The sequence below is a fragment of the Camellia sinensis genome, chromosome 7 (assembly GCF_055761805.1).
Source record: "Camellia sinensis isolate YWXY chromosome 7, ASM5576180v1, whole genome shotgun sequence".
In the NCBI taxonomy this organism is placed as follows: Eukaryota; Viridiplantae; Streptophyta; class Magnoliopsida; order Ericales; family Theaceae; genus Camellia; species Camellia sinensis.
The window spans coordinates 165,171,441-165,243,529 of record NC_138967.1 but is presented as its reverse complement, the minus strand read 5'-3'; the positions used below and the strand labels follow the sequence as shown (position 1 = coordinate 165,243,529).

The following is a 72,089-nucleotide window of genomic DNA, read 5'->3' as shown; positions in this document are numbered from 1 at the left end:
CCAAAAAAGGAAAATTTTCCGTGCTCACAGCTTGACTTGCATGATTTTGAATTAGAAAGTTGAACAAGCATGTTAATCTAACTCTCATATTGATTAAAATTGTTTTAGCAGAAGCACAAAAACAAAAATGGTCAAAATGATGAACTAGGGGCACAGTTGAGTCAGGTTTTCTGTCTTTTCCCCATTGTCAACATACTTGCCAGAAAGGGCACTCTACCTGCCAGAAAGGGGCACAACTGAAGTTTACAGCAAAATGCCGAAAGCTACCTCATCCTCTGAGCAACGGGGTATCAAGCCAAGTGCGAAGCACGAATTTGGAAGGGATCAAGATATTCCACTTCCTCATCTGGACAGATTTGATCAAGTCCAAACTCCCCAGCAGAGTATCGTCAATCGATGTCAGCTGCAGATTGGCTACACACCCAATTGTAGCGCAACCCCTCTGTGGGAAAGTTTACTGTTGTGAGCAGAAGAAGTGGAATCTAGCGGAATGCTAGGGGCAAGAGCCCTCAATTTTCTGTTTATCCATCAACCACCCAGGGGAGGGATAAAAAAATGAGAGATTAAAGAATAGAGAGGTGTACGTTGAGAGAAAAGTAAGAAAAGGGTTTTGAGAGAAAAACCGAGCTTGAGGGCCGAGTGATGTGAGTAATATATATGTGAGATGGGGTGGGAAACATTACCTGTAATAGTAGTGGACTCCCCGCAAACCTAGCCGTCTCTCGGCGATGAAAAGCATCTAATCCCATCAACGTTTCAGCTAGCATCATGGCGATGTAACTTTTGCCCTCTCTTAAGCCTTCGGTGACTTCAATCAAACGGGTGCTAAACCCACTAAAGCTCAGGGCAAGTAAGAGATGAGATAACATGCACAAGCAAAGCGCATGTCGCCGATAACCCTGCCAATGATGGTCGCTGCGGTCACCGGCATTGGAAAACCGACAAACCAAGCTCGGAATGTCTAACTCTCTATCGTGAATCAATGATCGAGCATCCCGCAAAGTGAGCCCACACATCCGCCCCAATGCTTGGACGTGGCCGAAGCGGAATTGTGGCAAGACTTCTTCATCGCGCTCGGATTCCGTCAAAGCTTGAAAGTCTTTGAAAGTGGGACACATCTCTTGCCCGCCAAAGCTAAAAACGTGTGTCACCGGATTCCAAAACCTTGCCGCGGCATGAAGAAGTGGAAAACGCAGTGAGGTGCGACTCAACGTGAATAGTGCACTTATGCCAAAACCCCGAAAATTAACTTTTTCGAGCCATCTAAGTTGGCAATCCAATTTGTGAGGTTTTAAGCAAGGAATGCTTCCATTTGGTGCAAATTTGAGCTGAAATAAAGAGAATCCCGAAGCTGGAACTCATATAGAAGATAAGGTAGTGAGTGGAGGACAGATGCCAACATTTCGGAGAGTCTGCCATCGATGGCTGGCCGTGGCTCATCAGTGGCCGGCAGTGGCACACTGATGCCCGGTAGGCCTCCCCTTATGGCCGGCAGTCTCTCCCTCATTCCCACTGGCCTTCTTGGTGAAGACCCAGTTGTTTGCTATAGTGAAGTCCTGTTACCTAGGCCTTTTAAGGTCTTGTTTTGTCTTTTGAACCCTGCCGTGTCTCGTTTAAGACGTATTAGTTTCTTATCTGTGTCAGGTTGTAATCATCCTCCTTTCATTTATCGAGTTATCATAACTTACTTTTCGAGTTGTAAACTTGTTAAGGTTTTGTTTTGCTTATCGAGTTATTTTACAGTTAGTCGATTCACTACCTGATTGGTGCAATTCGAGTGTTTGGTTTTCAAAACAAAAGTTCATCTCATTTACATTGTTGTGTAAAATGATGCGATGCGATGCATAGAATGTACAAATGTAACACTTTTCAACATGAGGCTGTTTTCATTCCATCATAGATTCTTTTTACAAAAGAGTATAGTGTTAAAAAAAAAAGTAAATCTGCCTGACGCAGTACAATGTGCAAAATTACTAGTAAAAAGAAAAATAAAACAAAAAGAACATCTGGATCAGCGCCAATCGCCTCAAGACTGAGACGTCCTCCTCATCCTCTTCCTCGATCGAGAGGACTCTGGAATATCACCACCGTCAGCACCTGACTTTGAACTCGAGTCATCCCCAGCTCCATCTCCATCTTGAGAAGACTCTGACCGCGGACTAACTGCCTCCTCGTCAGACTCATCATCATCTGGGGCAGGCCCCCGTGAACTAGTCCCTCGTCCTGCTCCCTCTGCTGCTCGGGGAGGTGCTGAAGGACCCGCCTCTGCTCCTACTGAGGCACTTGATGGGCCTGGCGTCAAGAAAGGAATTTGAAAAAGGGCAATCCGCAAAATGCATTAGTCATCAAGATGTATCAGATGCCAAGAATAATGTGCTGTGAGCAGTAAATGATTTGAAATGAATGTGTACCGTGAGTGGTGTATGGGAGCAATGTATCAGACCAGTGTAATGTGCAACTGTGCAAACGAGTGGCATGAACTGTAGTGTGAAAGAACTCATCGGAATATTGTAAATACTGAGCAGGTCCATGCTCGTCTGCAGCATCCCCATCACCGAAGCCGTCATCTCCAAAGACTGACGGGTTTACTCAATGGGAGCCTGCAAAAATGTTGAAGTCATTAGTATTCTGTGGGATATCAAATGAAATGACTGTGCAAAATGAAGAGTATGGTGCGTACCGGGGTCGAACCATAAACTCCGACAAGCTCGTGACCAGCTGGAGGAGGAGCGAAGGGAATCTGATAAGTCTCTCTAGCCCGCCCTCGGCATGTCATAGTAGCAGGCAGTACAGGCCATACAGTCCCCTGTCTCTTCTCAAGACCTCTCCTCCTACGGGACCTGGTCGATCCGCCTCTCCCTCTCGTAGCTGGAGCCCCCGCTCCCTCTCCTCCTCGGACACCAGTCAAAGGTAGCATCAGATGCGTCCGAATAAAGGCTGCGTAGTCACTCTCGGCGCGAAAGTAATTTGTCTCCAGCCCTACCATGAACTGAATCACCTGGTCGGCGGACAACATGTGCGTCTCTCTCATCGATGGTGAAGGTGCCATCGGTACGAACGGAGCAGGCAATTCCAAGGTCTGACGCATGAAGCTTTCACTCAAAAACCAGGCACGGTAGATCGGCCCCTTGAAGAGGATATGATAACGAGACATGGTCCGAGCAGTGTGGTACTGGTCTCGGAGTCCTGAAGGAATCGCATCCCATGGCTGCCATGTAATCTGGGAAAAGAGAACGAACAAAGTGATCCGTCGTCAAATGGTCAACATGGATGCACCAGGTTAATTGAAATAATCTCATTGCAGAATTACCACATGCGCCATAACCGTGTCGAAATACTACCGTAAGAACATGAAGCTCTCTCGGGTCCTACGACGGAGCTGGCGGTCGTATACATCAAAAAATGGGATGGTCGCTGGGGTCTCCTCCACTGGCTCCGGAGCAAGTGTCGGGAAGTATGTGTACACCCACAGCTGTCAAAAAGATGTGATCAGTACAGTGTATGAACAGATTGCAGAAAACAGGATACAGTACAATGAAAAAGGGCTGCAGGCCTAGAGCAGACATTAGATCTTGTATGTGCAGTGTATGGTACATAGGTGCAGCATGTATGGTGTACAGAAAATACAAAGCAGAAAGCATACAGTGCAAGAGCAGATACAGACAATACAGAAAGTACAAGTGTTGAACAAAGCAAATGTATAAATGCTGAGTAAAGCAATGAAAAGGGGAAACTAGGTTGTGTACCTCCCAAGCTCGCCAGTAGCCACCAATCAACCTCCCACGCATCCTAGAGGTGGAGCTCATGTAACCATAAAGAGTGGTGAGGCCGGCCGCATCCCAGTCATAGAAACGAACCCACTGGCGTACCACCAGAGCGCCCAAGAAGTACAAACCTACGGTATTCCACTTGTTCGAAAACAAGGTGGTACCGAAAAGGAACAAGAGGAAGCCCCTGGTGTACTGCTCTGCCTCCTCATCAGTATCGAGATCCTCCCTCCTGTAATGCTCATCGAACCAAGAGTATCTAACCATGCCTGCTCGAAGTATCGGTGGACATGCCCCAAGCAATGTGTCCCATGCAGCCACCCACTCTCCCATGTCCGGATCGAGGGGAATCGGATCACCTCCTACGCCCAGGCCGGTGATCATCGCGAAGTCGAGAAGAGTCATCGTCATCTCTCCCGCTGCGGAGAAGTGAAAAGAGTTGGTGGTGTCCCACCACCTCTCCACAAGAGCCCCTAGAAGAGGGCGACTCGCTGTGACCCGCGTCAAGCTGGAGCAAAATACGCCGAAGCCGGTCCCATCAATGATCCCGCAGACCCTCGAGGGAAGCACATCATACCAATCTCAAGCGGTCGTAGCACCATAACCCCTGAAGGAGCGGGATCCATCCTACAACAGTAAATGTAGTTCAGATCAGATCAGCAATGCATTGAAAATGCAGTTCAGATCAGATCAACAGTGTACTGAAAATGCAGTTCAAGACAGGTCAGCGATGTATTGAAAATACAGTTCAAATCAGATCAGCGATGTATTGAAAATACAATTGTGTGCAAATCAGTGGTGTATCGAAGATACAGTTGAATTCAGAATAGTGACGCCTGAGGTGCGGTCATACACAGTACATACAGGGCAATGATGTGTGAAGTACAGTTACATGCAGAGTAATAATGTATGAAATACAGTCAGATCAAAGCACGTGATGCTATCAGATCGAAACAGTGCAAGAAATGCAAGTAATTGAAAGTAATGCTGTAGAAAAACAGAGTTTGTACCTCCACAGCAATGGCCGACAAGTGAGACATCGGCTCTCTCAGTATGAGGTCGTCTGGTGCACCCTCATCAAAATCAGTGAAAGTATGGATGCCTCCCGCCACTGGAATGATGTGAGTCTCTGGGTGATACCTCGCGGGGTCGAGGGACGCACACTCAATGGTAAAGGCTGAGGCTCGACCTCTGGCTCAGCCGCAAAGTCTGCCGCCAACTCTACTGGAGGAAGTGCGGGGAAACCCTCATCATGTGGGACATCGTTAGCCATCTGAGATAGATGCAAAAACGAGCAAAAATGAGCAAAATGGTGGAGTTTTGAACAAACCAAACCCGAAGAGAGAGAAAATTCAAGAAAAGTTGAAAACCCGCGAAGAATGAACTAACCTCGAAAGAAATCCGGGGGAAATGATCCTCGAATGGGGGAAATGATGACAGGCACCTCAGATTCAATTTCTGATCGGTTCAAATCGAAGAAAGCCAAGAGGTTTTAACGATTCAAGTTTGTTTAGGGTATTGGAAAACGCGTAGAATGCGCGAATCTAGAGAGAAGGCACACCTAGGGAGGAAGAGGAATGATTTCTATGCAAGGGTTTGTGAGGAAATGGGTTGGATTTGAGTCTATTTAAAGACCCATAGCCCAACAGACTATTTTGCCCGAATCTGCCACCGATAGCCTGCAGGGGCACATCGATGGCCGGTACCACTCTATCGATGGCCAGCAGTGGCCAACAATGGCCGGCAGTAACCGGCGGCTCTCCCTGATGGCCAATAGTCCTCTACCAGCTCCCCTGCCTATTTGATCTTGGTATGTGTCCCTGGATTCCAATGATCCCGAGGAATGCTCAAAATTTGATTTGAAACGCCTCAAAATTTGATTTGGAACGCCTCCGTGGAAACCCGGGAATCATGGTCTCAATGTACTGTGGTCGTCGCCCATCAACGTGCACAAGGTGTATCCTTTTTGCTGCATCACAAACCTTCCAAGGAGTAAACCGGAAGTCCCCTTTTAAGATGTCTTCATTGAGCATGTTTGTTTTTGTTGTTGTTGTCACCTAGCATTCGCTTATTAAATTAAACACCCATTCTTTATTTTTGCATTGTCTTGCATCTAGTTTATATTTGCATTGTCTTGCATCTATTTACATTATCTTGCATCTAGTTTATATTTGCATTGTTTTGCATCTAGCTCATATTTGCATTGTCTTGCATCTAGTTTACAGTTGCATTGTCTTGGATCCAGTTTAAACCTGCATTGTTTTGCATCCCATCAAACCTGCATTGTTTTGCATCTCATTAAACTTGCATTGTTTTGCATCTCATCAAGTCCGCATTGTTTTGCATCTAGCATCACTCTTATCTTAACTTGCGCTGTTACGCAGGTTATGTGCACTGTTACGCACTCATTATCTTAACTTGCGCTGTTATGCACTTCTTATCTTAACTTGCGCTGTTACGCAGGTTATGTGCGCTATTACGCACTCATTATCTTAACTTGCGCTGTTTCGCAGGTTATGTGCGCTGTTACGCACTCATTATCTTAACTTGCGCTGTTACGCAGGTTATGTGCGCTGTTACACACTCATTATCTTAACTTGCGCTCTTACGCAGGTTATGTGCACTGTTACGAACTTCTTATCTTAACTTGCGCTGTTACGCAGGTTATGTGCGCTGTTACGCACTCATTATCTTAACTTGCGCTGTTACGCAGGTTATGTCCGTTGTTACGCACTTATTATCTTAACTTGCGCTGTTACGCAGGTTATGTGCACTGTTACGCACTTCTTATCTTAACTTGCGGTGTTACGCAGGTTATATGCGCTGTTAGGCATTCATTATCTTAACTTGCGCTGTTATGCAGGTTATGTGCGCTGTTACACACTTCTTTTCTCTAACTTGCGTTGTTACGCACTCATTATCTTAACTTGCGCTGTTACGCAGTTATTTTCTCTAACTTGCGCTGTTACGCAGGTTATGTACACTGTTATGCACTTACTTATCTGTCTAACCTGCGCTGTTACGCATGTTTTACTTCTTTAATGTGCGTTGTATCGCATGTTTTATTGTTTAACCTGCGCTGTTACGCATGTTTTACTTTCTTAATATGCGCTGTTATGCATGTTTACTTCTTTTACCTGCGCTGTTACGCATGTTTTATTTCTTTTACTTGCACTGTTACGCATGTCTAACTTGCGTTGTTACACATGTTTTATTTCTTTTACTTGCGCTGTTACGCATGTCTAACTTGCATTGTTACGCATGTTTTACTTTCTTAATATGCGCTGTTACGCATGTTTTATTGATTTACTTGCGCTGTTACGCATGTCTAACTTGCGCTGTTACGCATGTCTAACTTGCGCTGTTACGCATGTTTTACTTTCTTAATATGCGCTGTTATGCATGTTTTATTTCTTAACATGCGCTGTTGCGCATGTCTAACCTACGCTGTTATGCATGTTTTACTTCTTTAATGTGTTCTGTATCGCATGTTTTATTTCTTTAACTTGCGCTGTCATGCATGTTTTACATGTTTTATTTGCGTTGTTTCGCATTTCTATTACTCGCGTTGTCTCGCATGTTTTATTTGCGTTGTTTCGCATATGTCTATCTTGCGCTGTTACGCATATTTTCCTTGCACTGTTACGCATGTTTCACCCTCGTTGTCTCGCACCAACATGATTGCATTGTCTTGCACCCTTCCACTTTTCACTTTTCTAACGATATTGTACCTGTTGAGTCTTTTTCTTTTACAGGCACGATATTGTATGTACGATTCATTTGGAGTCGGCACGACCAGACGAACCGAACGGTATTGTATGCACTCCACGATAGACGTGTTGAGAATTGCATAATTTTCTTACATTCTTTCTGTTAAAATATGTAAGACTGTTATTCATTCGTTTAAAATGTTGCATTTATTTTGCATAACTGCTTCATTACAGTTTTCCTTTGCATAATCATAGGTTATGCTCTAGCATCTTGCATATCATTTTCATTATGCCCCAGCCTACGGGCGCATCTCTGCATGCTTTGATTGATTGTCTGCCTGAGTCTTCAGCCTTGTCACAAATGGGTCATCTCTGGGCTTTGACACTCACTCCCATCACTTTGTGACTTTCGAGTTCTGTCAAAGAGAGGCAACTGTAGACACCCCATTTTTGACCGTCCTCAAGACTCGGTTGTGCTTGCAGGTACATCCAGACACGAGTTCGATTGCTCGTTAGGCATTCGACTTTTGCGGCGGAATGTCACAGGTTCGGGCTTTCCAGACCCTGTATCCTTTCTGCCCCATTCTTGGACCATGACGTGGTCCTTGCAGAATGCATTTCTTGGTGCACTGTCGGCCATGCCTTTGTTGCTGCCGGCCATTGATGATGCTTGCCGACCATCAATGAGCCACTGTCGACCATCAGTGGTGGCTGGCAGAACCCCTGTCTCAGCTAGTTTTACTTTAGATCTTTTGAGCCCGCTGGAATCCCTTTATCTCCCCTCCATACACGTGTATGGAGGGATGAAGCTCTTGCCAAGCTTCTTGAAGAAGCTTTGCATTGTTTTCCCTCTATATAAAGAGAGGCCCCCTCTCCTTAGAAGAGGTTCAGCACTTTTACAAGAGATATAGCTCTCTCTCTATATATATATATATTTCTTGCTCTCTCTCTATATTGTTGTGGTTTAGTTCATTTTCCTTGCACTTTTACACTACAACACATAGAGATACACCACCACCATTGGACTAAGGTTCTTAGGAGGACTTCTTGAGTTCTGAAAGTGAGGTTTCACCCCCTAAAGTTGCTGGTTTAGAAGTTGGACTTCAAGGGTGAGTATTTTCCCATTTTAGCACTCTTTTTGTTTCTCATTTTGGCTATTCTTGCATATTGATTTAGGCCTTGCTTTCAACTGAAAAAAGTCTTTTTTTTAAGTGCTTTTGGTGGTTGTTTAGGGTCTTTTGACTGTTAAGGGTCTTCAACCCTCTTGTTGGCCTTGTTTGGCCTTGTTTTGAGCCATGCCTTAAGGCCTCTGAGCTAGCCTTGGTTTGGCCTTCTAACCACTGAAATCCAGTAGATTTTCAGTGGTAGGCATGAGGTTTTGAGGCCTCAAATCAGAGAGGGTGGCCCCCTCTCTTTGTGTGTTTGTTTACTTACATTTTTGGCCTTCCAAAGGAGCATGCCTCTATGTATTTTTGAGGCTTGGTTCAGGCCATTTTTTGTGACTTTTTGGACCTGCCTTAAGTCTGTCCATGGCTGGTTTGGTCATATTTTGCATGCATCTTACATGTATAGTGTAATCCCATTCATAGCCTTACAAAGTAGCATGTTTTTCTTGCATGTGTTAGCTCCATTTCAGTAGGTTTTTGGTGATGTTTTACCATGCCTTAGATCTTTTTGGGGTTGATTTTGTCACTCCATGCATGCATGATACACTTGTAGTATAAATCTCTTAAACTAGTCTTGTATGCTTCTTGCTTTAGCATGTCATTCTAGCTTATGTTGAGCCCATTTCAACATGTTTTTGGTGATGTTTTTCCATGTCATGACTTTGTCTAAAGTGGGTTTGGTCATCCTTTGCATGCTCCATGTACTTGTAGAACAAATCTTGCTTACTAGCTTTATGTGCATGAGGTTTTGATTCATCATCCTAGCATATTTTGGCTTTGCTCCAGCATGATTTTGTCCTTATTTTGGGCTATGCTTGGACTGTTTTGGGCTACCATGGCTATATCACTCATGTTTTGTATAGCTATAGTGTAAATGCTTAGGCTAGTCTTGGGTTTTGAGGCCCCTACCATGCCATACATGTGATGTTTGCATGCTTTGCCATCATTCTAAGTGTTATTTCAGTCCATAAAATGTGGCCATACACTTGCATTTGACATGCTTTTAATGCTTTGAAGCTTTGGCTCTTTATGCCTCAAGAATAAACTTTTGTGCATGCCATTAAGCCTAAGCCTTTGGCTCATCATATCAGTGCATTTTTGGTCTTGCCATACCATGATGTAACTATGTTTTATGCTGTCCAAGTCATGCCATGTTTGGTTTTAATAGGTGTAGATCATTGCCTCTTTTGTAGCCTTGCATGCTCCATGTTTTTGGCCTTGTGTTCTAGCATGTGTTAGCTAGCTTCGAGCTTGTTTTTGGTCTTGTTTGGACCAGCCTTGGGACTATTTTGGGTTCCCTTAGTCCTTCGAGGCTTGCCTTGCATGGCCATGGCTTAAGTCCCTTTGTTAGCTTTGAGTTTTGAGCCTCTTAACATGCTTTACTTGCATCGTTTAGTTGATTTGGCATCAATTTACATGAGATTTCAGAGCTTACCTTGGTGTCACATATCCATGCTTGTCACTCTTTAAGTGTGCTTAAGAGTTGTATCTTTGTGCCTTAATCCTTGAACCAATTGGCATGCATGTTTGCCTTGCCTTTTCATGCTATCAATTCATCACTTTCGGCCACTGATTTGGGCATAGTTGAGGTCTGCCCATTTTGGTTTAAGTCCACCCTTGCATGTTGCTGCATGCTTGTCTTGCATATTGTTGTATGCTTGCTCCATCTTTGCATGTTGTTGCATGCTAGTTCCATTACATGTTGTTGCACGTTTATTACACTCCATTTTGCATGCCATTAGCTTTGTTAGGTTGTTCATATTGCATTGCATGTTTGCTTTCTTGAGTCGCATGTTTGCCATGCTTGCATTGCATTATTGTTTGGATTAAGTGTTAATCCAAGCACGAGAAATGAGGAACGTTTCATACTTCAAGTGATGAAACGTGTCTCAATTCTCGGTCGTCGGCGCTCTTGATTATCCATGATAGGGTTCTAGGCACTTATGTGTTTATTTGTGCATTCATTTCACATTGATTTGCACAAGTTGGATCTTTGGCCATCATGCATCGGGATGCGTGATTGATGGTCGTGGATCCAACTATGCCTCTCCCTTGATGTTTCAAGGTGATATGGAGTGGCATAGTGCGTAAATGCCCTTGGGAGACCCTCCATTTTCTCTATTTTGTGCTCTGCTGCAGTTTGGTGTCACAGCACATCAGTGGCCGGCAATGCCCTACAGATGGCCGGCACCTCCTCATCCTTGATCGGCAGACATTCATTCTTGGCCGGCAGGTGGTCGGCAGCATCTCCCCACGGCCGGCAGGCCACTGATGCACTCCCCCAAACTGGTTTTGGTAAGGTTCAGCAGGAATTCCTCAAGGACACCTTGCAGACAAAGCCTCTAGAGAGCATCCGAAGAACTTTCGGGACAACAACCAAGCATGCATACTCTCCTTCTTCAAACAGAGTTGGAGCAGCTTACTTTTAAGTGTTTATTTTGTAGTTAGTTAATTAATTTGTTAATTAATTATGTTTTGTAATAATTAGTTATAGCTAGTTATTCATTTAGTTGTGTAATAATTAATTAGCTTGTTAGTTAGTTAGTTAGTCGATTTGTATTATTCATTCGGAGCCTCCGTCGAGAGGGCCAATTTTTTGTAATTAGGGTGTGTGCGTGTGTGCATGTCTTCCAACCCCACGTCTTTCTCCCTTTAACTTACCTTCTTTTGTTGGTTAGTTTTAGGTCATTCTTCAATTAGCATCCTCATGCTTTGCATGTTTGCATCCATTCATCTGTGTAGCATACTTATGCCCACATGTTTGCATCCATTCATCTACATTGCATGCACCGGGCTCGGCGCATCATACTAACCACATTGTACTTCAATTCCAATTGGAATACATGTTATCAAATGTCGCATTTCCTATGCCATATTAGAATAGCCGAGCCTATTTCTAGATGCATCTTGTATGCGTAGCATTAGCCATCTTAACATGAACTAGGATCATGCATGATTACTAACTAGTTTTTGTTTTGGCTCAGAGTACTAGGTAAGCTTTTATGCTTTAGCATACTGCATACGTGTTAATATTGCCATGAAAGCATGCTTGCCATGAGGCTAACTGCTTAGTTGATATAAACTGCCTGAATGCCTGTGGGTGAAGGTTGGATTACTTGAATTGGAACGATTCATTGAAATCCGTGTTTTAGCCTACTTATGAGTTGCAAACTTCAAACCATTTCCAAACAAACGGACATGTAATGCTTTGTTCCAAATTAGGCGATCTAGTCTATACTTGTGTGTTGTGCGCATCACATAATAATACTAGCTAATTAACCGGAATAAGAGCGCATGTGTTTTTCAAAAACAAGATATCATGTTTAGTAGTGGCCGATCTTTGATCGGGCGAGCGGGGTTGCTCATAGCTGACCTTTCCCAATCGTACCCAAGTTCCTGAGCCGAGGCAACTTTGGTTATGATGGACACGTGGCCTTAGGCACGAGTCAGGGTTTCCTAAATTTTCTAAAATAGAATATTTAGGTGGCGACTCTGTATCTGGCAAAGCAGTCCATGTTTGGCACTTCTTTCTTGAAAATCAGTTTTTCAAAACGATTTACCGGATTTGGACTCTTTGTTGATTTATCGATCTCGCATTGCACTTTGCGGGATTAGATTCAAAACCGTGACATTTGAGTCCGAACTGTAGTAGTAAGAAGCCCAAGGGCGGGTCTACAACTCCATTGCTGCGTTCCTATCTTCCGAACAGCTCCCGTCGGATAAGAAAGAAGCGCACAAGCTACGAAACAAAGCCTTGCGATATTACTTGGATCCACAAGGGAAGCTTTACAAAAAATCCTTTTCTGGTCCATACTTAGAATGCGTTCATCCGGACAAAGTCGAGGAACTTCTGTCTGAGATACATGAAGGTAGCTGTGGTGCCCATTCTGGCGGGCGCTCTTTGGTTCATAGAGCCGTGACACAAGGATATTATTGGCTCGACAATGAGAGCTGACGCCAAATGTTATGTGAAGAAATGTGAGCAATGCCAGAAATTCTCTCCTTTAACCCATCTATCTGCTGAAGAGTTAAGCTCTATAACCAGTCCTTGGCCATTCACCCAATGGGGACTTGACATTGTCAGACCATTACCTCGCACCCCGAGCAACAAGCGGTTTTTTATTGTTGCGATGGATTATTTCACGAAATGGGTAGAGGCGGAGGCACTGAGATACGGATGTGAAGCATTTTGTATGGAGAAATATCATAATGCGATTCGGTATCCCAAGGGCACTTATTTCAGACAACGGCACGTAGTTTGATTATGGTATCTACCGAGAATTGTGCAACAAGTACGGCATTCGGCCCTACTACTCCACTTTAGCTTATCCACAAAGTAATGGCCAAGCTGAAGCCTCCAACAAAGTTATTTTGGACGGTGTCAAAAAGAGGCTGGAGAAAGCTAAAGGCAAATGGGTTGAAGAACTGCCGAGCGTGTTCTGGGCTCATCGCACTACCCCGAGGCAATCCACTGGAGAAACACCATTCACTTTATGCTTCGGAACCCAGGCAAGCATCCCCCTGGAGATCGGCCTCCCAACCTTGAAATCAAAAGTTTTTGACATGGGCCGCAACGACATGATGCTAGCCTTGGATTTGACTCTGATTGAAGAACGGAGAGATCACGCCCTTACATCCATGGCACGATATCAGCAGCAGCTTGCTAAGTCGTATAATCAACATGTTCAGCTGCGCCGTTATGAACCAAGGGAATTTGTCCTGAAGAAAGTTCTTCCTGCTGCCAGGAAGCCGGCTGATGGAAAGCTAGGTCCCAACATGGACGGCCCCTATCAGATCGATTCAGTCATGGGAACAGGGGCATATCGGCTCAAAGACATGTATGGAAGAAGCCTTCCACGACCTTGGAATTCCACGCATTTGCGTAAATTCTATCATTAACCTGACTTGTGGGGGCATGATAACTTGTTTTGAGTGTAGATGTTCAAATTCTAATTTTACAATGCAAAGTTTCTTGTTTCTTCACTAAGAAATCCAATTCAAGTAAAAGTCGTGAATTCGGAGCCCCACTTGTGCAGGTCACATTTGGGCCGAATAAGCCTCCGAATTCGGAGTGCCCTTCGTGGGTGTCACGATTGGCCAAGTAAAAGACTTCGAATTCGGACCCCACTTGTGCAGGTCACGTTTGGGCCAAATAAGCCTTCGGATTCAGAGTGCCCTTCGTGGATGTCACGATTGGTCAAGTAAATGTCTCCGAATTCGGAGCCCTACTCGTGCAGGTCACGTTTGGGCCGAGTAAGCCTCCGAATTCGAAGCGCCCTTCGTTGTTGTCACGATTGGCCAAATAAAAGTCTCCGAATTTGGAGCCCCACTCGTGCAGGTCACGTTTGGGCCGAATAAGCCTCTGGATTCGAAGTGCCCACAAATTGAAACATTCAAACATTTAAAACAGAGTGTTTTACTAAATTGACCAATAAATACATGATTTGCTCCTAGTCTGTATTGGAGCATTTACAATATCTAGTTTAAATCGGCATCATCCTCATCGTCACTTTTTTCGACTTCGAAGGCGGCATAGGGAAAATGCTCACTCTGATATAGTGGCGACGCCGAATCAACACCTGCTGTCTGGAGAGTGTCTGAGGCCTGAAGTGCCTTGATCCATCCATGCTTGAATCCATGATTCTCACATCGGCAAACTTCCTCGGCGAGCTTTGCCTTGGTCTTGTCTATCCCGACTTTTCGGCCGTCGTGGAAGCCTTTTTCATAAGCCCTGGACTTGGCAGTCTCAATTACAAACATGCTAGCCATATCACGATCGGCAATCGCATGACTGATTAGCCATTGGGTCACCCTTTCATCGACGATCGGGTTAGATTTTCTGGCCAATTGTGCCTCGACAGACTTGAGCTCTCTTAGCTCGCGCTCATCTTTCTCCGCGCGAGCTTCTAAACTACGAATACGTTCATCTCTCTGCTCTATATCCCGCCGTGCGGCACGTAGACACATGCCGATTTCATAGGCGATGTACAGCCCCTTCACTGCCCTATGCCTTCCCGAAACACTTCGAAATCCCGTCAACCGACCATCGACTACTGGACTTCTGGTGGAAAAATCTATCGAGCGAACTCGACTGCCACATTTGGGTTGTGAACTACTGAATCCGCCTCCGTCATCAGTTTGTTTCCCACAAAGACCGCAAAACTCAACGGGGGCGGTGTCGCACCGGATTCTCCTCTAGAGCGCGGTTGAGGGACTTCCCCCGTTGCTGCCTTTCCCTTCTGGGGGACCTACTTCGATGACGAGGGAACTAACGCCTCTCCCGCTCCCTCGATGTCCTATTGCTTATGCGCATGGGCTCGCCACTTCGATTCATCTCTGCGTCAAGCTCAGCCAATGTTTTCCCCTCTCCTTTGCTGTTGAAAAATAACCTTTTTGACATTCAAACTTGTATAACCCTCCTCAGCAGACTAGCTTGAGTCGTTGAGTCTTAGCACACTAATGGGACCTGCGCGCACGAAGCTCTCATTCCATTTATTCCTTACGGATGCAACGCCCCCGAGGCGATCTCATTAATGCTAAACTCCGAAAGTCTCACACCATGAATTAAAAGTATCCGGCGTTCTAGTTCAAACGTTCGCTGGGGCAAAGGCAGATTCATTAATCTATTCGGCGTAACTATCAGAGCTCAGCAGAATTTCCACTGTGCCTCAGCAATCTTCTGAATCGTCGTTGTCTTGTTCATTAACTTTCTGGGGCAAGATTAATTAATCTATTCGGCATAACTATCAGAGCTCAGCCAAATTTCCATTGTGCCCCAGCAATCTTCTGAACCGTCATTGTCTTGTTCATTAACTTTCTGGGGCAAGGATAGATTAATTAATCTATTCGGCATAACTATCAGAGCTCAGCTGAATTTCCACTGTGCCCCAGCAATCTTCTGAACCGCCGTTGTCTTGTTCATTAACTTTTTGGGGCAAGGGCAGATTAATTAATCTATTTGGCCTAACTATCAGAGCTCAGCCGAATTTCCACTGTGCCCCAGCAATCTTCTGAACCGCCGTTGTCTTCTTCATTAACTTTCTAGGGCAAGGGCAGATTAATTAATCTATTCGGCATAACTATCAGAGCTCAGCCAAATTTCCACTGTGCCCCAGCAATCTTTTGAACCACCTTCGTCTTGTTCATTAACTTGCTGGGGCAAGGGCAGATTCACTAACTCATTCGGCTTAACTTGCCGGGGCAAAAACAGATTCATTCACTAATATATTCGGCTAAGTTGCAACACTTTACAGTTACAATTAATTCGGTAGCTTGCCCCATTCATTTCATAATTTTCCATCTTAGCTGCTAACAAGCACATTCATTAAGCACAAAAGGAAAAGATAACTTCCATTCATAAACTGTACACAAATAGCAAAAATAATTTTCATTCGTAAATTGAGTACAAATAGAATTCATTTTACAAATGAAAACTACCCTACATCAGCTTCTCACAACAACGAATAATCAAAAACCTAACACACTTGGTAAAACCTATGTACGATTAATACCAAAAACAAAACGGGAAATATTCAATTCAGTCTTTGGGGTCAGACTCCAGCGGCTCAACATCTACCTGCTCATACGGAATCGGCTGTTCCAATACCACATTAGCAGCAGACAAGGCTTTGAGCCAGCCGTGTTTGAACCCCCTATTTTCAAATTTTGGCACTTCTTCAACATAGTCCGCCAGGGCCGCTTCCTTGCCAGCCTTGAACGACTCGGAAAGAGCAGACTCTGCGCTCGCCTTTGACCGATTGGACTCTTCCAGGTCAGCCTCCAGCTTGGCAATCATTTCTTTGGCCAATCTGAGAGCCTCTTCATTTGCTTTGGCCCTCTCCTCAGCGACCACCCTCAGTTCATCAGCAGTCCTGGCCTTATCTGCTGCGTCACAGGCCCTAGCTCTCTCGGCCGCCACTTTCGCGACCTCAGACTCGGCTTGGAGAGAGGCCTCAACTGCCTTCTCTTTCTCGTTCTCCAACTCGGCTGAAAGAAAGCTGATCTGCTCGACGGCGTCGTGCTAGTGATGTCCAATCTCAGTTATCCTCCCCACTGCCTGCAAAACAAAGGATCAGTAGGCTAATATAAACACTTGGTTATACTTACAAAACTACGGAAGATCACGTACCAATATCACCGATTGAGCAGCCAACGCGATGGCCAGAACATCGGCCTCTGCCCTAAAAGTTGCTCTGTCAGCCGGCAAAGACATGGAGGAAGCCAGGCTCAAGGCCACAATTGGATCTCTTATAGCCGAGGCATTAGAGCCAACTGACATGTTTTTTATCCTTTATTGAACCACAAATGGTACAACCGAATCCGATTCTTCCAACCGAGGCCGTTTGTTTATTGGGTCTTCCAAATAGATGGCTTCGTGATCGACCGGACGCTTTTCACCCCTTTGCTCCGTCAATTGATCCTCCCGTTGATCGGCAACAGGGTCCACCTCGACCACTTCATTCTGGACCACCTCTTCAACAGGAACAAGTGGAGGAGTTTCCTCCCTAACCTTAGGTGGAGGGGAATGAGGCTGGTTTCGCTCGGCCTTGGCCCTTTTTCGGGTAGCTATCCTCTCGATGTTTCTCCGTTTGGCCAGTTGGCTGAGTGATTCGCCGGCCATGCTATCAGGGTAAGAGTCAGGTAAGTCCCCTAGGTTTGTAAAAATATCTTTGAATAAGGTGTCCCCTTGGCCTGAGGTAGACGGAGGGTTAGACAAATTGAGTTCGGCTTCCTCAAAGACTGAACTGAGAGCCTCGTCTACCTCGACCTCTAACTAGTTCGGATCCTCGGCGTCCTGATCGGCGGCTTTTTCTTCCGCTTGCTCTGAATCTGAGTCTTCTAAGCTGACTTCCTTTAGACTTTTGAAGCCAGAAAAGATAAGGGCCGTAAGATTATCTTCGCCTCTCGGAATCGGAATGTGGTCTGCCGCCGAAAAGGTTGCGTAAGTCGCCGCGTATCTCAAGAGAATATGGGCCGCCCTTCCTTGCTTCTGAAGATTTTGATGGCCAACGAACTGTAGAGCGGCTTTAAGGTCTGTAAGAATGACGTCGTTGGCTGAAACCAACACTTTCTTCAAATCGCTGCCTGCACAGCCATAACAGTAAGCACATGGAAGGAAAGCCGAATACATATGGGGTAATGAGAGAGACTAGTGTGAGCTATACGGCCACCTGGTTCGCCTTTGCGCCTCGGCACGGGATCTAGTCGATCTTCACCTTCGTCGAATTCCCAGTTGCCTCTGACAACGACCATCACGTCGTCAACACGCTTGCCAGATCTGGCAAGCATAGTCACTAGGTGATGATCTGTATCCTTGGCCTGAGATAATAGCGGCCCAGATGGCCAGTGGACTTGGCTAAGGCATAACAATGCCGAACAGCGGGTATGCCTAGGTTAATCCTAAGATGACAGTTCAACTCTATGATCCTTATTATGATTCGAAAAAAGTTCACGTTAGGCTGGGAAGGGATTAGACCCAATGACGAAGGACAACCCTAAGGAATGGATGAAGGGGGAAACGGATAGCGCCCTCAGCGATTGATAAGAGAGGGAAGACGATTGTGCTTTCGTCAACCCTCTCCATGTCAAGGGTGTTATCTGTCACGAGCGACAGATGGACGTCGTCTAGAATAGAAAAATGGCGTCGAAAGCCAGAGATCCGACCCATAGAAAGGAGGTCTTTCAAAAATTTTGCCATTTTTGTCAATCTAAGGAACACTAAAAACTAAAAGAAAGCAAAGAAAAGGGAGTCGAGATAGGGAGGAAGAGAACTTACAAGAGAAGGAGGAAGCAACAAGAAGTAGACAGAGGTTGCAGAGGTATATCAGAGGGCAGACCAAGAGCTTCAAGTGTCCAAAAGGATGTACACGCATTCGAAAAGACAACAAAATTTTAAAATCATAATAATAAATGAAGTAAGCATACGAAGAGGCGGGAAGTTGTAATGATGACCGAAAAACGTGTGTGAATCTGACGCATTGGGATGAGGTTAGTAGCCAGATTTTGGCTCTGACTTTTCAAGTCTGAAACCAAACATGCCAACTAACTGTTGTTAGTGGGAGTGTTTGGGGGGCAATTGTGGGAGCCGAGTATTAGGGAATGTGAAGAGGCTGAATAATATTCATGAAGAATCAAAGTATGTACAAGGTATTTGGCCTCATCTTATATAAATTCAGGCATCCTAATTGGCCACATAACCATTTCAGCGAGAAGCCAAATAACTAATTATATAATGGATTAAACGTGGGCCAAACCCAGAGGCCCAAGGGGAGGTATAAAAAGGGGAGCATCATCTATAGAGAGGTATATGAGAATTAGTATACTTAACTTAAGATACAAGCAATCAAGAGAGTATTTACTGACTTATCCGTCGGAGTGCTAATTCTGGCACCCCCGACCGGAGTGTTCATTCTTTTTCAAGTGACCAGCTGAGGATCACGAGCATCCCCTAGGATCCAAAGAGTATTTCCAAACCACTTCCCCACAAGATGGTTTGACTACTTATTACAATAATAAAAATTTTAAAAAAAGAATATTACTGTACAGTGAGACACAAAAAAATAATTACAAAAATATTTAAAGGTGCAACTAACATTTTTATGTTTCTGTAAAAGAAAACTTTTATGTCCCACTAGGACAAAATCTCTCTTAAAAAGTAAATGGTTAGGAACACAAATGGGTGACATAATTTGATGCAAGCTGAATTTTAGAAAAATAAATATTTTTCTATTATTTTGAAATTAATATTTTATTAGAAATATTCTAATTTAGTATTTAGTAATGTAGTTTTCTGATTTGATATGATACTGATTTTCTATTTTATTAGGAATAGTGTTACGCATCATGAAAGAAAAATATTATGAAATGTTTCATTAAGATTTTTCATTCTTTGATTAGTGTGATGTTTTCTTGTGTGTAATTTAAGGGTGAAAAATCTTCATGAAACTTTTCATGATACCTAATATTACTCTTTTATAGTTTTGATTTTATTTCCTAGTCTATTAGTTTCTTGTTCTACAATAATTAGATAAATTATAAATAAAGACGAAAGCTTTAGGACAGAAAAAAAAAAATTGTGAATTAATATATTTCGAGTTTTATATATTTTGTTCCAACCTTGGATTATTCTGTGTGAATCAACCTTTGTTGAACCTTTATTCTCGATATTCTTTGTGAATTGAGTCTAGAGAGGATTCTTACTTATGGTATTCTTATTTGAATCAACAGATTTTAAGATTGTTACCATTTTTATTAAATAGAAATGATATTTTTCTATTTAAAAAGTAATTCCAAAAAATTATTTTTTGCATTAATTTCAAATCATACAAATCGTTTAATCATGTAAGTTTTTTTTTAATATTTTTTTTGAAATATGGCAGATATTAATCTCATTTTAAAGATTTCGTTCATTTTTTTATATAATATTAATTTTGAAAAAATTAAATTTATATATTAAAAATTATATGTACTGTATTAAAATAAATTAGAATAAAATTTGTTTTGATTTTTTAATTAAAAAAGTGAGGTGAGTGATATATGTGTGCTGTGGAGAGAGAGAGAGAGAGGGGGGGAAAGTGCATGTGTGAACCTATGAAGTGAGATGAGAATTTCCCCTTCAAAAAATTGATGGAGAAATTATCATTTTGGTTTGAAATATATTACCTGGAAGTGTCCAAAAGTGATCCAGACCCCCACTTGGGGTGAACCCTACGCGCGTGCCCAACCCACCCACCCACCCACCCATCCACCCCCCCTACACATGGGGCAGTGAGAGAAGGACCAAAAAAAAATGGATCAATCATCATTCAGTGGGGGTAACGGTGGCCGAGTTCGGATCTTCCTTCCTGCCGCACTACAAAATGACGCCGTTTTGTATAAATTTTTTTTTCTTTCTCCTTCGTTTCTTATTTTGGTTTCCCCTTTCCTATTTTGAACCCTGGACAGATCGACGAAGACGACGAATCTGGAGGAGAGACCGACGGAGGTGACGATCTGGACGAGAGTCTGAGCCGACGAACGGAGAGGCGACAGAGGCCAGGCAAGGTGAGGCGAGGCGAGGCGACAGAGGACATGCGGCGGTGAGGTGACTGGAGCGCAAGAGACTAACAGATAGAGTCGGCGAGAGACGAAGAGAGGGTGACAAGGTAACTTTGTGTAAAGGCCAGCCATCCCTGTGAAAGTCTGTTAATGGTTTTAAATTGGAATGGAGAGATTTGGAATGTGAAAGTCTGTTAATGGTTTTAAATCTGGGTCAAATGGAGAGATTTGGAATAATTTGTGAAAGTCTGTTAATGGTTTTAAATTGTTAAACCATTTGACCCAAACCCTGTTTGAAAATACTGATTTTGACAATTTCATCATCTTGTTATAGCAAATTCACACGCACTCATCTGAAGTCTTCCCCCAAATAATAATAATAACAGGATTTCACTGATTTTGACATGATTTCACCCAACCAAAATAAGTGGTGGTCTCTGTGGCAAGCATTGGTCGGTATTAGTGGGTGGTTTCAGCAAAGCAAAATCACCCCAAAACCAACATAAACCTTCTTTATGAATATTAGCCCAAAATAAAGATTGAGAGTTTTAGAAAATAAATTTTAATAGTGAATCTTATTATGTGATGCGATGTTTTAATTTGAATGGAGAGATTTGGAATAGTTTGGTTTCTATTGTTCTGTTTGTTTCCTGAGAAAATGTAGGAAAACACTTACTAGAAAATGTAGGAAAACCAAAGTAAAACAAAAGAGAGAAGAAATAAAACACGCTAATTATAAATACCATGGCATACCACAATATCTTGAGTTGTTGTACTCAAGGGCCTTCTTGACCATTAGGTCACCGGTTGGATTATTTTTCTACTGCAGTAAGTAGTTGTTGTAAAATGGTAAACAACAGTCATAAGTGTAAACATTGCCACGCTATTTTACTATACTCCAGGCATTGTTGGTCCATCAATATAGAAAAGAGAGCCTTGAACTTGTGACTTGCCCCTCTTTAGTTAGCTAAAGGAGCAATATGTTGATGTGCATGTATCAGCATACTCCTATGTTGTTATGTTGCTTTATTTAGAAAATATGCACAATAAAGCTGTCTTGGCAACCGTATTGTCCCAGTGAAGAGCTCAATGATTCTTAAATTTGTTTTTCTTCTAAATATGATCCAATTTCATGTTGCCATCATGAGCCATATAAAACTCATCATATTTCAATGTTCTTTTATTGAAATTATATTTACTTTATCTAGAACTTAATTATGAAAACAAAGAAATCGATAATGGCTTAACATACTTTTCAAGGATATTCCGTGATGTCAGTGGAGTATTTGAAAAGCACCTGTCGACTTACCAGGAGCATTTAAGCAATTACTCTTCAGATTAGATGTAAATATCTTAGATTAGTATAGTTGGTATTAGTTGAGCTTTTTTTATTTGACTTCCCATTTTAATCTACAGTTAAGGTATAATAGGTGCACTACATCTGTGTGCTAGTACCAGCTAAGAAACTGGATGCTGCAGGTTTAACCCTGTATTCACATTTTTATGACATGAGGCATTGTGTTTTGGATTCTTAAAGATTCACTGTTTTTATTTAGTGTACAGACTGGTACATGTTCCATATCTTTTGGTTGTATTAGACATGAATGTGGTTAGAATTCTTTGTTCAGTCTTAAACAAATTGGTTTCCCCCTATCCTCCTAATTTTCAAATTTGTTTCGTTTGATGTTCATTATAATCATATACATGAAGATGAACTGTTACGAATGTAACGAAACCAATTTGTTTGTAAAGCAATTTGTTTTGAGTTGGAACTATAATCGAAACAAGAGTAGATGAACAGGCTTATCAATCTATCATGTGTAACATACACCAATTTACATAGCTGTATGTAGGAATGATATGATTGAAGTTGAATGTATATATAATTTTACCTACGAATTGTCTACATAATTTTGCAGATGTCAAATTCAAGTGTTAACAGAGGTACCTCAGATCAGTTGACGTTTTGTAACAGAAATTGTCCTAAATGTCATAAGAAAGCAACTATTCGAATTTCGGAGACGGAACAAAACAGAAACAAATTATTTTATTGTTGTCAAAATTGCGGCGATTTTATGGGATGGTGCTTGCCTACAAATTCACAAGCTAGAGGTGAAAGAGTAGTGCAAATGGAAAATATGCCAACTGTCACCGAACAACAACTTCGACTTATGAACGAACAACTTCGATTTCAAAGCGAAGAACTTCAATTTATGAGGGCGAAGATGCTTAAGTTGGAAACAGACATAAATCAAAATTCGAGTCGTATTTATGGGTTGTGCATCTTGCTTGTAATTGGTATCGTGTTAGTTATAAAAATGTAATAGTTTTGTAATCTTTGCGACCCATGGGAGGTGCTGGCAGTTTGTATGGTTATGTGGTTATGTTTGTAAACTTTTTTTTTGTATGGTTAACTGGACTTGTTAATTTTGTATGGTTATATGGTTATGTGATGGCACTTAGTTATGTTGTTCATTTTGTCCAGCAGAGCTGTGTAATCTGTGTAATTAGTTTGTATGGTGATCTTGTTCACTTTGTATGGTTATGGTTATGTTGAACCTCTCCCAGCATCTGTCCATTACAGGGTGTAATCAAAACAGGAAATAAGTGTAATCTGTCCATTACATGGTGTAATCAAAACAAGAAATAAGTGTAACCTGTCCATTACAGGGTGTAATCAAAACAGGAAATAAGTGTAACCTATCCATTACAGGGTGTAATCAAAACATGAAATAAGTGTAACATGTCCATTACAGGGTGTAATCAAAATAGGAAATAAGTGTAATCTGTCCATTACAGGGTGTAATCAAAACAGCAAATAAGTGTAATATGTCCATTACAGGGTGTAATCAAAATAGCAAATAAGTGTAACCTGTCTATTACAAGGTGTAATCAAAACAGCAAATAAGTGTAATCTGTCCATTACAGGGTGTAATCAAAACAGTAAATAAGTATAATCTGTCCATTACAGGGTGTAATCAAAACAGGAAATAAGTGTAACCTGTCCATTACATTAAAAATACATAAAAAAGATGTCCATAAAAAAATCCCACCAAACATAAAAAAATACACCCAAATCCACAAATATAATAACATCATCGTTCGGTGCAAGCCTTCCAGGGATGTCCATCCACATGACTGTCAGCAGAACTATGTGAGGCTTGCAACAGTTGGACTGCACTAGTACCTCGAAGAAACTCCTGAAACGATGTCGGAGTGGGATACACTAAAGGCATTGAATGAGGCGGCATTGACTCAGGCGTGTTATTTCCCTACAACAGTGATACATTTATTAAAATATTTATAGAATCTATACTACAATTTCAATGTAAAGTATGTAAGCAATTACAACTCACATCATATGTAGGATACATGACATGATGAAAACTTGTATGACCCATGGCAAATGAAGGTTGAGATTGGGATTCAGGTCGAGATTGGGATTGGGATTGAGATTGAGAAATATAGATTGCACGATCATGACCCTAAAGTAAACCAACATAAAGAAAAGAACAAGTGAAATGAAAAAAAAAGTAATAATGCATTTTCATTTTAAAAAACAGACAATATGAAATATTACCTCAACATAATTACGACCCATGGCAAAAGGAGGTCAAGATTGACCTTGTGGACTGTAAACACCCTAAAGTAAACCAACATAAAGCAAAGAATAAGACAATGTGAAAAAAATAGTTAATAATGCATTTTCATTTTTAAAAACATACAATATGAAATATTACCTCAACATAATTACTACCCATGGCAAAATGAGGTCGAGATTGACTTTGTGGAGTGTAAACACCCTAAAGTAAACTAACATAAAGAAAAGAATAAGACAATGTGAAAAAAAAGAACCAATTCAAGATATGTTGGTTCCGTATGAGGTTCAATTTCCCTATGGTCTATGCATGTCAAAGGTTGCATACAAAATTAAATATTACCTGTATTGAATGATTACCCACGGCAGAAGAAGGTTGAGATTGACCTTGAGAAGTAGAAAAAGAACCACCCTACATGCATCACAACAGACCAAAAATTATAAATATCACGCTACTAGTTGCAACAATAACCAATCCAACAAGATTAATACAAGGTTGCACACAATAGTAAATATTACCTGAGTAGAAATATTACCCATGGCGACAGGAGGCTCAGATTGACCTTCAGGAGTACAAAAACCATCATCCTGCAAACAACCAATTTATTTAATTCATTATTTTCCAAACACACATAACACAAAATTGATAACACATAACAATCACACATAATAAAATTAATTACCTGCTTAGATTGCATTATTTTCTTCTTTACAATAGATTTTTCCATCCCGCCCTTGATCCTCCTTCTTCCCTTACTAGTTGCTTGTCTTTTCTTGAGTCCCTTGGCTTGGATTGGACAATCTACTCCATCACTCTGTGGGCATGTCTTAGCTGAGGAATTTCTGAATTCAGTGATCTCCACTTGACCAAAAGTGTGCACACTTAATTTGTTTTCAACCATGACACTCAGTTCTTCACCTTTTGCAAGTGACAAATGATAAGTTTCTTCACTTTCGGCGGCTCTACTTGCTATTGCTCTAAACATATTCATCAATGACCTATATCGGTCGCTTTGATGTAGTTTCACATCAGCCTTGACATCATACTCACGTCCATCTTTCACTCTTTCAGCCCTTGCTTTTTTAGTCCATCGTTTGAGTATGCATTGATTATCTCTCTAAGCACCTTTAAACAATGTCAACACACTATGCCCTTCACTTCAAACTTCTTGCAACTACAACTCAAAAAACCATCTCTATTCATTGTCACATTCTTATCTTTTTTTCCATCTACATCCGTTTGAATTGTGAATATGGTACTCTCACCATCATGAATAGTGCCTACAATGGACTCTTCAATGGACTGCACGTACTCATTTTGAAATTCCTCAAAAATTGTTTTGGTGTAAATATCTGCCATTTGCTTTAACATCACAGTTGGAATGGAAACCCTTGGCAATTTTTGAGACAAATTATACTCGGCTTCCAATTCTTTATACCTCTTGTCATAGAGCACCCTCTCAAAATGCTTGAAAAATTCCATTAAGTTATGATCACAATTGAGATAATCCTTCAAAAATGCATTGAATGATTCACTTCGTTAAGTAGTACTCATTCCAGCTGCCCAAGAATTCATAATATATGGCCATCCTCATTTCTCCTTCACACCAAAAGTTTGCGCCAACCAATGATTGTTGTGTGCATTATACTTATCAAGCATTTGGTCCCATTGTATTTTGAATTCTTCTTCATCATCAATTTGATGCATAAATTTTGAAAGCACACCCTTTACCCCAACATCTTCAAAGAGGGAACTCACATGTTTCACAGCATTTTGCATCAAATGCCATGTACAAAGTCGGTGGTTTGTACTAGGCATGACAATTGGAATGGCCTTAGCCATTGCAGCATCTTGATCTGTGAAAATAGTTTTTGGAACTTTGTTTGACATTGCCTCCAAAAAAATCTGAAACAACCATGTGAATGATTCGGCAGTCTCATCATACATCAACCCTGCACCGAATATAACTGTTTCTCGATGATGATTAAATCCAACAAAGGTTCCAAAAGGTCTATGTTCGTTATTTAATTTGTAAGTAATGTCAAAGGTCACTATGTCACCAAATTGAGCATAGTCCGTTATCATTTGTGCATCAGCCCAAAATATGTTACTTATTTGCTCTTCACAATCTAATTGGACTGCATAATAAAAGGATGGATTTTCTAAAGTTTTCTTACGAAAGTATTGCAACACACTACCTGCTTCTCCATATTCCAAATCTTTTTGTCTCTTCGATCTCAAGTAATTTTTTTGGTCCAATTTGGTGAAGCCAAGTGATGCTCTTCCACCAGATTCCCTACCAAATAGCTCATAAGCAGACCTAAGAGGAATTCCAGATTTTGAAGCCAATTCTACTTCAATTGCTTAGGTGGTAGATATTTTTCTTTGGGATGGCAACATATGAATGCACTCTTGAGGCACAAGATCATGATTATGATGTTCAACGAAATCAATGGCAACATATTTTCCTAAATTTCTATCTAACTTGATACTAAATCGAGCACTACAACCACACCTCACCTCTTGTGTTGGAAATTTTACTAGTGGATCTCGCTTGTCAATACCCCGAGTTCCCTCTTTGTAACATACAAAAGTCCGCGAAGTTATTTCCTTAGTATGTTTGTTCTTGTGTGCATATAGCTTCCTAATACTAAAGCCCACCTTTCCGCCATAGGTATTGTAAAAATCATATGCAGCTTGTTTAGAGTCAAATGGCATGCCCAATATCGGCTTCCAACCACAATTAGCCAACTCATGAACAACATTATTTTCTTCGATTACCTGCAATTCGATTTATAGGTTCAATGAATCAATTTATATTACTTGGATCTATGACTTGGATCTTTTTGGACAGGTATGATAATGTTTAATTTTGTACCTTTGTGTTTCTAATTTAATAAAGTACCTCTCTATTTTTAGTTTAGTTACATCAGTAATCCATCAACATATACCAACTTTCTAGTGCAAAAATAAAAAATGAACAACGTGAACTATACATTTTCGTATAAAAGTGATGGTAATATCATTTTTTCCATCCATATAATTAATAAATTGTTAAGGAAGCTAACTGTTATATCAATTTAAATTTTATAAAAATTCAATGTAATTATGTTAAAATTATAAGATTTATTAAATTTTTTTAAATCTCAAGAGAGTGAATGTAATTTATCCAAAATAAAATTTGGCCAAGCATGCAAATTGCTAATTTTTGTTCCATTTCATCTGTGTTCCATTTCATCTGTGTGTCATTTAATCTATGTTTCATTTTGACATTATTTTATACATATATACATCATTTTTTGCATCCATAAAATTGGCCAAGCATGCAAATTGCTAATTTCTGTGCACCCACTTAGTTTCCTAGGAAACCTTAATGGTCTCTGTTTTATATATAAATTATATATACGTATATATAAATTATACCATTCATACCATTCAAAGAAAAATCAGTTCCATACCATTCAAAGAAAAATTATATACAAATTATATGTACATATATAGCGGACCATCATACCATTCATCAACAACAACCCCCCCAAGGAAAAATTATAGGAACAACAGCCCCCTCCAAGGAAAAATCAGTTCCATATCATTCAAGGAAAAATTATATATAAATTATATATACGTATATAGCGGCCCAGAAATGAAACAGAGATGAAATGGACCTCGTCATGGCTGCAATGTCGACTTGACGCCGTCGCGTTGCCGCCGGACTAGCGTCCCTCCGCCATTCTTTGTCCATCACCGCCGCCTCCCTCCACCATCTCTCACACTTCGTTTCTTCGCAGATCCCGCAGATCGTGTCTCCAGTCTCCGATCGTCTTGCGGTCTTCGCCGATCGTCTCTCTCTCTCTGCGCCTCTCTTCTCTCTCTTTGTCCAGCTCTGTATGTCGCAATGGTTAGGGCTAAACACAGATGAAATAAATGAGCGGCAAATTCAAATTTTTGGGGAAAAAAAAAACAACTAAACAAAACAACGTCGTTTTGGAGAGGGTCGCAGGGAGGGCCGCAGGAATGTGCGGCCGATGATCCTTACTCGGTGGTGGTCACCCCCATTGAGCGTCTCACACTTTTCCCTTTGTAATTCTACATTTAATTTAAAAAAATACTTAAGACTCTCATTTTTTTAAGATCCCACAACCTTCTTTGGATTTCCACCATTAATGTATGTATAAGACTCACTTATGTATGTGTGAGGCCCACACCATCAATGGTAGAGATCCAAAGGGGATTGTGAGGATCTCCAAAAAATAGGAGCCTCAATTATTGTTATTTAATTTATTTAGACAATGTAACCACACAGGGGACACGTGTGTATGATAATAAATTAAAATGATTGGTTTAGCGTCATGCAGGGCCATTCCCAAAAAAAAAAAAAAAAAAACCGACCCACACCGTTCGGTCTGAGTATGGACGGGCGGCTTCAAATGGACAATCGGTCAGCTAGAGGGTGGGATTCACAAAATATTTTTATTCTTCGGTCCGAGGTCAGATTTAACATTAAACGACCCATATAAATTGACCCGACTGAATATATATATATATATATATTTACTGTGCCTATTTATTTGTCTTGATAAATTAAGATCTATTTTGACAATTAAGAAAAAAGTCAGTATATTAGTTTATTGACTTATTTAGGTCACATCATTTCTTTATTTTTTTACACATTTTTTTAAAAAAAAAACCAATAAATTAAAAAAAAAAATCCCAAAATAAGCCTAAATAATACATAGACTTATCATCTCTAAGGGTGATCGTGGATTAAGTTGGGTTGGGTGGCATCTCATCTACCATCCGTCCAAAATTAAGCAGATTCAAAAAAATCAATCTGCATCTGTCCATCGGTTTGGCGGATGTGGATTGACGGACTAATGCGATTGGTTTGGTGGTTTGGACTTTATAAAATTTTGACATTTTTTTGAATTAGAATTCATAACGTTTACAATTTCCAATAACTAGTAATCTGAAAAAATATATATTATTTGTCTATAATTAGTCATGGCATGACGTATGCATATTTTTAAGGTATTATTTTTTATTTTTACAAAAATATATATTTTATTATTTCTATTTTATATTGTTACTTATTAGCAGTTTCTTTCTTTCTTTCTGTTTTTAAACTTCATCTACGGGCGGATCAGCAAATCGTATTCACATATTTTAAAATATTTTATCTATATTCATCCGTCGAAAGACACACATTTACCCAAAATTAATCGGATTGAATCAATTCAATCAAGATAAACGAGTTAGACGGATTCATAATCACCCCTAGTCATCTCACTCTTATCTTTTCAAAGTCAAATCCTATGGCTATGTTTGGCATGTCCATTTGGGTTAAAATAATCATACAGGACAAAATTAGCTATTTAGCTAAATATGACAAAATATCACATTCAAATTATAATCATTTTATTTTTTCTTTCCCAAAAGTCAAAAAATTCATCTCAAATAAGATTTTTTAGCCCCAGACTAAAATAACTAAAAAAATTAAAAAACTAAAAAATCAATCTACATCCCAAACAAATGCTATGTTTCCAATATAAATTTGCCCTTCCCAAGTCAAACACTGACCTGCCAGCTACCCTCATGTCCCCTTACTTTTCTCAATCATTTTCTCTCCTTTAATTGACATAAGATCGATCAAATTAATTAATTTAGCCGTAGTAAACTTAGTCTCTATATAGGGGTGTAATTTCGGGCCGGGCCTATGTCGTGCCTTGCGGGCTCCCGTCAAAAAATCAGGTCTGGCCAAGCCGGGCCACGTGCCAGAAACTAGGCCCAGGCCCAAGGGTATTCGAGCTTTGGGCGGGCTAGTGGGCCGGGCCTCGGGTAGGGCCCCTAGGCTTGTTCCTAGGTTCGGGCTTTGGGCAGGCTTGGGTGGGCCTAAACAATTTTTAAAATTCTTTTTTATTTTTTTCACCAAAATTTTATTATTTTCCATTAAAAATAGCACTGGGCCTCGGGTAGGCCAAGCCTCGGGCTGGGCTTTTGGGCAGGCCAATGGGCCAGGCTGGGCTTCAAAACGATGGCCCAGGCCTTGGCCCAAGACCTCAGGCTGGGCATGAGCCTTAACGGGCCGGGCCCACCTCGGGCGGGCTTCGGGCCGCCCGCGGGCCACGGGCCAAAATTACACCCCTATCTCCATATTTTATATTGGGAGCAGCTTGCCTCTAGTCCTTAATCAAATTGAACGATACTGTTTGGTCCGTGGGAGTCATCACGAGTCCCGTTTTGATAATCTGAACCGTTCAATATGTAAAACTCATCGAGTACTATATGCTTGTAAAAAATCACGTTGATCAGATATTGATAGTTATCTCATCTTATCAGTTTTTTGTCAACCGTTAATTTGTTCACCGTCCATTTTTTTATACAAAACTGATTTGATCACATAACTATCGATATCCGATCAACGTGAATTTTTATAGGCACATAATACTCGACGAGTTTTACACATGAACGGTTCAGATTATCAAAACGGGACCCGTGGTGGACTTCCACGGACCGAACAACACCGTCTAATCCGATTAAGGACCGAAGGCAAGCTACTCCATTCATACTCTATTTCTGTAAGAGATTTTCAAAAAGTTCACATCCAATACATATTCAATCCTCTTAAAATTTGAATCTATAACATGTGAGAAAGTTAGAAATGAAGAAAGTAACAATAAAAAAATGCCTCATGGATTATAAATTCAAGATTTAAGCCTGATGATTATCAAATTTGTAAACACTTCTAGTGCTATGTTTTTTTTAATCCTATCATGTTTTAAAATTCTTAGGGAATTGCAAGGGCAGAGACGTGGTTTAAAAATTTAGAATTGAAATAAATACTATTGGTTAGCAATTGACTTTTTTTTATTGAACTATCAAAATTAGTGGAGTGATGACACTAGCAAAATTGATAATTTTTGGGTACTATATCCTCTTTAATTGATATATTTAATTGGACGATTTAATCTGGCCTGTTGTGGATCTATTTTGAATCTTTTTAATAATTTAAATTGTTTATTTTGTAAGTCCTTTAAGTAAATTATGTATCTCAAAAATTAGATTGATCATCTATGAAGAGTCACTTGATCAAAAAATAATTAACTGACAACATAATTTTGAAAGTAGTCCATTACTTATGTTTTAAATAAATATGATTTAATCGAATGACTTCTGATTTGATCTACTTAATTTTTAGTAGGGATAATCTTTTTGAAAAATTTTGTAAAAATAAGCTGTTTAAATTATGGAGACAAATCTGAAATGGGCTTATTTTTGGACTGTCCAGTTAGATATCACAACTGGAGAAGATCAAATTCCATTATGAAATATTGAAAGATATCATGAAAATAAAAATTAGAATAACTTTCTGACCAAAACAAAAAACAAAAAGAATTAGAAATAAAAAATAAAAAACTTACCTCCCCTGAGGTTTCTGACAATTACAAAAATCTCCTATGTAATTTCAATAAGAATAATGTTATATGCACTAATTAGTATACTAACTAGTGTACTAATTGATGATGCGACATAATTTAAGAGATTTTTGATATTTGTAATTTGTATAATAAGGGGGGTCAATAATAATGTCATGACTAGTGTTGATTCACTAGTTAGTACATTAATTGGTACATGTAGGACCACCGTTTCAATAATTATACTAAACTCTTTTTATTTTTGAAACTATTATCAAGATTTCTCTAATCTGTTAAAGCTTGTAAAAATGCCGTTAGTCGGGTATGAAAATGACGATATTTGATTTGCACGTGAAAAGACAAAAATATTCATAAAGCAACTCATTCATTATCAACATGGATAAATTATACTTATCTCCCCTAAGGTTTTGTATATATATTATCAAAGACCCATACATATTTTAGCGTTATTTAATAAAATTATTAAATTTCAGGCAATATTAAATAAAATCCTTAAATTGTGACATTATTAAAACATTAAATGGAAAAAAAAATATTTATAAAATACTTAAAAATAAACAAATTCTCTAAAATTAATGTGAGATAACATTATAATAATTTAATATAAGACTTATTTCATACTATATAAACAATATAAAATTTATCATTTTAAGTAATGCATTTATTATTTGACTTTTTTTTTAAAAGTTGAAATAAATAGATTTATTTTTTCGAACAATTTGCATTACTTATCTATTCATGTGTAAATATTTATTATTTTATCTTTTCTCAATCATATATTATTTTTAAATTTTAATTTTTATATTTGAGTCATTAAATTTCTAGTCGATACATATGGAAAAAAAAAAAGTTAATATTCCGTACATGATGAAAAAAATTAAAAAATAAACATACAAGTAAAAAGAATCCTACCTCCACTGAGCTTTTTGACAATTGAACCAAACTCATTCATTATTAATATTAATTTTAACCTTAAATGCACTAAATTTAATTTATCCTATTAAATATATATGGAATTTTTATTTATTTTTCATAACTTTTTCAAAATATAAATTTAATTTCTTAACTCTATTTTTTTCCATACCACGTTTTTGAATTTTTATATTTTTACAAACAAAAAATAAAATAAAAATTCAACAATTTATGAAAGCGAGAAATTAATTTCAAGATTTAATTTAATAAAAATAGTTTAAATGAGATAAATAAAGATGAAGAAATAGATTTTAAGAATCATACATAACAAATTAATTGATTATTTTATTATTCTCAAATAATATCTCCATTCAAGTAAAGATTAATTTTAATTTTAGGTGTAAGAAATGATACATTGTTTGAATTAATTATTATTCTCAAATGATTTCTTGATCCTTCATTTCCTATCAACTAATTTAAATTTATTGTGAGGCAATTAGATTTGTTTTACTTCTATATTTATTTTTAATTTTTTTTAATCATGTAAGAAATATTAACTTGCATTTTTTAAAATATACATCGACTAAAATTTTAAGGGTTTTTTTTTTAAGGTCCTTGGTATTATGATTTTATAGCATAAAGGACACCAAATATTTTCATAATGTCTAAGGTCCCTCAACCTTGATCCAGAGAAATTTTAGTCCAGAGAAATTTCAGTCCAGAGAAATTTCAGTGCAGAGAAAATTGGTCAGAGAAATTCTGGCCTAGAGAAATTTCTCCGGACCAAATTTCTCTGGATGAGTTTCTCTACTTTTCTTCTCATTCACATCCAAATCATTCTGATTCATTAGGTAAGCAACATTGTTCAACTGAATTCAACTGGAAAAATTTCACATTGTAATATGTAAGCAACATTAGAATGGGATAACAATGGCAACTTACCAGAACCAAAGAAATTCTGGAAAAATCTGAGTATTTCTCTGGTTTGTTATTCAAATATCAATTGAGAATTTCTTTGGTTTATTAAAAATAACAATTGAGAATTTCTCTGGTTTATTAAAAATAACAATTGAGAATTTCTCTGGTTTGTAATATCTGAAAAAATTTCTGCAACTTACACAAATCTGTTCTTCGCTTTTTTCCAGTTGAATTTTTCAATCGAAAGTGTTTCTCTGTTGAACAATGTTCAACTGAATTCAACTGGAAAAATTCCACATTGTAATATGTAAGCAACATTAGAAAAGATAACAATGGCAACTTACTAGAACCAGAGAAATTCTGAAAAAATCTGAGAATTTCTCTGGTTTGTTATTGAAATATCAATTGAGAATACTTTCCATTATCAAATCCCTGCTAAGGTTTTCTATGTCCTCAAACATTGATAGCCTGCTCTAAGCAACAAGTTACAAAATTCTCTAGTTTGGTTGGTCTGAATTTTCTCTGGGTTGTTGGACTGAATTTTCTCTGGGTTCGATGTGTAGATAAGAACCAGTTTGTGTGTATACTTTTAAAAAAATCAAATTATTCATTTTATTTTTTCCTTTTGTTATTTATTTGTTTAGTTTATGATATTTGAGATCAAACTCTAGGGTGTAGAAATTTTAGATTTGAGGTTGCAGAGTTTGTGTTTTGCCATTACTTTTCCATTCTTAGTTGGAATTTATGCCAAAAAGAGTTTATATACATATCTCAAGAACTATGCATATCTGTTTGGTCAATCCAAACCACAGAATTTCTCTGGATCAACCCAGAGAAATTTCAGTTCAAGCTAGAGAGTTGAACCTAGAGAAATTCTGAATTTTCTCTGGGTTGAACTTGAGAAATTCTGAATTTTCTCTAGAACTATAAAACTCTGATTTGAAGAGTTTAATGTGACCAGTGTAATTTGCCTTTTGAATTATGAATTGAAATACCTGGGAGGGACTCTTTTCTTGAAAGTGATGAGGAAGGCGAAGATGGCAGTGAAGAAAGGAGTTTAACATCCTACTCTTTTCATGTTTGGACACAATGCCAATAATGTAAAAAGCCTACCTCAGCATCTCCCTTAACTAATAATTTGTAAAGAGCATTAGGACCAGAAGAAGATTTCCAATGCATAAATGGGCAAATGATAGAAAATTCAGCTATTATTCATGCAACTTACGTGGTGTCATAGAACATCCTCACCTACACACACCAATAATAATAATGGTAATATTGTCTCCTTCTCATAGTTGTGACAAAACAACAAATGACAATGACATTCCAATGTTCTTCATATATATAAAATACAGTAGATAACCATTGGGGTTAGACTTCCCTCTTCCCTCCAATGTACCCAAAACCAGAGAAATTCTCTCCAAACCAGACAGATCAAAGAAATTCTCTGGATTGAAACCAGAGAAATTCTCTCTATTTGCAGCTGAGTTGTATTTTTATGAACAAACCTTGGTGATTGTACATTGATCCAGGAAATTTCTCTGACTTCACAAATTTCTTTGGCTCTATTCACAAAGAATTTCTCTGACTTTGTATAATATATAAGCCAACAATACAATCTTTACTAACAAACCCACAAATTTCTCTGGTCCAAAACTAGAGAAATTCTCTCCAAACCACACAGATCATAGAAATTCTCTAGATTGAAACCAGAGAAATTCTCTCTATTTGCAACAGAGTTGTATTTTTATAAACAGACCTTGGTGATTGTACATTGATCCAGGAAATTTCTCTGACTTCACAAATTTCTCTGGCTCTATTCACAAAGAATTTTTTGACTTTGTGTAATATGTAAGCCAACAACACAATCTTTACTAAAAAACCCACAAATTTCTTTACTTACCATGAACATCAATCCAAGCAATATACATATATCTAGAGAATTCTTTGGAAGAGAAATTCTGGGAAGGCCAGAGAAATTCTTTAGATTCCTGTCTAGAGATTTTTTCTGAATTTTCTCTAGATTTCAAGTGAACCATAAAGCATAAAGTTTGTTTGGTTGCCAAGAAAAGTAGACAAAAAATAACATGTTCAATAAAAAACACATAAAAAGTACAACATAAAAATGCAGAGAAATTTGTAATAATTATAATTTTTTCTAGATTGTTATAACAAACTCTGTTTTTCAACACACACACACACACACACATATATATATATATATGGATCTATAAATTTCACTGAAGACCAAGTCCATAACTATTTAAGAAAGATGATGTAATTGTAACAGCACAGAAACATTAGTAATTGAATAATCATATGTCTACATTAACCTCGAGTTCATACATTTCTTTTTCGAGTTGTTTTCGTATGAACTCCTTGGTATGTACAGTCACTTTATCTATTTTGTTGCAGAGGATAAGTACTGGAATTTTTTTCCTGACAACACTTGCCTTGGTCAAAATATCATAAAGGTGCATATTCCACATAAGCATCAGATGTTAAGACTCATAATACAACGTGTTCATATGCATGTTTGGATACATATCAGATATTGCATGATACACATACTCCGACGTTGCTCAACAGTCTGGCAGGAATTCCAAAGCAACCACCACGAAAACTATGCCAGCTGCTTGAAGCAAGAACTCATCTAGTTTGGGTCGAAGACGAGAATGCCCAGGAACATCAGAAAATAGATGGGTGTGGGTTGAGGGACCTTAGACATTAAAAAATAATATTGTGGATCTCTTCCATTACTAAAAATAGAAAAGGGACCCTAGACTAATTTTTCCAAATTTTAATTACTCAAATATAAAAATTAAAATTTGAGAATAATATATGATTAAGAAAAGATAAAATAATAATTTTTTTACATATAAATAAATAAGTAATGCACATTGCAAGAAAAATATAAATCCATTTATTTCAACTTTCACAAAAATTTAAATGATAAATGCATTACTTAAAATGACAAATTTTATATTATTTATGTAGTGTGAAATAAGCCTTATGTTAAATTATTAAGATGTTATATAACATTAATTTTGTAGAGATTGTTTATTTTAAAGTATTTTATCAATGAAAATTAAGTTTTTTTTTTTCATTAAATGATTTAATAATGTCTTAACAATTTAAGAATTTTATTTAATATTGCATGAATTTTAAGAATTTTATTAAATAATGCTAAAATGTTTATGGGTCTTTGATAATATATATGCAAAATCTCGGGGGAGGTGAGTAAAAATTTTCATTTGAATAAATAAGGTTACTAATGGGCAATTTCTTCATTTTTGATATTATAACCTATGACATCAGCATGACATCGACAAATTTTGTTAAATAGCCTATCAGTGAGAGAATTTTGATAATAATTTCAAAAATAAGGGATGTTAGTATAATTATTGAAGCTATAGGAGAAGTCGCTGTAATTGTTAGAAATCTCAGGAAAAATAAGTGTAATTTACCCAAAATACAAGTATATACAGCGAAATTTTATTTATATAAAAACACTGTAAGCAATGTGATAATTTATTAAGTAGGATTAATTATATCAAGAGCCCTTAACTATTGTTGAATATCACTTAATTCCCTTTATTTATGAATCTGTTTATACTGACTCCACAATTATAAAAATCATATAAATATACTCATTCTAGCAGTGATGTTGTTGGAAAAATTGGTTTTATAAATCTTATTTTGGGCCAACTTTGAGCCCAAAATTGAGTGGGCCCCAAACGTTTTTTGGGATGAGTCCGAAGAGGTGATGTGTTCCTTGCCGCATGGCAAGTCACACGGTGAAGATGGTTCGTCAAAATCATATGGGAAGTTGACGTCATTTTCGGGTTCGTGAAATGGACAATTAAAGAAGTAAATGTGTGTTTTCTTAAAATGGGTTGTCCCACATTGAAACTTTAAGAGAGCTTTTGTGGGTATATAAACTCTTGGTGTACTAACTTGGGTTGGGCCCCAAGGGGCACCCTAAGTTTGTAGAAGGGAGGAGTTATGGACAAAGTAAACCATAGCCCAAACAACCACACACGCGCGGGCGCGTTGCGGCTGGACGCGGGTGTGGGTTGTGGGTCGAGTCGGTTCTAATATTAATTTTTTGGACAAAATTTATTCAATTTTTTTTTTCAAATAATTTCTTGCGGGAAAAATTAATTTAAATTTTGTAATTTGAATTTGAGTTTAAATTCAAATTCTTGTCCAAATTTTGAGCCTCCTTTTGTTCGAATTCCTTACAAAAACTGCCGAACAGATTTAAATAGTTTTCAGATCTGTTAAATGTCCAGACAGATTCAAAATCTGGACAATTTTTTTTAACTGCAGCAGTTACAGATCTGTTTGAATATTAACAGCACCTGTTCATTCAAAAATTCAGATCTGTTGAAGTTTAAATTCACACCTTTTCGATCTTATATATACCTAGACTGTTCCAGCCTTTTTTTTTTAATTCGAAAATTGATTGAAAATTTCATTTTGCTATCCTTTTTCCCTCATTTGCATTATTTATTCTTCATTCTAGTTTTAGAAAAAATTAAAGAGAGTATAAAACACAAGGTTCTAGTTCGCCGAACAAATTGTTTGGAGTGCTACTATAATTTGTGAAGATCATTGTATCTTGGGAGATGGATGCCACATAACCGTAAGCACCATAGCGGGACGAATCTGTCTTAAGGACAGAGTGTCACACACTCGACTTGGTCTTTAAATATTCATTCGGTTCGGTAAAAATAAATTCGGTATGTAATTTATTTTATTTGTTTGATTTGATTCAATTTATTTATTTTTCACAGAAGATTGTTCCAACAATCTTAAGACATAATCAAATTATTATGTTTATACAGAATTTTCATTTGTTTCCTTTCTTCTTTCTTCTTTTTATAGAAATTATTTTATGTGATTTTACAAAATAATATTCTGGTTGGAAAACAAATAGTAGTAATATACTGTTTGACAGATAGTAGTAATATACTGTATATTTTCTTTGACAACTAGTAGTAATATACTGGTGTCATTAACAATTCAGAATATTTATTTGTGGAATTTTTTCATAAATTAATTTAGGTTTTCAGAAATTATTTTCTGAGCGTTCATTAATTAAAATTCTGTTTCAGCATTTTAATTATTGAAGTGTTACATAAATTTAATTTTCTGTGTGGAATTAAATTGGTTAAATAAAATTTTATTTTATTTCCAAATTAATTGAAAGATAAAAGTTACACTTTTGTTTTTCTTTTTTTTTAAGAATTTAATTATATGAATTTGGATTAATTTTCTGTGTAGTATAAATTCTAATTATAATTTTGTTTTATAATTTAGAATTCATGGCTACTAAAACAAATGCTCAAACGAGTACTAGAATGGTGGCTGCAATTACGCCATCCCCCTCTTCTGTTGTGACAATACCAGCAAATCACGGTGAGAAGCTAGAGAAGTTCCAGGAACTGATTTTAAAAGATGGCAACAGAAAATGTTGTTCTATTTTACAACTCTGAACCTAGCTCGTTTTCTCCGTGAAAATGCTCATACTCTGAATGAGGATGAAACTGACCGGCAAGTGGTTGTTGTGGTCGATGCTTGAAAATATGTTGATTTCCTTTGCCGGAACTACATCTTGAACGGACTTGACAACACATTATACAACGTCTACAATCCTATCAAGACAGCAAAGCAACTTTGGGAATCTTTGGAGAAAAAGTACAAAACAGAAGATGCCGTCTCAAAGAAATTTGTGGTTCGCAAATTCTTGGACTTTGTGATGGTTGATTCTAAGACTGTGATCAGCCAAGTTCAAGATCTCCAACTCATTCTGCATGACATTCACGCAAAAGGCATGTCTCTCAGTGAATCCTTTCAAGTTGCAGCCTTAATTGAGAAATTACCACAAGACTGGAAGGAATTCAAAAACTACCTCAAACACAAGCACAAAGAAATGTCTTTAGAAGAATTAATTGTGCGTTTGAGGATTGAGGAGGACAACTACAATTCTGAAAAGCAAGCTGGTAAGAATCCTATGGAGTCTAAGGCCAATGTGGTAGAACATGCTCCAAAAGCAAAGAAACAAAAATTTTCTGGAGAAAGTTCATCACAAGGCTCTAAAGGAGGGGAAATTAAAAAGTATAAGTTTAATGACAAGTGTTACATTTGTGACAAAGAGGGACATCGGGCCAAAGATTGCCGTAGCAAAGGCAAAAATAAAAGAAGAATAAACAAGAAGCCTGCTCAAGCCCATATGATTAAAGTGGACAATATTTCCAATGGTGTAGATGACATCAATCTTTATGCAGTTGTTTCCAATGCAAATCTTGCCGGAATTCCAAAATAATAGTGGGTGGACACTGGTGCTACTTGTCACATTTGTGCCAACAAAAAGATGTTTACATCTTATTCTATAGTGGACAACGGTGAACAACTTTTTATGGGCAACTCCTCAACTTCCAAAGTTGAAGGACGAGGGAAGATTGTTCTGAAGATGACATCTGGAAAGGAACTCACTCTCAACAATGTGCTACATGCACCGGACATTCGCAAGAATCTTGTTTCTGGATCTTTGTCGAGTAAAAATGGGTTTAGGCTAGTTTTTGAAAGTGACAAGTTCGCACTTACCAAAAACGGAATGTATGTAGGAAAATGTTACATGTCTGATGGCCTTTTCAAAATAAATGTAATGACTGTGGTATCCTCTATCATTAATAAAAATATAAATTCTTTTTACTTGCTTGAGTCTTCAAATTTATGGCATAGTAGACTTGGACATGCTAATTATGGATTTTTGTGTAGATTAATTAATATGGAATGTTTACCTAAATTTGACATTGATTCAAATCATAAATGTGAAATTTGCGTTAAGGCAAAATTATCCAAAACTCCTTTTCATTCAATTGAAAGAAGTACGGAACTACTTGAATTAATTCATAGTGACATTTGTGATTTTAAATCAATTCAAACTAGAGGTGGGAAAAAGTATTTTATCACTTTTATAGATGACTATACTAGATATAGTTATGTTTATTTAATCCGAACCAATGATGAAACTTTGGAAACTTTCATTCAATATAAGAATGAAGTTGAAAATCAACTTGGTAAGAAAATGAAGAAACTTAGAAGTGATAGAGGTGGTGAATATGAATCCCCTTTTGGTTAGTTTTGTAAAAAACATGGAATAATTCATCAAACCACCGCCCCTTACTCACCTTAGCAAAATGGAATTGCTAAAAGAAAAAATAGGACTTTAAAAGAAATGATGAATGTCATGTTAATAAGTTCTGGATTACTTCAGAACTTGTGGCGGGAAGCAATACTTTCTACTAATTATATACTTAATAAAGTACCCCGAAAGAAAGTGAATCAAACACCTTATAAAATGTGGCATGGAAGAATACCATCCTACAAATACTTAAAAATGTTAGAGTGTTTGGCTAAAGTGGCTATTTCTAATCCTGAAAAGACTAAGATAGGTCCTAAAACAGTTGATTGCATTTTCATTGGTTTTGCCAAGAATAGTAGTGCATATCGGTTTTTGATTCATAAATCAGAACATACTAAAATGCATGTAAATACTGTTATAGAATCTTGGAATGCTTTATTCTTTGAACATGTATTTCCAAATAAGACTAGACAAGAGACTAATAATAATAAAAGATCTCATGATGCTATTACTAGTCAGGATCAAGAACAAGATCAAGAGCAAGAGATAGACCAAGATGAGGAAGAGGAACCTAGGCGTAGTAAACATGCTAGAACCTCAAAATCTTTTGGTCCAGATTTTCTAACTTTTTTGCTAGAAAATGAACTTTTAACTTTTATAGAGACTATATCCAGTCCTGAAGCTCCTTTATGGAAAGAAGCTGTCAATAGTGAAGTTAAATCCATCTTGCAAAATCACACTTGGGAATTTGTGGATTTGCCACTAGGTTGTAAACCTCTTGGATATAAGTGGATTTTCAAAAGGAAAATGAAAGCAGATGGATCAATTGACAAATACAAGGCAAGACTTGTGGTCAAAGGTTTTAGACAAAAAGAAGTTCTTGATTACTTTGACACATACTTACCGGTTACTAAAATAATATCCATTAGAATGCTAATTGCCATTGTATCTCTATACAATCTAGAAATTCATCAAATGGATGTGAAAATCGCTTTCTTAAATGGTGAGTTAGATGAAGAAATTTACATGGAACAACCATAAGGTTTTTCTGTTCCAGGAAAAGAAAAGAAAGTGTGTAAATTGGTTAAATCATTATATGGTTTAAAACAAGTGTCAAAGCAATGGCATGAGAAATTTGACAAGGCAATGATGTCAAATAGATTTAAAATTAATGAGTGTGACAAATGTGTTTATATTAAAAATACAGACAAAGGTTATGTCATTGTATGTCTTTATGTAGATGATATGCTTATCAGGGGTAGTAATAATGAAATGATTAAAGCTACCAATAAAATGTTGAATAAACATTTTGACATGAAGGACATGTGCATTGCTGATGTAATTCTTGGTATGAAAATTACCAAAACATCAGAAGGTTATGCTTTGTCACAATCTCATTACATTGAGAAAATACTTGACAAATTTAGCAAAGATGATGATCATCCTGCTAGAACACATGTGGATGTTAATTTATTTCTTTCTAAGAATGTACAAGAAAGTATTTCTCAATTAGAGTATGCCCAAATTATTAGAAGCTTAATGTACTTGATGAACTGCACTCACCCAGATATACCTTATGCAGTAAGTAAATTAAGTAGATATACGAGTAATCCAGGAGTAGAACACTGGAAAGCTATTATAAGGGTTCTTAGATATCTCCGATTCACTCGTAACATTGGGCTTAATTATACTAGATATTCAGCAGTACTTGAAGGATACTATGATGCAAATTGGATAGCGGATACTAGAAACTCAAAGTCCACCAGTGGGTATGTCTTTACTCTTGGTGGGCGGTTGTATCTTGGAAATCTTCCAAATAGACTTACATTACTAGGTCTACTACGGAATCAGAATTCATAGTTTTAGACAAAGTAGGGGAAGAGGCAAAATGGCTTCGCCACTTCCTTGAAGATATTCCAATATGGCCAAAACTAGTGCCAGCTATATGCATACATTGAGATAGTCAATCAGTAATAGGTAGAGCACAGAGTCATACGTATAACAGTAAGTCACGACATATTCGTCGTCGACATAATACCGTAAGACAACTACTCTCTAATGGAATTATTTCCATTGAATATGTGAAGTCTAAAGACAACATAGCGGATCCACTAACAAAAGGGTTAGCAAGAGAGCTAGTTGGAAATTCATCGAGGGGAATGGGACTTAAGCCTATTAAATAAGAGTTACCACAATGGCAACTCAACCTAGTTGACTGGAGATCCCAAGATCTAGGTTCAAAGGGACAACCGAGTTGTGTATGATTCAGAAGGATCACTGTGGAGTCAAACTCCTACCCTTTCTATGATAAAATAGTGATGTCTGCAGCGTTTTAGGTTAAGTAATACTTTTAAAGATTCTTATATCTAGGTATACCTAGTGGAGAATGGCAGGATACTCATCATAAGAATCACCTATATGAGTGTGAATTGGGCCAGTTCTATGAGATTTGTGAAGGGCTACAAATCTTTAGAGCACTCATGAAAGATCAGGTTGTTCAGGGCCAAAAGAACACAATAGTGAGAACTAAACTGTGTTTGGGGATATACTGTGTGAGTTCTGTTGTCTTGGTTTATACAAACGGCTGAACAGTTCAAGACATCATGTTCACTGGTTAGCTAGTAAATCTGATAGTGTCTCACAAGGGAAGGTTCAAAGCCAAAAGGTACCTATCATTTGCAGAATATTTCCAATTTCTGTACTCTCTGTAATTAGATCATGTTATTGCATTTTCTGTCCGTCGAATTCCATTCATGTGAGGGATTATTGGAAAAATTGGTTTTATAAGGCCTATTTTGGGCCAACTTTGAGTTCAAAATTGAGTGGGCCCCAAACGTCTTTTGGGGTGAGTTCGAAGATGTGACGTGTTCCTTGCCGCATGGCAAATCACACGGTGAAGACGGTTTGTCAAAACCATTTGAGTGAATGGGAAGTTGACGTCGTTTTCTGGTTCGTGGAATGGACAATTAAAGAAGTAAATGTGGGTTTCCTTGAAATGGGTTGTCTCACATTGAAACTTTAAGAGAGCTTTTGTGGGTATATAAGCTCTTGGTGTACTAACTTGGGTTGGGTCCCAAGGGGCACCCCAAGTTTGTAGAAGGGAGAAGGTATGGACAAAGTGAACCTTAGCCCAAACCACTACACACGCGCGGGCGCGCCGCCGCCGCTGAGGCCGGGCGCATGCGTGGGTTGTGGGTCGAGTTAGTTCTAATATTAATTTTTTGGACAAAATTTATTTAAATTTTTTTTCCAAATAATTTCTTGCTGGAAAAATTAATTTAAATTTTGTAATTTGAATTTGAGTTTGAATTCAAATTCTTGTCCAAAATTTGAGCCTCCTTTTGTCCGAATTCCCTACAAAAACTGCTGAACAGATTTAAATAGTTTTCAGATCTGTTAAATGTCCAGACAGATTCAAAATCTGGACAATTTTTTTTACCTGTAGCAGTTACAGATCTGTTTGAATAGTAACAGCACCTGTTCATTCAAAAATTCAGATCTGTTGAAGTTTAAATTCACACTTTTTCAGTCCTATATATACCTAGACTGTTCCAGCATTTTTTTTAATCCGAAAATTGACTGAAAATTTCATTTTGCTATCATTTTTCCCTCATTTGCATTATTTATTCTTCATTCTGGTTTTAGAGAAAATTAAAGAGAGTATAGAACACAAGGATCTAGTTCGCTGAATAAATTGTTTGGAGTGCTATTATAATTTTTGAAGATCATTATATCCTGGGAGATAGACGCCACATAATCGTAAGTACCGTAGCGGGCGAATCTGTCTTAAGGACAGAGTTTCACACTCGACTTTGTCTTTAAATATTTATTCGGTTTCGTAAAAATAAATTCGGTATGTAATTTATTTTATTTGTTTGATTTGTTTCAATTTATTTATTTTTTACAGAAGATTGTTCCAACAGATATAAAGGGTGTGAAAATGATATAGAAAAGAGTCTCACCCCTATAGTTTTGTAAATATTTTTATGATTGAATTATAATTTCTCGATTATTCCTTCTTTGCATTACTACTAGGCACTTCACACTGGAATCTTTGATTGCTCCATGCCTAATATTAAGTAAAACAAAGGTCAAAACAAGTTTTTTAATATTTTAAAATAAAACCAATCGATCATGCTATCTGATACAATTTTAGTTTTTGATTATAGTGTATTAGGTAAAAATAATCTAAATAAATTTAATTTATTTTTTATTATTTGAAAGCTAAGGGAAGAATTCGTTTGGGAAGCCATGGTTTGGGCTTTTTTGGCTATTTTAGCCACAAAAAACAAAATAGGCTATTTTAGCCATAACAAACAAAACATCACATCCAACCCATAATCATTACATTCTTCTCTCACAAAAAAACTCAAAAAAGCCAAAAAGCCAAAAAGCCCTTCCCAAACCAAGCTTTTAAGCCCAGGTTAAAATAGCCAAAAAAGTCAAAAAGCCAACCCACTTCCCAAACGGAGGCATAAACTTTTAACTTAAAATAAATTGCACCAAATAGTCCTATTATCAAGGTGTCTCAAGGATTGGCTTTTTTTTTTAAGGATAAACTACTAATAAGTCCTAATAGTTGGACTTAATTCTCACCAAGTCCTATTGAAAATAAGTCATAATAAAATCGTTGCTAAAAAAATTTTTTGTAACGATTTTTTGCTTATGTCGCTAAAAATTAATAATTAGTGACTTTTTTTTGTCATGAGCTTTATAAATTGTTGCTAAAACTTACAATTAGTGACGTTTTTCTATGACGATTTTTTCAAACTATCACTAAAATTCAAAAATTAATAACGTTTTTTTTGTGACGATTTTTTTTTTAAACTGTCACTAAAATTTATAATTAGTGACAGTTTTATAACAAAATTTTTAAACTGTCGCTGAAAATTAATAATTAGAGACGTTTTTTAATAGTGTTTGATGAAAAATGTCATTAATTCTCACAGGACCTATTGAATAATAGGTCCATCTATTAAGACCTACACGTAAGTCCCCTTTTTTTTAAAAGGTTTTGTTGTTTTTTTTTTTTTTTTTTGGTCTTCAAGAGATTCTTTTTTTTTTTAAAAATGTAAAATTTTTTACACATTTATATTCTATTTGACTAGATGGACCAAAAAGTTAAAAAAAAAAAATTACTTTTTAAATTATTCTATAGTAGATGGACTGAAAAAATATAAAAAATTAGGAAGAATTTAAGGTTCTTGATATTAAGATTTTATAAGATAAAAGATATGCAACATTTTCATAGTTGTTGGGGTTCCATAACATTTTCACAAAGAAATTTCAGCACAGAGAAATTTTGACACAAAGAAATTTGAACTATTCAAATAGTAATTTCAACTTCATAGAGAAAATTCAAAAATTTCACAGAGAAATTTCAGATTGTCACAAAAAAATTCGTGAAATTTATTATGATGAGTTGAATTTTTTTTGATAATATTATTGAGAGACTTTAAGTAATAAGAAAAAAATATTTGGACTTCTCTTACTACTAAAAGTGGGAGAGAGATATTTTACTAATACTTCCAAAAGTTAGTCCCAAATTAAAATTATTTTATTAAAAACAAAAACTTTTAATTTTTTTTTTTTAGCTAAATCAATCATCAGTAAACAAAGCTTTGTGACAAGCACCAAAATGTTTTGTTTGACAATTTCATAGGGGAAATTCGGGCAAACCAACGGCCGTTACCTTTTGGTTATAATTTCTTAGATACTGTTTTCATAGGACAGCCATATATGAAATAAAAGTAGGATTAATTATATTTTATTCACTGTAAGCAATGTAATAATTTATTAAGGGGTGTTTTGGAAAATTGGTTAAAAGTTAATTTTTTGACTATTTTTTTGACTTTTTTTGTAAATAAAAAATGTGAGAGATAATGTGATCCAAAATGAGTTAAAAGCCAAAAGTTGGCTTTTAATCAGCTTCCCAAAGTGCCCCCAAGTAGGATTAATTATACCAAGACTCCCTCAACTATTATTGAATATTACTTTATTCCCTTCATCTATGAATCTATTTATATTGATCCCTCAACTATGAAAATCATAGAAATATAACCATTCTTAAGGTAATTTAAAAGGAGGTGAAAATGTTATATTTGCATAATTGAAGGAGTCAATATTTACAAGTTCATAAATGAAGAAATAAGTTGATGTTCACGAATTGTTGAAGGTAGGAATGTAAGAAAAATCGAAAAAATCGATCAAACAGGTTGAACTAGACCAAACCGATATTTGGTCTGTTTTTTTAACAAGAATCGGTCTGTAGGGTTTTTTAATTTTATTTTTTTCGATTTTCAGATTAGTATCGGTTCAAGCACTTTGTGAACCGAACTAAATCAAAATTGACCGCTTCAACATATATTGTATTTATAATATAGTTAATCTAATAATATAATGATATTAATTAATAAATATAATAAATTATTAACCTTAATAATTAACCTTGTGGGTGTTGATTTCTGACCACACAATCAAACAGGGAACTCAGCTGGAGAGCACCGGCAGAATAGATTAAGCCTGAGCAACTTGTCACAAAAAGATAAGAATTCGGCGGTGCTTCGTCTACTCGGGGGCACTCCGATACTCAAGTCAGTAATCAAATATGTCTCAAAAGATAACAAATTGTGCTTAACTCACAAGAAAGAACTTACTGCTTACCGTATATCACACACTTGAGACCCACGGGGGTGTCCTGTTTCTATAGCCAGCATTGACCTGATCCCTGTAGAAGCCTCACTTTAGTGGACTCAAGCTCAATGCTCATCTTGGACTCTCAGTCAGATAGGGATAAACTTCTTAAGAGCTTTATCTTTATTCAGACTGAGATCATCTCCTATTCTAGGACTCTTGTCCCTTATTTGTTTATCTCAGATTCCGGTATCTTCGTAGATAACCTCGGCCTAGCCAAGATCACCTCGACATAATGACCAGGCCACGTGGCACCTCGGCTGACACTTCGACATCACGTTGGCCACGTGCTGTCATTCACGAAATATGTCCCCACAACTGCTCCCTAGGTTCTATTAGCTTGGCAACCTGAGGTGATGGAACTCACATTGCTTGTTCATATATTATGTCGGCTAAAATTCGTTTTTCCCTTCGACCGAGGTTATGACTCGTCGGTTTCAAGTACCCAGGATTCAACTGTTCATCTTTATCAAGGATCAAGAACCAAAAGTCAAGTTTTTTGAGAATCTCTACCAAGATCGCTCCTCTAGTCGAGGTTTTTGTTTATTAATCAAGAACTCCAAGAGTTTTGACTGCGCATGAGCTGTCACGCATAGTTTCCTCAATCGTTTCCTCCACGTGTCACGCTTCTACTGGCTCGTACAGGTCAGGTGTCATTAAGTCATGTCGATCTATCTCACGCCGCCTGATAGGCACGTTGTCCAAGGCCTATTTCTTTCATTTTGTCACCTTTTCTGTTTTGACAAAACTCTTTCCTCTCTCTCTCTCTCTTCGTCTCTACACCTTTGCAAAATCGATTTCCCTCAACTTTCAGAGTTTCTCTCTCTAAAGATTTCCCAAACCGCCATACCATCGAAATTCTGCAACTGCCTCCTCCGTCACCGCCAGCACATCTTTCATTATTTGACTCTGATCGTTCGAGTCATCTGACTCCGGCGTACCTCACTCCGATGTCACCTTCTTCGTCTCCAATCGATAAGCCCTTGATTTCTATTTGTACCTCTGTTCATATTTTCAAATAACTTGTATTGTTTTTAGCCATATGGTTTTTCATTGTGTCTGTTACATGCCCTATATGTCGCCATTGAATCTGCTTTTTGTTTTTCGTCTATTCTCATATTTTGGTTATCATTGATTCGTTTCTAGTTTCTTATTGTATCAATTCTCTGAGTTCGTCGCTTTGCACACACTCACTCAGTGTTTGTGATTTTCCATGTTCTTGAATTATCTCTGTTTTACAACTGTGCCTGCCATATCATTACTTTATCGATCATGTTCCCTTTCTGTTTTGTGTTTCGAATCACTGCACTTTATTATAGTACTCATATTTGTGTTTTTGAATGTTTGGCACTGTTCTTGCCATATCTTCTCTTCTCTCTATATTTCTGCTTCGTTTTGATTCTTGAATTTTGTTTGCCTTTGATGCTTCTTGATTTTGAATCATATTTCTTTTCTGGTATTCTTGCTTGGTTTCTAGATTCTTGCCTTTGACTCTTGTTTTTGTAGATCTAGGTTTGGGATTTGCTTTAGAACTCACATACTTAGGAAAAACTGAAACGATTTCCCCTTAGGCCTTCGAAATTCATGTCCTCGTGTCTGTTTACGGTTTATTTGAGGTTCTCAAACCCTACCAGTTTCTTCTCTCTGAAATCTTGCACCAGTCTTCATTTAAGCCGACACCATAGGTATGTTTAGGTGGAGGGTAGACACCCCATAAAAACTTGAGTACTTTAGGAGAGAATTCTCTATCCCAACCGACGCTCAGATCAGGTTAGCTAGGGAGGAGGACTCTATCATGCCTGATGGAGACTCCATGCCCTTCCCCGTTGTTGCATTCATTGAGTGCGGACTTCGGTTTCCTTTAGACATTCTCTTTAGGGAAGTCCTCCACTACTATAAACACAACCCTATGCAGTTAGCCATCAATTCCTATAGCGTTATCAATGGTATAATCACCCTAGCTTGCCGAGAAAATACTAAGATAACATTAGCCGACATCTAATTTTGTTATACCATGTGTGGCCTAAAGTTTAAAAAAGGCTACATTTATTACCTCAAGCCCAGATCCACTGCCTACAAAATCATAGCCGACCTCCCAGACTCCAACAAGGGTGCTGGAAATGATAACCTGATCGTCTCGGGCAACTGGGAGTTTGCTCCTGATGATGATCTTCATCTCTTCCCTCTGTGCCGATCGGTGTGTAAAGAGGGTGATGGTAAGAACTGCGTCATTCTCTTAATCCTATTTCTGCTAGGACTTGTCAACTCATATATCTGTTTTTGAATGTTTTTCTTCTTGTTCTTTTTTGCAGCTCTTCCCCAACCAACAAAGGATTTTCGACAAACTTTCTTCCCCAGCCACGATCTAAAAAGGCTTTTAGGTTTGGATATTGATAAGCGTAGAGCCCTTTTGCTACTTAATTATATCCCGACCTACAAGTCCGCTTTGCCCGACGTTCCTCGCCAAAGTAAGACTCTCCCATCAGCAATAACTCCAACAGTTGCTTCATCGCCAAGACCAGACTAGGCCTCTTCATCAGACCCAGTAGAGTAGCTTTCTACTTCTGCTCCAGCTCAACTAATCCTACTATCTCAGCGTCGACGCCGACGTTGAGCTCTACCAAACGTCCCTATCGGCAGAACTCGTAGTTGCAAACACCGAGATTCTGAGGCATCGACGTACGATCTAACAAATCCTCATCTTGCCCTGCCAGCAATACATTTCGGCACCAAGGTTACTATTCTAGAGACAGCCGACGAGATGGACGTTAACCAGCCGTCGTTGAAGATCTTCTCGCCAACATTCCTGGGGTTGTGACTGTCCCGCCCTCCTCTTCTCCCTCCCAATCCAAACCAAAGCCAAAGAGAGTCAAGAAGGCTAAGGCCAAGGCTATAGTGACTCATGTTGATTCTGAGGATTCTATACGGATCTTCAAACTGGTCGAGATAAAAAAGAATATACCAATTACTAACAAGAGAGCAGCCGAGGTCTCAATGCCTGATGCCCCCCCGGCAAAGAAGCTGAGATCCGACTCCCACTCCCCTGAAGGTAGTAGCAGTTTTCCCCGTAACATGACCTGTGCGCCTGAAGTCATGGTAGGGGATAGACCTTTGACAATCGGCGATAGCGTGATTCAGGAGGTCGAGCTCGGCGTTGCCTTGTCAACGGCCATGCTCCTACCAGAAGACATAAATCACATGGCTGACCTCCATGAGTATGAGAATTTCGACCTGATGATGCATCACTCAATCTTGGTAAGTCTCCTTCTTTACCTTTTTAAAGTTTTTCAACACTTAGTCAAATTTCACTAATCTGTTTCAATCCTTGCAGGCCATTCAGCATGCGCATTCATATGCGGTCAAGATAGAGATTACAAGGAAGGAGTTGGCAAGGAAAACTCAAGAAGCTGCCAAACTCCTCTCCTCACTCAATCATGCCAAAGCCAACAATCGAACTCTGTTGGATCAAGCCAAGGCTTATAGGACTGCTCAAAATCAAGCCGAAGTGTAACGCCCCAAAAATTTCGAACTTCAAAGAATATATTATCAATTAAATACAGGGTTTATCTAAGGTTAGGAGTCTAGGAAACGACACTCATGAGTCCTATGGCCAATGACCGAGTAAGATCCTAGATCGCCGAAGGAGTCAAGTTAGCCTTCCTTCTATGTCCAGCTTTCTTAGGTAGCGCACCACCCTTTTGACAGATCTTAAAAGGCATTGACGCGAGGTCTCATAAGCAACGCAAAGATAGGCATAGGATTACAAAGTAAATAATTATTACAGCGTCTCAAATTTTTAAACTTACAAAACGAGTTCCATTACTAATACAACCCAAAAACAATAAATAAAGGCACAATTGGACTAATGAACGAAATGGTTTCCAAAATTTCTCTAAGGAAAACTTAAGTCTTCAAATGTCTTTGACTCTTTGTTGGCTTCGTACGTTTCTTCGATACCTGGCATGAAACGCCATGAGCTTTGAATGCCTAGTAAATGCACACACACCCCATCCATTTTTCCGAGTCTAATACACAATCACAAATATAACAAGCAAGTAATGAAGCATGATAATGATTCAATAATAAAGGATTACAAGGTTAGATGTTAGAAATCTAGAAATCCCCCAAAGAGACTTCGCCCTCCCAACCACAAGAGTTGGACGCGGATTATTTGGTATGCCTCCTCTTTTGCTGCTTTGTTGCAGAACTAACCTCGGATGCCTACCAACGGTTATATATCGCGTAGCGCCAACCGCAGGGCCTCAAAAGAGACGGTAATAATGGGTCTTGCCCAAATCCCTCCTCACACCAAATACTTAGGGTCCGAATACAACCGCTCCGTTCAAGGGTTCCGAAAACCACTTGTGCAAGACTTTAACTTTCAAATAGGGAACGCATCCCCGTCAATCAATCTTAGTAATCTTGTCCAAAAATTCGTAACCCATTACCACCCATTAAGTTTCTCATTTGAGTTAAATAATTTAAGTCAGAGTTAGGACATGTTCTTGAAACAACATCTATTGCACAAGTTTGAACAACTAAATAGCACAAGTAATAAGGTTACAACACATGACATTCACATATGAAGATAGGCACAAGTAGTTCTAGGCATATTCAAGTAGTTAAGGGAATAAATTCGCACATGAATATAATTTCCAGATTTGCATAAGTGTGAGCACCATCGAAGGCTTAAAATAAAATACATAACCCTATGACATGTGAAACATCATATCGAGACATGATCATAAATTAATAAGCATATTTATGAACACAATAGCATGAAATACCAATGCCAAACAGAAATTTCAGATTTAGTACCTGTTAAAGATTAAAATAGAAAGGGTTGTTAGAGACTTTTACAGAACTCGGCCTTCCTATGGTTCATATAGAATTTAATCTAGTTTTCAGAACATGTTTCGAAAATGTAATAGCTTTTCTAGTTTTTTAGTTATTTAAGAAATATTCCAGCGCTGTTCAGATTCGTCGACCGTTACGAAAATTTGATTTTCTTACAAACCGCTCACTGTTTTTCAATAAAACCAATTTTAGTTGAAATATGACTCCTTAAGGAAGAATTTGACATAAAATAGAGGTCCATAATAATTTTCTACATTTTTCTAGAAATTTCGAAAGTTGGCTACGAAAACATATTCTTAAGGCACAATACTCAAAAACAAGAAGATTTGTGAGAAAAGAGATCCACTAAGGGAAAATTTTTGTTTCTTTTGTGATGAAAACATGCTAACTAACATTTATTAAACTCAGAAAATTTTCTTGAAGGTGTGCCTTTGGAAAGTTTGAGAGATTGGTATGAAAAAGATAGTTTTGTACCGAAATGAGGAAAAATACAAGAGAGGTGGAATCATGGCTCAACTCTTATCATTTTTAACACAAGTAACTCATCAATAACACATCTGAAAATAATGTTTAGAACCCTTAAGAACAAGTATTTGAAAAAGGAAAATGAAAGAGAAGGTTGTGTTGTGGCTTACTTGCTAGGCTTGAATAAGAGTGCTCTCCTCTTCCTTCATCTCCCTCTCAAGACTTCTCTCTTGCTCTCCTTTCTCTCCTCTAGGCCGAAAGTGTGTGGGTGTGTGTTGTTTGTGTATGCCATGCTAGGGGGTGGTGGTGTTTATAGGCAATTTTGGTGTAAAAAGACATAAAGGCCCACTAGTTGGAATTGGATGGAAAAGTTTGGATTTACTTGGAGTCTAATGGGATAGGGAGTGATTAGGGAACTTAATCATGGGATTAGACAACATCTAGTTGGTCTCTAGTTGGAGTGAAACTAGTGTTGGGAACAAAACCCTAGATTTAGGGGTACTAGGTGTTAGGGTTTCTAGAATATCATAATTACAATTTCTTGAAAATAGGCCCCTCATAATCCCCTAGGGTGGCCGGCCATTGGGAAGGGAGATGGAGCATTTTTTATTCAATTTAGGTTCTATGGACACATTTCCCAAAGTCTATATATATAGATCTCAAATTGATTTGATGGTACCTATAGTATAAAAAGTACATGTACTTGTTTCGGGGCAAATCTTTGAAATTAATAAAGAAGTGAGAGCTTGGAATTAAATTCATGTATTGGAACCTTATTCATGTAGAATTAAATTAAATTAGGCTAAGGAACCTAATTTGGCTAGGATATTCTTGTTCTGATAAAAATTAAAAATGTTAACCGGCAAAATTCGAAATAATTTGAGAAACTAAGGGGCTTTAAGGAAATAATTCAAACGTAAAGGTTTTTAAAGAAAATACATTTTTTAGAGGCTTCACATTAAATGTAATGGAATGAGGAGGATTAGAACCTTAATCATGTATTTAATTATGATCTAGTTAGGTGTAGGACTAATATAAATACCTTCTAGTTAGAAGTACACACATATATATATAACAAATCTTTATAGGTACCAAAGTCATTATTGCTCTAAGATTTCAAGGGATTTGTTTGTACTAAAGCACAATGATTATAGCCTAGGAGGTATGATGTCTAGCCATATGATGGTGAATTGATGGACTTGTTTTATATATATATATATATATTGTACAAATCGTGGAAATTGTAAAATATAATGTTAAAAAAAAGATTTTAGGGTACAAGTGTATATATAAATATATAATAGTACTTGTTTGGGGTTAATTTGTGATTTAATAAAAATGTGAGGGCTTCGGCTCAATTAAAGTATCTATTTCAAGTGTAAAATAATTTGGTTTGTATTATCTTGCTTTGAATTTAAAGGTAAATAACCGAACGATGACTGTGAAAACCGAAAGTTAAGGTTTAGAGCGATTAATCTAAAATTTGAGAGTTAATAAATTAATATTAGAGTGTTAGAAATGATTTGTAAGCTTCCAGGGTCGATTAGGGTTTGTATGGATTCGTCCGTGATGCGTTTTCGGTTCTAGGGTTTAATTTGCGAATAATCGACGAACTAAGGGCTTTACTATAATAACTCAAAATTTAGGGACCTAATAAGGTTTACAAAAGTCAGGGGTCTCACACGAAGAGAAAGCAAAAATTGCTGTGGCTGATGCCGAAGCTGCCAAGGCTGATCTTATGGCTGCCAAGGCCGAGGCAGCTGAGTTAGAGGCCAAGCTCTAAGAGGCCGTTGACTCGAAGGATACTGAGGTCAAGGCGGCGGATGAGAATACTTTCGAAGAAAGGCCAAGCCGCTGTCCGCGACCAGTACAAAGAGTAAGTCAATCTAGCTTGCAACCGAGGCTATTACCTCGGCTGGACGGCGGCGCTCAACAGGATGTCTGTTCCAATGGACTCCCCACTCCGGGATATCAACAAGCTCCAAGTGCATTTCCCTCTAGCTCCGAAGGAATCCGATGACGATGTTGAGGAGGAAGACGCCGAGGAAGAGACTGAGGAAGAAACAAAAGTTACTACTGGGGCCAAGTCCCCTATTTTGAATGATTAGGTCCTGGACTTGACTCAGGGTGAGGAAAATGAGGTTCTTAAGGGCTTTTCTCCAAAAAAGACATTCTCTAAGGCCAAGGTCTAGGCAGCTGAGAAGAGCTTGGATCAGACCTTGTTGGAAATTGATGCCGAGATAGCGGTGGAGAAGGAAGCCATATTGCCAACCGAGATCAACATAACACTAACAGCCGAGGTTGAGCAATCTGAGATCAATGCCCATGTTTCCAACACTTAGGATTTTTTTCCTTTACTTTGAACTTTTACTTTTGAACAGTTGTAATCTTTTGTTTGAACAATGTTAGCTTTATATTAGGCCGATGTGCCCCTTTTATCTTTGTAAATGAACAAGTTCTCTTTGAATGCATGCCTTCCTTTCTTTTGAATGTTCTCTTCATTTTGTGCTTTCATTTTCTTGCACGTTTCCACACTTAGAATATTATTGCAATTTCTTCCAAGTACACCCTTACTGTGTAATCACTTCGGGTTAGAGTACCTCAGATATAAACCTTGACTGTTTTCTCGGCCAACAATTGGAATACCTCGGCTAACACTTAAAAATATTTTAAAATATTTTTACAAGTGTTGTTTCTTAAAACTTATTCAGTAAGTATTGCTTATTTACTTCCACTTGCTGTCTTCTATCAAGACTTCACCCTTCTGACCTTTCCAAGCTTGACAACTTGGTTGGTCATCTCGGGTAATATGTACCTCGGATACTTTTTTCCTCATTGCCTCGACTAACTTCAACTTGTAAATTGTCTTGAAATTTCAACAAGTGTCAAGCCCATTCTAACTTGTAAATTTGTCTAAAAATTTCAACAAGTACCAAGCTCTCAAATTTATTTATCATTCGTGCTCCCTGCCCCACTAATGTGAACCTAAGTTCCACTTAAGTTCACATTATGCGTTTATGGCCTTTCATCGAGGTCAGATTCAAACAAAGACTAGCTGAGGTGTTCGCCTTTGGTTTTTCTGTTAATCTAACTAAAGCGAACTTAGTTCCATTATGAGTTTAACTCTGCCGAAATGGCAAGTCTAGGTTAATTTAACTTAGTTCAACTCTATCATATGCAAGTATAATTCAACTCTGCCATATAATAAGTCTAAATTACTCGTCATGTTTCATTCAGAAACATCGCCAACTTAGTTCAACTCTATTGTATGCAAGTATAATTCAACTCTGCCATATAATAAGTCTAAGTTATTCGTCATGTTTCATTTAGAAAAATTGCCAACTTAGTTTAACTCTATTATATGCAAGTATAATTCAACTCTGTCATATAATAAGTCTAAGTTATTGGTCATGTTTCATTCAGAAATATCGCCAACTTAGTTCAACTCTATTATATGCAAGTATAATTCAACTATGTCATATAATAAGTCTAAGTTATTCACCATGTTTCATTCAGAAACATCGTCATAGGACCGGTCAATCATATCGCACAAATTTTGAATTCATAAAAAAAAAATCAAACTAGCATTTTATTATTACTTCGGCTAATGACACAAACTTCGAAAAACAAAAAACTAATGAAAAAAAACTTCAAATTGCAAGTGTTCCAGGGTCTTGGCAACTTCTTGCCATTAGTGTCTTCAAGCCGATATAACCTATTGCCAGCAACCGAGATGATTCTATAAGGCCCCTCCTAGTTTGGGCCAAGCTTGCCCTCACTAGGATCCTTCTTGTTGCTGACAATTTTCCTTAGGACGAGGTCCCCAACTTTGAACTCTCTTGGGTTGGCCTTCTTGTTGTAAGCCCTAGCAAGCTACTGCTGGTATGCCTCCAGCCGAATTGTTGCACTCTCTCTTCTTTCCTCTAATAGGTCCAGATCTCGGGCCAGGAATGCCTTGTTAGTCCCATTCTCTACTCCCTGGGTTCTCATTCCAGGGATGCTGACTTCCAGTGGGATAACTGCTTCAGTGACATAAGTCATGGCAAAAGGAGACTCCCTAGTTGATCTTCTCGGTGTAGTCTGATATGCCCAAAGCACATTAGGCAACTCCTCCACCCACTTACCTTTTGGTTCTTCCAACCTCTTCTTGATCCCATCCAAGATAGTTTTATTGGATGCTTCTGCTTGACCGTTGCTCTAAGGGAAACTTGGAGTGGAGTAGTAGTTCTTGATTTTGTACTTTGCACAGAAGCTTTTGATTAGCTTATTGTCAAACTGTGTACCATTATATGCTATTATTGCCCTTGAGATCCTAAACCTGGTGATGATGTTCTTCCATATGAAGCTTTTCACATCAATATCTCGAATTTTTGCAAGGGGTTCAGGCTCTACTCACCTTGTGAAGTAGTCAGTTGCTACCAGCAGAAACTTCCTTTGCCCAGTTGCTTAGGGTAGTTGTCCAACAAGATCCATGCCCCACTGGGCAAATGGCTAGGGACTGGATACTGGGTTCAAATCTGCTGCTGGTTGATGTATCAAAAGTGCAAACCTTTGACACTTCTCACATTTTCTGACGTAGGCTTTAGCATGGCTTCCACAGACTCCTTCATGAATCTCATACAGAAAATCCTCAACCTGGGAGGGATGTATATATCTCAAAAGGGGTCCAGTGAAGGATCTCCTGTAGCGATGGCCATCTATTGTTAGGCTGGACCTGGCCGACTTCAACCTGGTCTTGTGCGCCTCTTTTTAGTCAGCTGGCAGCTTGCCATCCCTGAGGAACATTACTATTGCATCCATCTAGCTTGGTCTCATCTCCACACATATTGCTTTGTACTCTGTGATCTGGGGCTCCACACTTGGGCCTGACAAATAATCAACCATTATGGTCCTTGCCTCACCTATTTTCAATGCACTAGTCAGGTTTGCCAAGGCGTCGGCGTGACTGTTGTCATCTCGGCTAACTTGCTGTAGCCGGCAAACTTGGAACAAGGAAAGCAATTTGACAACCTCTTTAACGTAGGCTATCATTTTTTTCATCTTAGGCTGCATACTCACCTGTTGCCTGATTCACAATAAGTTAGGAGTAACAGAAGACTACCACCTCATCGGCCTCTATTGCTGCTGCCAACTCCAACCCTACAATTAGTGCCTCATACTCTACTTCATTGTTTGAGGCCTTGAATCCCAAACGAATAGACTACTCTAACATTCGCCCATCTGGAGACACTAACACTACTTCTGTCCCTGCTCCTTGGTGGTTTGAACTTCCATCAACAAACAGGCGGAAGGAGTTGCCGATGTAGATGTCGCAGGGCTTTGGTTTCTCTTCTTTCTTCTGTTTTGCTAGAGTGGGGTTCTTGGGCCCCAGTTGGGTTTCTTCCTGCTCCCTTGGGCATCCTAAGCCGCGGCTCACCAGAGTCCAACGTGGGATGGCACCAGGGGTGAACTTGGCCACGACGTCAGCCAGAACCTGGCCCTTAATTGTTGTTTTGGACCTAAATTCCAAGTCATATTGGCCCAGCACTACTGCCCATTTGGTTACCCTGCCTGTCAAATCTCCTGCTGCAACAGGGACTTCAAAGGATGCTCAGTCAGCACCACAATCTTGTGGGCTTGGAAGTAGTGATTTAGTTTTTTCAAAGCCATCATCATAGCTAGTGTTAGTTTTTCCAAGGACAGGTACCTGGTTTCTGTACCCGCTAGGGTTTTACTTACATAGTATATCGCCTTTTGTTTTCTTTCATCCTCTCGGATTACTACTGCACTTACTGCGTGTTCTGAAACTGCCAAGTATAAGAACAATTCTTCTCCAGGTACTGGATTTTACAGAATTGGAGTTGTTGTCAGGTACCTTTTCAAGTCGGCCAAGGCGACTTCGCACTCTTCTGTCCACATAAAATCTGTGGCCTTCTTTAACAAACTAAAAAATAGTTTACACTTATCAGAACTTCGGTTGATAAACCTGCTCAGGGCTACCGCCTTGCAGGTCAAAATCTAAACCTGTTTGGCTGACGTTGGGCTCTTTAAGTCAAGAATGACCTTGATTTGATCTGGGCTTGCCTTAATGCCCCTTCTGGTAATCAAGTATCCCAGGAACTTACCAGACCTGACTCCAAATGCGTATTTCAAAGCATTGAGTCAGAGCCGATATGTTCTCAAGATATCAAAAACTGCTTTCAAATCGGCCAGATGATTCCCATGTGTAGACGTCCCTGAACGCCCCGGGAGGACGAGTCTCGTTCTGTTCATATTGGATTCACTACAGTTCAGGACTCTCGAATTGTCACGGTTCTTAATCTGAACCAAAGAGTCCAAATCCGGCAAATCGTTTTGAGAAACAGATTTTTGAAAAGAAGTGCCAAACATGGACTGCTTTGCCAGATACAGAGTCGCCACCTAAATATTTTTTATGGGGGAATTTAGGAAACCCTGACTCGGTGCCAAAAGCCACGTGTCCGTCATCACCAAAGTTGCCTCGGCTCGGGAGCTTGGGTACAATTGGGGAAGGTCAGCTATAAGCACCCCCTCTCGCCCGATCCGAAGATCGGCCTCTACTAACCGTGATATCCGTTTTTTGAAAATGTTATGTGTTCTTATCCCGATTATTAGCCTAGAATTACTATGTTATGCACACAGCACAAAAGTATAGACTAGATTGCCTAATTTGGGAATAAGCATTGCATATCCGTATGTTATGCGCACAGCACAAAAGTAAACATTATGTGTTCTGTTCATTTTGGAATTTGCTACTCGCAAGTAGGCTAAAACACGGATTTCAATGAGCTATTCCAACTCAGACAATCCAACCTTCACCCACAGGCATTCAAGCAATTATATCACATAAGCAGCTAGCCTCATGGTAATCATGCTATCATGGCAACACTCACACGCATGCAAGGATGCTAAAGCATAAATACTTACATCGTACTCCGTGCCAAAACAAAGAACTCGTTAGCAATCAATGCATGATCCAAGTCCATGTTTAAATGTCTAATGCAACGCATACGGAATGTCACTAGAGTAGGCTCAGCTAGTCTATGAATGACATGTGAAAATGCACAAGTAGCATGTATTCAAGTTAGATTTGAAATACTAATGCAGTTAGCATGATGCGCCGAGCCCGGTGCATGCAATACTGATGAATGATGCACGCATGCATAGCATAAGGTATGCTAAATTAAACATGACCTATTACTAACCATCAAAGCAGGTAAGTAAAAGGGAGAAAGAAGTGGGGGTTGGAAGACATGCACACACTCACCCACTTATTACAAATTCGCCCTCGCTCGGAGGGACCAAAAGAATAATACAATTCGAATAATGAATTAACTATCCTAGCTAATTAATTATTATAGACCAACTAAATTAATTAAACAAATTAATTAATTTAAGAAAGCAAGAAAAAGGGCCTCGGGAAGAGGGCTCAATACACGCTTGCTCAGGTCTTGCTCAGAAGTCCACTGCCATGCACAAGCTGCCTCTGTTTTTCCCTGCTACACTCCTTTGAAAACTGCCAAAGTCTCAGAATTGCTTCCCTGGACATTGGGAGACACCATCGGCTGAGGAGAATGGCCACCGGCAGTAAGATGTGATCATCGGCTGTTGATGAAGCTATCGGCCACGGATTTATGGTCGGTCGGCACTGAACACTGCCGGTTGGCCAAGAATGTCTGTAGAACCTGCAATTGACAGTAGCATAGGGCAAGGCACAGCATGGCAATGCATTTCAAGCAATGTATGCACCGACCATATCCCTTATCATGTTTATGACTCAAAGGGACATGGTCCTTGGTTCTCGGACCATTAAGCGCGCATTTCAATGCGTGATAGCCCAAGAGACCAAGTTGCGCATTTTTCATTTCAAATGTAATGCAATGCACATAGTCAAACCAAGGACTTCTACCTCTATCATGACTCACTTCAAGAGGTGAGGCAATGCATGCACAATGCAATGCAACCTAGGCATGCGAGCTAAGGATGCAACATGGCAATGCAATGTGTACATGCAAGTATGCAAGCAACCATGCGAGGTGAGCATGCAAACAAGCAAAGAGATGGACTTAAACATGATTAGGCAATTCTCAAACAAGCCTAAATTAGTGGCCAAAGTGCTCAAACATGGAGACCAACACACGCACACACATGCACATGTTAAAGGGCTAATACTTAAGCACAAAAGGGCGACTCTCAAGCACACTTGAAAGAGGCACAACATGGACAATTAGCATGTAAATTAAGCTTTGAAAATCATGCAAGAACATGGTGCCAAACCAACCCAAACAATGCAATCAAGGTATGCAAGCAAAGTCCAAGATTCAAAGCAAGCTAAAGGGGTATTGAACCACACTTAACAAGACCAAATATGGCATGAATTCAATGACCTAAAACAGAGTTTTAGCACATAAAACAAGGCCCAAAAGATTACTTAGATGGCATCTAAATGACTTGAATTCAAAAGCATGCACAATGACCAAAACATGGAGCATGCGACACAAGCCTTTGACACATCAAAGGGACCATGAAATGCAAGCATACAAGCATACTAAGCAGACTGAAATGACATGGAAAATGGTCCCAACCCACTAAATCAAAGCAAGTAATGCATGCTATACGCTCACACCCATAAGGCCAACAAGCTAAAAATGCAAAGGGGCTATACAATGCATGCCAAAGTCGACCCAAACAACTAAGGACAGACCTTAATCATGGCAAAATAAACATGAAAGCTTCACAAAGCCAAGCCTAAAACATGCTAGAACAATGGTTTACAACCTAAGGCATGTTAAGGCAACAAAATGGCATTACAAGGCATGTATGCTGAGCAAGCATGGTGTACCAAAACCAACTTAAAACAATGCTATTTCATGGAAAAATAAGCATAAATAACAGCTAAGGCATGGTCAACAAGAGCCTAAGCTAGGTGCTCCCTCAAGAGGCAAAAATGGTCCTTTTTAAGGACAACAAGGAGAAGGGGTGGCCCTCTCCTTCTTGGGACCTCAAGGCACCATCCTTACCACTAAAATCCCTCAAGATTTCAGTGGTAAGGAGGCCCAAACACCAAAGTCCCGGAGCTCACACAAAATAGCACAAAACAAGGGCCAAACAAGGCTTAAGAGGGGTCAAACAACCCCAAAACTTAAAACACTCTTAACAAACTATTTAGAGGCCTTAAAAACTGAGCTTTTATGTATTATATGCAAAGCCAAAAAATAGTTGCAAGATAGGTAAAAGTAGTGTGCAAAAATGGGGTAAAAATGGGCTAGTTTCTTACCCTTGAAGTCCTCCTTCACAAATGATGATCTTGTTGCCTACTTGAGCTCAAATTCAGTCAAGAACACCAAGAACAACCCTTTGGTCCCTCAACAACCAAGAGAAGGTGTAACACTATGTGTTTGTGTGCAATAGTATGGACAAACACACACTAGACACACACAAGAGAGAGATATAGAGATAGGAAATATGTATCAACCCTAACCCTAATCCAGAACTCCCTCTGACATTTTTGTAACCCTAATGCCAAGAGAGGAGCCCTCTTCTTATAGGCAACTCCCTCTTGTAAGGCTTTCAAAACAAGCCATCCAATAGGGAAATCCCTCCATACACGTGTATGGAGGGGAACAGAGTGGGTGCCAGCTATCACAACTGGCACAAAATATCTACTAAAAGTAGATGAACAGTGATCGGCCATTCAAAATTTCCATTTTGGAAAAATAAATGGCCGACCGGCAACAAAGAGTGTCGACCGGCAATATACATTGCCGATGGCATAAAATCACTGGCCGGTGGCCTTAAGCCATGGCCGGTGATGTGTGGGGATGCCTCACAAGGCATTCCCTGCCCCTCCAAGGCAAAACACAAGTGTTTGGTGCAAAACCAGACACAACACGGTCGAGTCGAGAGATCCTGAGGCAAGGCGCGCAACCGAGACCTCCGGGAACTCAAGACGAACACAAACAAGGGTAATCACCAAGTGTTCGAGCGGTGACGTCCCAGTCTTGAGGACGGTAAAAAATGGGGTGTCTACACCATGTTCTTTGGTCTTCACGACCATGTCATCAATGTACACTTCTACTGTTTTGCCAATCAAATGTCTGAACATCTTGGTCACCAATCTCTAGTAGATTGCTCCTACATTTTTCAACTCGAAGGGCATCACTTTGTAGCAGTACAACCCTTTTGGGGTGATAAATGCAGTCTTCTCCTCATCAGGGGGATAGATTACTATCTGGTGGTATCCCCTGTAAGCATCTAGGAAGCTCATCCTCCCACGCCCTGAAGTAGCATCCACCAGTTGATCAATTTTAGGTAGAGGGAAGCTGTTTTTAGGACAAGCCTTATTTAGGCTGGTGAAGTCCATGCAGACCCTCTACTTCCTATTCTTTTTTTTCACAACTACTGTGCTGGACAACCAAGTTGGGTAGTTCACCTCCCGAATAGCCTTGGCTTCCAACAGCTTGTCCACCTCCTTCACATGAATCAACGTCGACTTCCTTGCCCGTTGAATGACAGGTTTAGTTAACTTGTCTACGTTGAGTATATGGAATGTGACCTCGGGGTCAATGCCTGACATCTCATATGGTGTCCAAGAAAATACTTCTATGTTGGCTCGTAAGAAAGCCTCTAACTCCTTTTCCTCCACCTCGGCCAAGCTTGAGTCGAGAAGGAAGAAGCGCTCTTCATCCCCTTCTTGGACTAGAATTTTCTTCAAGGTTTCCTCGCTCTTCACGGCCAGTTCTTTGCCGACATCATCTAAGACTTCCATGTCCTCATCCTTGATTTTCATTTTTTCTGCCTCTTGCACATTGCAGTTGGGTTTCATTGCTGCCATGGAGCAATTCTTTGCCTGCACTTGATCTCCTTTGACTTTCTCAATCCTCTATTCAATTAATTGGTGTAGCATTGAGGGAGCAACCCTCATTATGTGCAGCCATGGTTTTCCCAATATAGCATTGTAAGGGGAGGGGGTATCAATTACCATAAATTTTGTGCTAACATTCTTGGTGCCTTCCTGCACCTCCAAATTTATTGCTCCTAGAGGCCATGTCGGCATTCTATTGAACCCGACCGTTGGGTTGTCCGATTGCTCTAAATCATCTCGGTGAAGGCCAAGCTCCTTGTAACATCTGACATACATGATGTCACAAGAGCTGCCTTGGTCGATCAGAATGCGTCTTACTTGGCATTCTCCAATCTTGAGGGTCACCACCAGAGCATCATTGTGCGGATGCTGCACCATGTCCAGGTTTGCCTCAGTAAAGGACACCATTGGTCCCTAGTACTCGTTTGTCATAGGCCTCTTTTCCTGGACCTAATACACATGCTGTAAGTGCCTCGCCTTTTGTGTTTCTCCTCGCATATCATTCTCATTAACCTTCGAATGAATCACATTGATCACTCGAGGTTTTACTTGTTATTGTTGTGGCGGTGGTGGTACCACTAGTGCCAAGGAAAGGCTTGCATGCTCTTCCCTCGTTTTGGCCTCATCTACTAGGTCCCTCAAGAGACCCTGTTTGACCAGGTCTTCCAAGTGCGTTGTAGACACCCCATTTTTGACTGCCCTTACGACTTGGATGCCACCACTTGCACACCCAATGATGAATGTGCATATGCTTGTCAAGTGCTTGGAGTCCTCAGCAGAATGCCACAACTTTGAGCCGTTAAACCCTATATATCTCTTGCCTTGTTTTGGGCCACAACCCTAGTTCTTCAAGCCTGAAAAACCTTAGGAATTGTTAGCCATTGTTATTGGCCGCAGGCCATTGATCTTGGCTGCTGGCTAGAATTAGTGGTCTGCTGGCCACAAGTGTGTTTTGTAGATATTTTATGCCAGCTATGCTAGTTGTTGTCACTGATGCATGCACTTACTTACACGTGTATGTATTGATATTTCTGAGGGAGTTTGATGTTTGTCTATATATAGAGGACCTCCCCTATTGCTTTCTGTAGATACCCCATTTTTGACCCCCGCAAGACTTAGGCGTTTGGTTTGATACACTCGATGATGAAAATTGAATTGTGAATTCGCAGCGATTCAGATTTAATCAAGCCCTTGAAATAACCTCAAATCTTCAACATTTACCTTATTTGAACCTATGAGTTCCGTTTTTGGACCTTTTCCCACCCTAAGCTGAGTTTGAACCAAAAAAATAGGGGAGGCCATCAAGGCTCGATCATACATCAGTGATGGCCGGTCATGGCTATGAATGACCGGTCGGCCCTCGATGGCAATAAACACTGTTCTGGGCGGGAGGCCGCCAGCTGTCCATTTTTGAACATATTTGTCACCTTTTGAGCTCAAATTCTATAAAAACGAAGCTCTGGGATTGTTTTTAGGGTTGAACAAAAATCTAGAAACCGTATATACACCTTGAGAGCTCTTGCCTCTTTTTTCTTCCATTGTAAGTCATCTTTGAGCTAACCTAGCTTGTTTATACCATCTCTATACTCCATACACAACCTTGTCTTACCATTCTAGAGCCTTGGTTGATCTTGGGGAAGCATAATTCAAGCTTATGGGTGAATTGAAACCAAGTTTGGATCATTAACAATAAGCTTACTCCTTCAAAGGTATAAGCTTGTTATCTTTTCTCTTATTTTCATTTATATCACTTGCTTCATAGTTCTTGTTGTTTTGAGCTTATTTGAAGTGTTTGGGATTAGGTTTGAAGAGTTACCAAAAGGGTAGAGAGAGCTTGCTCTTTCTATACATTTACTTATAACTCAAATCTTCCCTTTTCCACTCTTTTCCTTTGATATTTACACTGGTTTTCAGAGTTTTAGAAAGGCTAAAAATCATGTTTTGAAACTTCAAAGTGGAGGGGTTAGCCACCCTTTCTTGTCCTTGCTTCCTAGCCTTAATTCTCTTCTTTATTGTTTAGCTTTTCAAGCTCTTTTTATGCATGTTCTACCTCTGTTTTCCATGTATTAATGGTTGTTTTGAGGTTGTCCAGGCCTTTTCAATTGCTTCATGCATTGTTTAGTATATTTGTGATCTCATAAGTTAGCATATGTAACTTGTTGTTTGTTAAATAGCTTTCTTTTATTCATTTCCATGTTTGAGAGTCTAAGTTTAATAATCAATCCATCATTCATCTCTTTTATACTTGAGAATGATTTCAACCAATTGAGGTTGTTTGAATCATGTAAGAAAAGTTCCCACTTAATGGCTTAATCTTTTCGAGGATTCATTGCCAATGGTGTGGTCTTTCTCTCATGCTTTAGAAAAACCACTTGTTTGACATCACTTCTTGTTTAGAGGACTTTAACATCACCATGGACAAATGGATTAAAGAATGGCAAGGTCTAATAAAAATTGGTTTAAAACTTGGATCAACACACATAAAAAAAATGGCTTAAATTTCTTCAACTTGGCCGGACGTTATGCCAAGTTGCTTGTGTCAAGAGTTGTCACATGCTAATCCATGGCATTTTGATGATTCTTGAAGCGTTGCAACCTTCCTATTTGAGTTCATACTATGACGAGAGGGAGGGGTGGTTCTATTCTTTACATTTTATCAACTTTTGTCCAAAATTGAATCTGAGATCATCAAGCAATCATATTGCTCATTGATGGCTTTGAATCAATTTCAACCTACTCTCGAGGATTTCCTATGACAGAGAAGGAAGGAAGGACAAACAGAACTTGAGAATGCTCTATTTGCGCTGATTTCACCTCAGAATACAAAAACAGAGCTTTGCACCAAATTGATGCACGACCGGCCATCTGTAGGCTCAGTCGGCCATCAGTGATGCACTGCCGGCCTTTGGTGTGTGGCCAGTAGTGTAATTTTGCAGAAACAGAGGCAGTGGCTGAAGGTGAAATAGAGGTGGCCTGGGCAGACAGAGTAGCTTTCAAGCGATGTGTATGCAACCTTCATCCATCTTCCATTATGCTCTTATCAAATACGATTAATTGTTTCATTAGTATTATTGTCATAGTTGTGAATAAATTGTGTTGTAATATTTAATTAGCCTAATTAGTTGTAGCTAATTAGTTGTGTTGTAATATTTAATTAGCTTAGTCTAGATTCTTAATTAATTAGTTTAGATAGTTAGTTAATTATTCATTCAATTGTTGTAATAATTAGTTAATTAGTTTAGCTATTTATTCAAGTTTTGTAATAATTAGCTTAGCTTAGCTTGTTAGCTAGTTTATTCCTTTGGACTCTTCTTTATGAGAGCGTGTTGTAATAATGTGTATGTGTCAATCCCACGTCTTTCTCCCTTTTATTTAACTGCTTTTGATGGTTACATTAAGGACATGTTTCAATTAGCATACCTTATGCTTGCATCCATTCATTTTGTATTACATGCACTGAGGCTTGGCACATCATTTAAACTGCATTGTCGTTTCAATACTTCGATGAATACATGTTTAAAACGCATGCTCTCAAATTGTTGCAAATAACATGTTAAGTAGCTGAGCTTATTAACTACATATTGCATACGTTGCATTAGTCATCTGGCATAGTTAGCAATCATGCATATTTTTCTAACTCATATCTTATTAGCTTGGAGTACTAGGTGAGTTTTTAGTGCTTTAGCATACTTGCATGAGTATGAGTGACTGCCATACTTACCATGAGGCTAAATGCTTACTTGATAAACTGCTTGAATGCCTATGGATGAAGGCTTGTTGCTTGAATTGGAACGATTCAAGGAATGTACATTTAAGCCCATTATGTCTAGTGGCAAATTCATAGCTTTAAGCCCACTTTGTCAAGTGGAAAATTCGTAAACTTTAAGTCCACTCAAGGTGGCAAACTCAAACCCTTTTCACAAAACAAATATGAAATTGAGTTGTTCCAATTATTGCAATTTTAGTGCGCATCACATAGTAATGCTAGCTTAAATAACCGAAACAAGAGCATATAATGTTGATAAAAATCATATCATGATTAGTAGAGGCCGATCTTTGATCGAGCGAGCGGGGGTGCTCAATCCATGAACTTCCCCTCTTGTACCTAAGTTCCCGAGCCGAGGCAACTTTGGTGATGATGGACACATGCCCTTTGGCATGAGTCATGGGCTTCCTAAATTTTTCAAAAATAAAATATTTAGGTGGCGACTATGTATCTGGCAAAGCAGTCCAATTTTGACATTTTTTATTCTAAAATTGATTTTCCAAAAGATTTTCCAGATTTGGACTCTTTGGTGTTTATCAATTTCATATTGCACTTGTGAGATTAGATTCAAAATCACGGGAGTCCAAACTATAGGGCTTCTTTCGAATTTCCGAAAGGGGGTGCAAAAAAGCCGAGCTACACTTTTAAGGTTAGAAAATTTTGGAGCAAATTATTTTCTCTCTCTCTCTCTCTCTACAATTCTCTCTCTGTCTCTCTCTCTCTTGCTAGTTATTGAACATTTTCCTATACATTCTAAACCAAACCTTGTCATCTTTGAGCTGAGGTACTTTTGAGCCTACTTTGAGCTCTTGAGGGTGTGAATGTGTTGAATTGTTACTTAGAAGTGTTCTCCTCTTCAAGAGGTGTAAAGCTTGATTTGTTTCCTTGCTTTGTTTGCTATTTTTCCTATTGTTTTTCTATTATTTTTGGGCTGTATAAACTCTGTGATTTTGGGCTAAAACTTGTGGTTTAAGACTTTAAAGGGTAGAGGGGTGGTTCACCTTTCTTTCCACATTACTTCTCTAGCCTTTACCATTGTGTTTCCCACCTTTACACTATCTTTTTTTGAGCTTTTAATCATTGATTTTCAGAGCTTTTTCAGTGGCTAAAAATATGTTTTGAAGTCCAAAAATGGAGGGGGTAGCCTCCCCTTCTTATGCTTTGCTTACTAGCTTACATAGCTCTATATTTTAGCTTATTGTTCTAGCTATTTTTATCTTAATTCCAGTATGTTTTAGAACTCATTTAGCACTATGTTAGGACTATTTCTGGTTGTTCATTGCATTTGAGCCTTGTATTGCATGCTTGTAGTGTAATTGTCCTCATAAGTTTGGTGGTTTAGGCCCTAGCCACCAACCTATTTGAGTTGATAGCATTTGTTTATGGCTTTCCATACTTGTTTTCACCCCTAATCACTTCTGCAACCTCCCTCCTTTCTTGGCTTTTGCTTTGCTTTGAAAGTTGGTTCGAACTAGTTGCTTGTTTAAAGTTTAAGATTGAGGTCTTATGCTTAATGGTTTAATCCCTTTAGGGGTTCATTACCAACGACATGACACTTCTCTCATGCCTAAAACAACTCTTGGTTTGATGTTTCTTTCCATTAGAGGACTTAAAGCTCACCTTTGGACTTAATTTGCTAAGGAATGGTTGGTAATTAAAATGGGGTAACAAAATGAAGACTAAAAATGATGCAAGATAATAACTTGGTTTGGGTTCAATCAGACGTTAATTGAACCCTTGAGTCTTGAATCGTTTCATACTTGTTAGTGATGTAAACGGTTCAAGAGTCAATGTCAACCACTTCCCTTGATCAATCCATGATATCGAGGAGGTTTGAGAGTCTTTATTTGTTGCATTTATTGAATTTATACACTTTGGTTCATAGGCCATCATGTAATGAAATTGCATCGATTGATGGCTTATGAATCAAATTTACCACTCGTTTGAGCTGATTGATGATAAGGAGAGGTAAGTTGTACAAACAACCCTTGAGAATATCTTGTTCTTGCTCTATATGCTTTCTGTTGCAACAGGAGGAACCAAATGTTTGTGGCTGGTAAGCCATAAGTTTTGGATGGCAGGCCACCAATTCTGGCTGTCGGCCACTTTTGTCAAATTGAGCAGTGACTTTGTGGAGCAGCATAGGGCAGTGTCTGAGGTGAAAAAATGTTCTACTGTGCAACAGAAGCATTCTGACAGTAGAACAGTGGATTTTTCGGGTGGAAATATGTGCATGCATAAGCATTTCGCTTACTTATTGAGGCTCATTCGCTTATGGACTTGTAATAGATAGCTAACTAGTTAATTTCTATTGTAATTAATTAGTTAGAAGTTGTTAGTTATTTTGTGTTGTGATTGTTAATTACGTAGAATAGTTAATTAATTTATTGTTGTAATAATTAGTTAACTAGCTTAGCTAATTTATCATTTGGGTTTGTAATAGTTAGTTAATTAGATTTAATTAGCTTGGCTAGTTAGTTTATTTAGACCCTCCTGCGTGAGGGCACAAACTTGTAATAATATATATGTCTTCCAATCCCACATCTTTCTTTGTTTTATTTACTAGCTTATGTTGGTTAGTTTAGGGTATCATGGTTTGTTTAGCATCTCTCATGCCTTGCATCTACTTGTCTTGCATGCATCAAGGCTCGGTTCATCATTCTAACTTACATTCTTAGTTTAATGCTTCTTTGAATACGTGTTTAGACTGCATGCTATTAAATTGATTCACGTGTTATGTTAAGTAGCCGAGACTATTTAGATTGCATATTGTATGTGTTGCATTAGTCACATTGCATAGTTAGGATCATGTATTATTCTAACTCTTTCATCTTTTGACTTGGAGTACTAGGTGAGCTTTTTTGTGCTTTAACATATTGCACGAATGTGATTGTTGCCATGTCTAGTATGCTTGCCATGAAGCTAATTGCTTAAATGATAAACTGTTTGAATGCCTGTGGATGAAAGCTAGTTGCTTGAATTAGAATAGTTTGATTCATGTACATTTAAGCCCACTTTTTTCGAGTGGCACATTTACAAACTCTTTTCAAAACAAACATGAAATCAAGTGTTCCAATTTTTGTAAGCTAGGCTATACTTGTGTGTGTGCACATCACATAGTAATGTTAGCCTAATAACCAGAACAAGAGCATATAATGTAAATAAGATTCACATCATGATTAGTAGAGGTCGATCTTTGATCGGGAGAGCGGGGGTGCTCAACTCATGACCTTCCTCTCTTGTACCTAAGTTCCCGAGCCGAGACAATCTTGGTGATGACGGTCACGTGGCCTTTGGCACGAGTCATGGGTTTCTTAAATTTTCCAAAAATATTTAGGTGGCGACTCTGTATCTGGCAAAGCAGTCCATTTTTGGCAATTTGATTCAAAACCAATTTTTCAAAAAGATTTACCAGATTTTGACTCCTTGGTGTTTATCTATTTCACATTGCACTTGTGAGATTAGATTTAGAACCGCAGGAGTCCGATACTGTAGGGCTTATTTGTCTTCTGAAAGGGGGCATGAAAAGTTGAGCTACATGCGTCTTCAAGGCTTTGCACCGCTAAGTCAGGTGCCCATCCTCATTGTGGTAGGCATAGTGCTTCCCAAGGCTTCTTCCCATAAACTCGCCAGGGACCTTCTCTGGCGCTCTATAATACGGCTGGCTCCTGATCCTTTCTAGAACTTTATAAATAGGGATTCAGAACACAGTGGTGACTGCCTATGCAGCCCTCAGCCCTGTTTTCTACCTGTTAAAACTAGTATTACCTCGGCCTCGCTTTGACGAGCTGTTTCTCTTCTCCTGCTTCGGTGCCTTCATTCCTGGCGTATCCTCTTCTGCTCTGGCATATTTCTCGATCCGTGCCATGAGCTCTTCCATACTCTTTGGTAGAGTTTTTGCCAACGACTTCCGAAGTATGCATTCATCCTTCATGCCATTCATCCTTCATGCCATTCTTAAAAGACACGACTGGCAACTCCTGGTTGCATCCCGATATTCGGTTGAACACCTCATAATACCTTTTGGCATAAGCCCTGAGGCTTTCACCCTCGTTAATTTTCAGAGCCATCAGGGAGTCTACCCTTAGTGGTTGTAACTTGTTTGTAACAAACTTGGCCACAAACATCTCGGCCAGGCCGCCCCAACTCTTCACAGTTCCTTTCGGCAACTTGTGAAACCAATCCTATGCGATTTCCCTAAAGGATAAAAGGAACATCTTGCACAACAACAGTTTGTTCCCGGTATACAAAGCCATTGAATTCAGATATAAGCCGGTGTGAAAGTTCGGATTGGACTTACTATCATAAATTTGGAACCTCGGCATATGGAACCTTTCTAGGGCCTCAAACCCATCTAACTCCACTAAGAACGGCATTCTCGGCTTGACAGGGGATGTGACCTCGACATTCTGTCGCTTCTTTTGAAGGTAGTCCCTCAAATCCTCCTTTGTCTAACCAGGAGCTCGACTGTCAACAGATTTCAGTCTTTTTAGTGGGCTACTCTCGGTGTCGTTATATGTCCTTTTAGACTTCTCTTCATTCACTGTGTCAAAACATAGGGCCTTCCCTTGGATATTTCGGGGTTCTTTGACATATGTTCCCCTGGTACGAGGTGTCCTCTACGAGTCACCTCTGACTGACTTTTCTTGCCTGACATCTTGTGAAGGCCGATGTGAGGGCTCCTTTTCCTTGCCATGCTACGTGACGGAGGGGATTGTTTTCTGCCCCTCTTTGGGCATCAGTCTTGGCCCCT

General features: G+C 38.6%; 1 protein-coding gene across 1 annotated transcript; it reads right to left on the bottom strand.

Moving 5' to 3' along the window:
* Positions 1 to 25,868: 25,868 nt before the first annotated feature.
* Positions 25,869 to 28,020, bottom strand: LOC114284185 (protein FAR1-RELATED SEQUENCE 5-like). Its single transcript, XM_082881328.1, has 3 exons — positions 27,904 to 28,020; positions 26,794 to 27,059; positions 25,869 to 26,598 (listed from the first exon to the last, which is right to left on the bottom strand). The coding sequence occupies exons 1-3, from the start codon at positions 28,018 to 28,020 to the stop codon at positions 25,869 to 25,871; spliced, it is 1,113 nt and encodes a 370-aa protein (XP_082737454.1).
* Positions 28,021 to 72,089: the final 44,069 nt, after the last annotated feature.

Bases quoted from the DNA above. Each gene is read 5' to 3' on its own strand.
- LOC114284185 (XM_082881328.1), bottom strand. From the start codon at position 28,020: ATGGACAAAGAATGGCGGAGGGACGCTAGTCCGGCGGCAACGCGACGG. The intron at 27,060-27,903 runs GTATATATAATT...ATCGAATTGCAG, and splicing joins ATTTCTGGGCCGCTATATAC to GTAATCGAAGAAAATAATGT. The intron at 26,599-26,793 runs GTGTGGTTGTAG...AATTCCTCTTAG, and splicing joins TTTCCAACACAAGAGGTGAG to GTCTGCTTATGAGCTATTTG.